The 72089-nt window shown below is 45.8% G+C and overlaps 1 protein-coding gene across 2 annotated transcripts; it reads right to left on the bottom strand.

Annotated features, from left to right (window-relative positions):
* On the bottom strand, positions 18794 to 53526 carry ENDOD1 (endonuclease domain containing 1). 2 transcript variants are annotated; one of them, XM_018059863.1, is made up of 3 exons: positions 53151 to 53253; positions 27267 to 27867; positions 18794 to 22961 (listed from the first exon to the last, which is right to left on the bottom strand). In XM_018059863.1, exons 2-3 carry the CDS (start codon positions 27288 to 27290, stop codon positions 21759 to 21761), a joined length of 1227 nt encoding a protein of 408 aa, XP_017915352.1. In that variant the 5' UTR covers positions 27291 to 27867; positions 53151 to 53253; the 3' UTR covers positions 18794 to 21758. The 2 variants fall into 2 exon arrangements, with proteins under 2 accessions (XP_017915352.1, XP_017915351.1); XM_018059862.1 differs by lacking the exon at positions 27267 to 27867 and having other exon boundaries at positions 53151 to 53526.

The following is a 72089-nucleotide window of genomic DNA, read 5'->3' as shown; positions in this document are numbered from 1 at the left end:
CAGGCTGGGAGGCAAGGGCTCTTGATGAACTGATCAATCAACCCGACCGTGAGTTCTCTGAGGATGAATTCCTCATCTGACTCAATTTTTTTTTTTAAGAAAGCAATTCTTTTTTTTCTTTTTTCTTTTTTTTTTTTTTTTAATGCCTGAGTAGTGCCTTAGTTACGGCACAAGAGCTCTCTAGCTACGGTGTGTGTGGGCTTAGTTGCCCCTCAGCATGTGGGATCTTAGTTTCCCTGACCAGGGATGGAACCACATTCTCTGCATTGGAAAGTGGATTCTGAATCACTAGACCACCAGGGAAATCCCTCATCTGACTCAGTTTAATCCTTGCAGACTGCAACACTAGAAGACTCAGAGGACAGTTTCTGGGCAGGATAAACATGCCTCCAGGCTGAAGGGAACCAAAGGGTCTTAGGAGGCAACACAGGCTGCCGGTTGAGGCAAAGTCCTTAGTCCTTCTCAAAGGAAGATTGGATTTTTCTCCACAGTTTCTCTGAATTTTCCATCTGTACCACTTTGCTGCAAATTGGCAAGGCTATGAGCCCAGTCCTGAGCACATGTCTGACAAGTCTCTTGCTCCAAGATGACCTGGGCAGTCTCTCTTTTAAAGGAACCCAGTTCTAATACATTCAGGGTCCCCACAATACTTATGATCAGAGATACTCAACCTTGGTTTTCATGCAGAGGACTCTTTATGGTCTTTGGAAATCAAACAACTCAAATGTAGGGGCTTGAATTGCTCAGAGAAAATGGCAGGAGTTAAGCACCTGTCCACAATGATGGAAGTTTCACACCAGGAAACTGAAATGGGTAGAACCCCGTTCTACAACCTCACCTCTAGTCAGAATGGTCGAATACATTTATAAATCAGCCCCTTCTTAAAAATAAGTTGTTTGGTAATGATTTTGCATTAAAAAATCATTTCACTTTTCAAAATAGGAGCTTATGTTACTTTGAGATCCTTTGCCCATTTAAAAAAAATTTGGCAGTAAAATTACATATCAATAAAAGATGTCATTTGGGAAAACTGCATTCCTAATCTTCCTTTCCATGAATTTATTCCTTAAAAGAGATAAACTGTGACTTTATGTAACAGAAAATTGCAACAATGTTCTTCTTAGGCATTTTTCTAATATGTATCCAATTCTAAAGACAGGCAATGCAAAAGAATGCTCAAACTACCGAACAATTGCACTCATCTCACATGCTAGTAAAGTAATGCTCAAAATTCTCCAAGACAGACTTCAGCAATACGTGAACCGGGAACTCCCTGATGTTCAAGCTGGTTTTAGAAAAGGCAGAGGAACCAGAGATCAAATTACCAACAAACACTGGATCATGGAAAAAGCAAGAGAGTTCCAGAAAAACATCTATTTCTACTTTATTGACTATGCCAAAGCCTTTGACTGTGTGGATCACAATAAACTGTGGAAAATTCTGAAAGAGATGAGTATACCAGACCACCTAACCTGCCTCTTGAAAAATCTGTATGCAGGTCAGGAAGCAACAGTTAGAACTGGACATGGAACAACAGATTGTTTCCAAATAGAAAAAGGAGTATGTCAAGGCTGTATATTGTCACCCTGCTTATTTAACTTGTATGCAGATTACATCATGAGAAACGCTGGGCTGGAAGAAACACAAGCTGGAATCAAGATTGCCGGGAGAAATAGCAATAACCTCAGATATGCAGATGACACCACCCTTATGGCAGAAAGTGAAGAGGAGCTAAAAAGCCTCTTGATGAAAGTGAAAGAGGAGAGCGAAAAAGTTGGCTTAAAGCTCAACATTCAGAAAACGAAGATCATGGCATCCGGTCCCATCACTTCATGGGAAATAGATGGCGAAACAGTAGAAACAGTGTCAGACTTTATTTTTGGGGGGCTCCAAAATCACTGCAGATGGTGACTGCAGCCATGAAATTAAAAGACGCTTACTCCTTGGAAGAAAAGTTATGACCAACCTAGATAGTATATTCAAAAGCAGAGACATTACTTTGCTGACTAAGGTCCGTCTAGTCAAGGCTATGATTTTTCCAGTGGTCATGTATGGATGTGAGAGTTGGACTGTGAAGAAGGCTGAGCATCGAAGAATTGATGCTTTTGAGTTGTGGTGTTGGAGAAGACTCTTGAGAGTCCCTTGGACTGCAAGGAGATCCAACCAGTCCATTCTGAAGGAGATCAACCCTGGGATTTATTTGGAAGGAATGATGCTAAAGCTGAAATTCCAGTACTTTGGCCACCTCATGTGAAGAGTTGACTCATTGGAAAAAACTCTGATGTTGGGAGAGATTGGGGGCAGGAGGAGAAGGGGATGACAGAGGATGAGATGGCTGGATGGCATCACGGACTCGATGGAAGTGAGTCTGAGTGAACTCTGGGAGATGGTGATGGACAGGGAGGCCTGGCGTGCTGCGATTCATGGGGTGGCAAAGAGTTGGACACGACTGAGCGACTGAACTGAACTGAACTGAACTGAACTGAAGGGTGTTTGCTGTTTGTCTGCCAAGTTATATGTGTCACTCTCCCCCCACCCCCATCCAACTTGTACTGTAAGGTGTATAAATACACAGTGTATCTTTGGTCTACCAGCTGAGCCTACTAAGTAGCCTAGAGGATGTGAAGTATTCAGCAGATGAATATTAATCAGAAACTCTAAAGGCAGATCATCCTACATTTTGTAACCTAACTGAAAACCCTAAGCTTATTTCATTAGGCTTATTTTCAGATGCTAAGGGACAATATTTGTATTGAAAACCTGGTCACAAACACATCTCATCTCCAGATAGCAGAGAAAATTCTAGAGCAAATGTTCCTGGCAGAGCCCTGCCTGCTTGGGGATTGAGAGAGAACACCTGCAGAGAACACCTGAAACATTTATTAAAACATTGAATGGAGAGAGACCTCCTTAGAGGAGAAAGCTTCAGTTCAGCATCAGAGTCTTTTCCAATGAGTCAGCTCTGTGTGACCTTGGACAAGGCATCAACCTCCCTAATCCTCGATGCCTTCCTTTGTAAAATTCCTTTGTAAAAAATAGATGTGCAGTTCAGCGGAATGTCTAGAGCAAAAGTGTTCAATGAACTGTAGCTGCTAATGTTATATTATGATTATGGTACCACCCACGTCACACACACAGCAAATCCAGCTTCTGGAGACTGCAGTCATGTCCTTCCTCAGCGTTATGCGGTTTCCTGCCAACTGAGTCTCCCGCTCTGTGTCACCGTTCTGTGAAACACTGAGATAATCACGATAAATAACAACCCCTTTGTGTTTATAAGACATGATCACATCTGCTTCCCTATGTGACCCCCCACAACAACTCTGTGAAAATGAACAAAAACGACCTTGTAGCTCCATTTTACAGGTGAGGTAATAAGAGGTTCAATGACTTTCCCAAACCAATAATAAGTACCCTGGGACTTGAAGCAATATCTTTCTTGCTGTGTCTCTGGGCTGAGTAGAAAGTGTCTTGGTAAAAAGACCATCTGCCTCGTTTGTGTTCCGGACTGCCATGTTCCCTGGCGTATGCCACTGGCCAAGATTTCCTGCCATCACTGGGAGCACCAGGATGGGGGGGATTTCTCCTTCACTTCCTGCAATTCGTACTTGGCTGCCTTCATTCTGAAGCCTAAGCAACTAATATCAGTCTCTCAGCCTGCCTGAGATTGTACTGATGATGGGTGTTACTAGAAGGCACCTTCGCTGGGGCAAATCACACTGTTTCTACACACACAAACTCTCCAACCTGACATCTTTGTCTGCTTTAAGTATCATCAACATTCTTACTCAAGGAAACTTTGAAAGGAAAGGAAGTCCCAAGAAGACATCAGCCTGGCTGGAAGAGACGGATAAACATCAGGGGTGAAGTGTTTGCATTCTCTGAAAGGTCAAGGCGGCTCCAGCTTTAAAGCAGCCAGACCTGACCCCTGGGCACTGAGGCAATGGGTTTGAGCACCTTGCTTCCTTTTGCATGAGAAACAGCTGCTGTGGGACCGCTCCTTTCTGCTCTAGTCCACAAAGTAGGGAAGAGTAGGGAAAGGCTCTCCTAAAGAACCTGGCCCAGGGCAACTGTAATGACCTAAAATCATAGAGGCAACCCTGGATGTACAACTGAATTCTATATGAAGGTTTTATAAATACTGATGCCCAGACCAATTCAATCAGAATTTTACACCTGAGACCCAGGCATCAGTATTTTTATTGCTGCATTGATATCCATCATATTGTATACATTATATAATTGATACACAATAAACAGGAGATAGTGAAGGGCAGGGAAGACTGTGTACTGAAGTCCATGGGGTTGCAAAGAGTCAGACACAACTTAGTGACTGAACAACAACAACAGTCATATTTTTTAAAAATTTGTCAGCATAAATGTACATCCTGATTCATCACCATAATCAAGATAATGAACACAGACACCACCTCCTAAAGTTTCCCCGTGCCCTCTGCAATCCTTCTTTCCCTTCCCCATCCCATCACCAGGCAAACATTGATCTGCTAGAAATTCGTTTCCATTTTCAAGAATTTTACAAAAATTGAATCACATACTGTTTTCTTTTGTCTGACTTCATTCGCTCAGAATTATTTTGAGATTTACCCCTGTGGTTGCCTGCCAATTCCCTTTCACTGATGAGTGGTATTCCATTCCATTGCATGGATATACTGAAATTTCTTTATTCATCTGTCACTGACATTGGAGTTGTTTCCAGTTTGGGACCATTACAAACAAAGCTGTTCTGAACATGCACGCACAAGTCTTTGTACGGAGGCGTGTTTTCTTTTCTCTTGGATAAATACCTAGGAGAGGAATGACTAAATCAGACAGCAGTATATATTTAACATTTTAAGATGCTGCCAAATAGTTTTGCAAGTGCTTGCACATTCTACATTTCCATCAACAGAAAATAAAGAGTTGCAATTGTTCCACATCCTCATGCTTCTTGCAGGGGTGTGTGTGTAATACCTTTCATGGTGATTTTAGTTTGAATTTCCATAATGATTGATGATGTTGAGCATCTTTTCATGTGCTTTCTTCTTTTTTTGGACATATACATATCTTTTTTGGTCAAGCTTCTGTTCATATCTTTGGGGACTGGACCTAAGCATCTGTTGAAAATAAATAAAATCTCTGGTGATTCCAGTGCTTAGTCAGGATTAAGCACTACCATCTTACTGGAAAATTGAGGGCAAACCTCTCATGTTAATCATGTGGAAACTGAAATCTAGGGAGAGATTGGATTATTTGGAAAGCAAGGGAAATGGAAAGACAGCGAAATCATCCTTAGCACAATTATGACCATTTGGGAGCAAGTTCTTCATTGCAGACCTAAGGGCATCATTACCATAAAGTAGACAAGGTATCTATTTTGTGTTAACACTTGCTGCTCTTTGTTCCAACCTGATCACTCATCGTTTCTCTCAGTCATGAGTATTTGCTCTATAATAAACATTTGAAGGAATTGACAATTGACTTCTCTTAACGAAATTTGTAGCAGTTTTATAACTGATGAAACGGAAGGGAATATAGTCTTAGGGCTTCCACATGTAGTGCTAACTGTGAAACTCTAGAGGACTCCATTCACACAGACATGATGTGCAGGGCGCAATCTGTACAGCCTCGTATGGTGACCTTGAATAGTCTTAAACTCTAAGATCTAGGTTCCGAGTCTCACCTTCTAACTGTGTCATCTTAGTCAAGTAAGTGGAATCTCTGAATATTGCTTTAAAATCTGTACAATTTAGATAACTAGTACTCACAGGAATAGACAGAAATGAAATGAGCTAATGCTCAGTTCAGTTCAGTTCAGTTGCTCAGTCGTGTCTGACTCTTTGCCACCCCATGAATTGTAGCACTCCAGGCCTCCCTGTCCATCACCAACTCCCAGAGTTTACTCAAACTCATGTCCATCAAGTCAGTGATGCCATCCAGCCATCTCATCCTCTGTTGTCCCCTTCTCCTCCTGCCCACAATCCCTCCCAGCATCAGAGTCTTTTCTAATAAGTCCACTCTTCGCATGAGGTGGCCAAAATATTGGAGTTTCAGCTTTAGCATCAGTCCTTCCAATGAATACCCGGGACTGATCTCCTTCAGAATGGACTGGTTGGACCTCCTTGCAGTCCAAGGAACTCTCAAGAGTCTTCTCCAACACCACAGTTCAAAAGCATCAGTTCTTTGGCGCTCAGCTTTCTTCACAGTCCAACTCGCGCACCCATACATGACCTCTGGAAAAACCATAGCCTTGACTAGATGCACCGTTGTTGGCAAAGTAATGTCTCTGCTTTTTAATATGCTGTCTAGGTTGGTCATAACTTTCCTTCCAAGGAGAGATAATGTTAGGGATTAGCAAACCTAGGTGGCTAAAAGAGATAAAGCAAGTAACTTAAATGAGCCAAGTGGTTCAGAGGGATGATCAAAAAAAGATGGGGCCCATGATAAACGGTCTACTCAGTTCTAGATGATTATGGCCTTAGAAAAATGCTGGCCCAGAGTTACCAGAGCTTCTATTTTTCTAAGAGAAGTCAGATTCCAAAAGAGGTGTTGTTCATATGTCCACTGATAAATGTGAAAGGGCTTTATAAATCACAATGCACCTCGTATATTGAAAGGGCATCACTATGGTTTAAATCCAGCTGTGAGTCAGTCCATGAGGGTCTATTGTACGTATTTATCTTGCACAACCTCCTTCATCTTTCTTATGACACCACCACCATCACACAGCCCATGACCCAGACTGGGTCAATCATCTTATCATATCTTCCTGGCCACAGGGCTTGACCCAAAATAGGCTGTACTCAACTGGGCAAAAAAGTAGGAAAAAAATTAATTGCCTGGGGATTTTCCTAGCCAGAGCTAAAAAGCTTCCCTTCCTCTCTAGACCTGAGGCCATAAGGATGAATATCCCGAGCTGCCTGGGACCATGCTGTGTGCGGAAAGACTATGTACTCTAGGGGACAACACAGGACAACATGGTGTAATAGAGTTCTGCCGTCACGTGAATCCCCGACATCCAAAGACCCTCTCCAAGCTTCTGTTACGTGATACAGTAAACGTGGGACTGGGCTAGCTTCAAAGTGGTTTCTGTTGCAGGCAACCAAAGAAATCCTGACAAATGCATTTTGCCATCTTGAGGTACAATGGCAGCAGATGAGTTTTTGCTGATTTTCAGGGCACCCTCATGATATCTGATTCATGGAGAGAGGTCACAGAACGAAGAAGTAAGTCTTGAAAGATGAGATGGAAAGGTGACCATGGTGTTTAGGGGAAGCTAACTAGGGCTGTGTAGACTTCTCTGCTGGTTTGGAAAGTACACCCTGAGGTACTTTCTCATATTTAAAAGCACATATGCAGGCTCTGATGAGCTTCTGGAAGTGATAGCCTCCTAGAAAGGGATTTATACTAGGACACATGAGAGATTGAGGGGAACAACACTATGATTACTTTATTAAGGTTAGCTGAAAAATAGAACTGATTTGTAGACTGGAACACTTCCATCAACATCATAATACAGTATGTTCTTAAACTACATGGGAAACCAAAACATATTGAAAGCCACTTTGTTAAAATCTGGGTTTCTCTGGTGGCTTAAACAGTAAAGAATCTGCTTACAATGTAGGAGACCTGGGTTCAGTCCCTGGGGTGAGAAGATCCCCTGAGAAAGGATAGGCTACGTGCTCCAATATTCTTGCCTGGAGAATAACATGGACAGAGGAGCCTGGCGGGCTACAGTCTGTGGAGTCGCAAAGAGTCAGACATGACTGAGTGATTAACACTTACTTATTAAAATTTGCCAAGATAAAGCATTGTCGAAGGAGGTTGAAATCTATGTTCAGTGTACATTCACCTTAAAGGCAAAACAACATCAGAAACTCTATCACAATCAAAAGTTTCTTTGGTTGCAATGGGATAGAAAAAGAAGTGTTAGTAGGTTGACGTTTAACAGCATCAAGCCAAAAATAATGATGCATTCATTTTACAGGGCAGGTGATGGAGTCTTTGGATTTGGAAATATTCAAAGTTCAAGTTGCAAGGCCTTCCCCTCTCCTGGTGAGTACTCCTCTGGGTGTGGTCGGTGTCTGTCTTGGTGATTTTTCTTTTCCTGGTATACGACGGCTGAACACCTCCTTTTTGTGCTGGAAAACACTTTTTCCTATATATGTTGTAAAACCCTCGATTAGATCCTGGAGTTGTGGTGTGTGTGGCCAGCTTGAGTGGGTGAACGCTGGTCGCTCAGTCATGTCCAGCTTCTTGCAACCCCATGGGCTGTAGCCCCACTAGGCTCCTCTGTCCATGGGATTCTCCAGGCCAGAATACTGGAGTGGGTAGCCATCCCCTTCTCCACGGGGTCTTCCCAACCCAGGGACTGAACCCAGGTCTCCTGCATTGGCAGTCAGATTCTTTACCATGTGAGCCACCAGGAAAGCCATGTGGCCAGCTAAGGAGAGCAGATTTTATTGTTTCCAACCGTGCTTTTCATGGTGGCGTTACACAGGCAGCTGGAAATCAGGCACCGTGGGAGTGCTTATTCTGGAGGAACTGGCCAACATTCCACATCAAGGTGGTCTCCGCGCCCAGCAAGCTGGCTGTTCAACATTAACTAGCACACTGCAGGTGATGGGCCTTGTTGTTTCTTTCAGATGTATATTTCTACTTTGATCTACTATGGGCTGATCGTCTATGTGACAAGTAGAGAGCGATTTGTTGTATTATTTCCCAGACCTCAGAGGGGCAGCACACTCTGTCCCCAGACCTGGAAACACAGGGGTTGCCTGGGCCAGGCTACGGCCCCGTGGGAAACTGGTCTAAGCAACCTCCTGATCCTCCAGCAGAGTTCCTACCACACCTCTCACCTGGCAGAACAAGTCCTATGTGCGGGACTCCATCCAGCTGGTAGGAAGGATTTCACAGGATCATCGATTCTAAGTTGCTAATAGTAACACAATGGGCTAAATCTCCTTGGGCTGTTTGTATTCTCATGAAAGCAGGCAGCTGAAGGGAAGAGAGTCAAGGGGTGAGATTTCTGGCAATACTGCAGGCTGCTCGGGGGAGGGAGGTGTTATTTGGAAACAATGAGTGTTATATTTCTCTTTTTAAAAATTAATTTATTTATTTTAATTGGAGGCTAATTACTTAAGTGCTCTCAGGTTGGGTGCCACCAAATGGTTACCCTGCTCGTCAATTTTGCAAGTCTGGGCAGAACTGATGGCCGGAATAACAATGGTGATGGTGATAACAATGACAGTGTTAGTGCCGGCCTGCTGTCGGTCACATAATGTCCTAGGAGATTTCTCTGACTTTGGGCAAAGGCTCAAAGAGTAGAGAGAAATGGCTGGAACTTAATCTCTGTGAGGCACTGATGTGAAAGTGCTTGGTGAAGAACAAAGATGTATTAACTGGCGATTTGACAAGATCCTAAAGACAGTCCTGTGAGAGCATCCAGAAAAGGTGCAGTGACTCAGAGGAAGCAAACTTGGGTCTCCTGGGGACCACAAGCAACCTCTTCTTTGACCAGCATGCTGATTCCTCACTCCTGGAACTTTCACCTCCCTGGAAGTTTCCTTCTGGATGTCGTGAACAGGATACACCTGGATATGCCTCATCCACAAATAGGTTGGGGAATCAGAGACTGGAGACAACTTCCGGAATCATAAACGCAGGAGTGGCTGGCGGGTGTTCTCCGGGACAGTGACTCAGGGGCAGACCCAGACTGGCCTCCCCTTGGCAGGCTGCCAGGGGAGGTCTGGGTACTCCTATCATTTCTCAGAAGCTCCCCTGGGACTTTTCACTCTCTGGCACCAGTTTCTTGTTCAGCCCTTATTGCTTATGACTCATATGACATTTTCTTTTTAATGCCTAATACTTTAGGGACTCTGCTGATTCATACCAAGAGGAAAGCAAACTGGCTTGAGGTGAGTTCAGAGTCCTGTACTGAAGATGGGATTCATTGAGTTTAAGAACACAGGACTTGGGACTTCCCTGGTGGTCCACTGGCTAAGACTTCAACTTTTAATGCAAGGGGTGTGAGTTCGACCCCTGGTCGGGGAGCAAAGAGCCCAGATGATTTGTGGCCAAAAAACAGAAGCAATGTTAGACTTTTAAAATGGTCCACATTAAAAAAAAAAAAAAAGATATTGGACTTAATTGGAATTGACATGCATACAACACTATGTATAAAATAGATAACCAGTAAAAACCTACTGTGAAGCAGAGGGAAGTCTGCTCAGTGCTGTGTGGTGACCTAATGGGAAGGAAATCTGCAAAAGAGGGGATATATGTAAATGTATAGTTGATTCACTTTGCTGTGCAGTAGAGTAACACAACATTGTAAAGCAATTATATTCCAACAAGAAATAATTAAAAAATAAAAAGGACGTCTGTATCTTGAAAAAAAAAAAAAGAAAGAAAGAACACAGGATTTAAGAACAGACAGGAGGCAGAATTCTGAGGTCATGGAGATAAGAGCCTTTTCAGGGCATGGTGTTCAACACTTATTGTCAAACTCAAGCTTTGGCTAAGCCATTTACACTTCCTGGATAACTGCTTTATTTTTCATGAATGTTTATTCACCTTCTTACAAAAAAGAACTATGTACTGATTTTTAAGATAAAAAGAACCAACTCTGGAGACTTCTATAATAATACATCTTTGTATTTCTATAATACTTAATAGTTTACAAAGCATATTATCTCATTTGATGTTTTTTTTTTTTAGGGGGCTAGGGGGCTTGCTACACACCTTGTGGTTATCTTAGTTCCCAGGGATTTAACCCAGGCCCTAGACAGTGAAATTGCCAAGTCCTAACCACTGGGCCACCAGAGAATTCCCCTCGTTTGATTCTTACATAAACTTTTTGAGGTTGATATTTTTATTATCCATCTTTCGCAGATAAGGAATTAAAGTTCACAGAGGTTTGGAGACTTTCCCCAAAGTGTCGTAGGTGGACTAAAAATTGAACCCAGGTATACAGAATCCAGAATGCAGGTTTACAAACAAAGAAAACCAAACCCTCAAGCCCCATACCGTAACTGTCAGAAGAAGCACTGTAGTGTAGAGTTCAGGAAAATTTGATCTTGAACTCCTTTTTGCTCTTTCAAAGATGATTGAAATCCTGGAAACTCTTGTAAGGACAAGGCCTTTCCTATAACACAGAGTCCTCAGGATGGTTCTAAATAGTGATGTTCCAAATCAGATTAGCACTGATCCATACAGTCCTGGATGGAACTTCTCTTTGCACCTACAAAGTTAAAACAAACAAACAAACAAAAAACTCCACTTTTTAAAACTGCTAATTGGTCCACCTTAGCAAGTATGCCATTCCCTATCTGGAAGATAAAGAAATATTCCCCAAGGGACTCTAGACTCCTGCTGTCAAAGGCTAGATGACTGTGGAAATACCTGTCAATACTCTGGTGTGTGCAGTATTTAGGAAGATCAGATGCATCCCTGCAGATGAAAGCACTCTGCAAACTCTAGGGTTCTATGTGGGTGAGTTTCCCACCTTCAGATTAAAAGAAAGCCAATAAACTTGTTCAGATGGGCAAGGAGTGTCCAAGCTATACTTGTATTTAGGAAGAACTTATAGACATATATGAGAATCTTAATGAGAACTGGTTTGAAATGCCTCTAGGTATCACCTTGCCTACAAATTATACCCCCCACAACAAATTATTTTCTTTATTCTCAATAACCCTTTTTATTAAGCACCAGGGCTTCTCTGGTGGCTCAGCTGGTAAAGAATCTGCCTGCAGTGCGGGAGACCTGGGTTCAGTCCCTGGGCTGGGATGATCCCCTGGAAAAGGGAAAGGCTGCCCACTCCAGTATTCTGGCCTGAAGAATTCCATGGACTGTATAGTCTATGGGGTCGCCAAAGAGTTGGCTACAACTGAGCGAATTAAGCATGAATTATATTTTCTATACTTTTTATTTCTCAAAGCTATGTTATATTCTGTACATGTTTCCACTGTACATCACATGTTCTCCTCTTGCTTTCACAGTAAACAAATGTACAGCAGTCCTTTGGCTCGGGTTTTACAGGTCTTCCCTGGAGAAGTGTGTCAGGCCTGTTAGACACATATAACTCTGGGCCAGGGTGTCTCACTGCCCAGGAGCCTTCAGGTTGTGTGTAAGTGCCCAGGAGGCTGGTCCCCTCCAGCTGGAGCTGCCTGAGCAACTGTCCAGAAGAAGGCGCTCTGGCTGGAAAAGTGATCTCTCTGGGGATGTAACTAGATCAAGATTAAAAGAGGCAGAACTTGTCCTGAAGGGTCAAATCTTAGAAACCTGGAAGGTACCTAATCAGTGCTTCAGTTACAGTGGGAGGCAGAGGGATGAACATATGCTCGACAAAGTGGTCAAGAAGAGGGGGTGGGGCTTACCAATGAAAAGGATCGTTCAAGAGCTAAGCCCACGAGCTCTGGGTGTCCACCAGAATGACTAATTTTAACGTTTGAATCAGAGTGATCCATTAAGAGGGTCAAGTTATGACACAGAGGATACATAGACCTCTTAAAATTTCTTAGTTATTCATCAAAATTATCTCTTGGTTAATCTGATTAGTATGGATTCTTCTTTATAAAAACAATCTCTTATTTTTAAAAGGTATGTGATCTTCAGTGATAGCAAGTGGTTTTACATCCTACTCAAGCCTCCAAAGTCCAAATGTGTCATCAGCATCTACTTTGGATGGGACTTGATCACCCAAGGATGGTATTGCAGCTGACAGGCAGGACCTCTTGGAGGTTGTTCCCGGTTCGTGTAGAGTTGGTGGGGAGAAGGGCTGGTCATTCTAGGGTGAGATCTAAGGATTAACTAAGGGGATCCAGCGATCCTACCTAATCAATGCTCCAGGATCAATTAATCTTTGGGGACAAATTCATAATGCTTTAACTCACAAGAGGCTGACTATAAAGAAGGTTGACCATTTACAGGGAAGGTCATCGTCCTTTTCAGCCTTAATGTGTATATATTCTCTAGTTCACTCTCTTCGAAGTACTGTGGTTCCTGAGAAACTGAATCTGTTATAAAAGTACTGACTTAGCAAGGAAGGGTCTGGAAGGGAAATACTTCTCTACTCAGAGACCAGAGATGCTTGTGCCTCCCTTCCTGAGCACACACGCTGTTGTGTCTGACTCTCTGTGACCCCAGGGACTGCAGCCCGCCAGGCTCCTCTGTCCATGGGATTCTCCAGGAAAGAATGCTGGAGTGGGTTTCCATGCCCTCCTCCAGGGGATCTTCCCAACCCAGGGATCGAACCCACATCTCTCATGTCTCCTGCATTGGCAGGCAGATTCTTTACCACTGAGCAACCTGGGGATCGCTTTCTGAATAGGTGCTGAAAACAAGTAGAGCTCTTGTTCTCAGAATCCCCCTTTCTAGACTCTAGCTCCAGCCCTCACCTGTCTCTTCAGATATGCTGACACCACCAATGAGGCTCTGGATTCCTTCATTTTCATTCCCAACCTCAACTCCCAGACTATACTTTAACCCTCGCCTTTCCAGCTCTGATCCAGAAACATCCTGACATCTAAGGCAACTTCGTCATTTCACTCAAGATGCACGGATATTATGACCAACAATAGCTCTACAACAACAATTAACATTTACTGGGTGCTCACCATATGACAGGCATGGGAATAACGCTTCATCTTCATTAACTCATTGAATTCTCATAATTCTCTGAGGTGGGTAGTGATAATTAGCCCCATTGTATAGACAAGGAAGCTGAGGCTTTGTGGGGAGCTTCCCCGCTATCGCATGGCTGTTAAGCAGTGAAGCCTGGAATGGAGCCTCAGTCACTCTGACTCCGGGGCCTGGGCTCTTACATCAGGCAACACACCCTCCAGGAATGACCTTGTTCCTCTGCTGAGAGCGTCTCATCATGAACACCGACTGAATGGCACACAATCAATGAAGACAAGTGGTCTCAGTGTTTTCTGTGTTGAAATTTAAGCTTAAAAATAATATTTTATTTGAAATGGATTACCAGCGAGGACCTACTGCACAGCACAGGGAACTCTGCTCAATGGTACATGATGACCTGGATGGGAGGGGAGTTTAGGGGAGAATGGATACGGGTACATGCACGGCTGAGTCCCTTTGCTGACCACCTGAAACTATCACCACATGGTTATATATGTATAATTTATTTACTTGATTGTTTTCGGCTGTGCTGGGTCTTTGTTGCTGTGAGGGCTTTTCTCTAGTTGCAGCAGGAGGGGCTCCCCTCTAGTTGTGGTGTGCGGGCTTCTCATCGCGGTGGCTTTTCCTGGTGCAGAGTACAGGCTCTAGGGCGAGGGTGCTTTGGTAGTTGCAGCCCGTGGGCTCAGTAGTTGCGGTTCCTGGGCTCTAGAGCGCAGGCTAAGTAGTTGTGGAGCACAGGCTTAGTCGCTCCCTGGCATGTGGAATCTTCCCAGATCAGGGATTTAATTCACATCCCCTGCACTGGCGGGTGGATTTTTCACCACTGAGCCAGCAGGCAAGCCCCCTATCACAACATTATTAATGAGCTATGCCTGTTCAGTTCAGTCACTCAGTCGTGTCTGACTCTGTGACCCCATGAATAGCAGCACTCCAGGCCTCCCTCCCCGTCCATCACCATCTCCCGGAGTTCACTCACACTCACGTCCATCGAGTCAGTGATGCCATCCAGCTGTCTCATCCGCTGTCATCCCCTTCTCCCCCTGCCCCCAATCCCTCCCAGCATCAGAGTCTTTTCCAGTGAGTCAACTCTTCGCATGAGGTGGCCAAAGTACTGGAGTTTCAGCCTTAGCATCATTCCTTCCAAAGAACACCCAGGGTTGATCTCCTTCAGAATAGACTGGTTGGATCTCCTTGCAGTCCAAGGGACTCTCAAGAGTCTTCTCGAACACCACAGGTCAAAAGCATCAATTCTTCGGCGCTCAGCCTTCTTCACAGTCTAACTCTCACATCCATACGTGACTACTGGAAAAACCATAGGCTTGACTAGACGGACCTTAGTCAGCAAAGTAATGTCTCTGCTTTTCAACATGCTATTTAGGTTGGTCATAACTTTTCTTCCAAGGAGTAAGCGTCTTTTAATTTCATGGCTGCAGTCACCATCTGCAGTGATTTTGGAGCCCCAAAAAACAAAGTCTGACACTGTTTCTACTGTTTCCCCATCTATTTCCCATGAAGTGATGGGACCGGATGCCATGATCTTCGTTTTCTGAATGTTGAGCTTTAAGCCAACTTTTTCACTCTCCTCTTTCACTTTCATCAAGAGGCTTTTTATTTCCTCTTCACTGTCTGCCATAAGGGTGGTGTCATCTGCATATCTGAGGTTACTGATATTTCTCCTGGCAATCTTGATTCCAGCTTGTGTTTCTTCCAGTCCAGCGTTTCTGATAATGTACTCTGCATACAAGTTAAATAAGCAGGGTGACAATATACAGCCTTGACGTACTCCTTTTCCTATTTGGAGCCAGTCTGTTGTTCCATGTCCAGTTCTAACTGTTGCTTCCTGACCTGCATACAGGTTTCTCAAGAGGCAGGTCAGGTGGTCTAGTATTCCCATCTCTTTCAGAATTTTCCACAGTTTCTTGTGATCCACACAGTCAAAGGCTTTTGCATAGTCAATAAGGCAGAAGTAGATGTTTTTCTGGAACTCTCTTGCTTTTTCCATGATCCAACGGATGTTGGCAATTTGATCTCTGGTTCCTCTGCCTTTTCTAAAACCAGCTTGAACATCAGGAAGTTCTCGGTTCACGTATTGCTGAAGCCTGGCTTGGAGAATTTTGAGCATTACTTTACTAGCATGTGAGATGAGTGCAATTGTGCAGTAGTTTGAGCATTCTTTGGCATTGCCTTTCTTTGGGATTGGAATGAAAACTGACCTTTTCCAGTCCTGTGGCCACTGCTGAGTTTTCCAAATTTGCTGGCTGGCACATTGAGTGCAGCACTTTCACAGCATCATCTTTCAGGATTTGAAATAGCTCTACTGGAATTCCATCACCTCCACCAGCTTTGTTTGTAGTGATGCTTTCTAAGGCCCACTGGACTTCACATTCCAAGATGTCTGGCTCTAGATGAGTGATCACACCATTGTGATTATCCGGGTCGTGAAGATCTTTTTTGTACAGTTCTTCTGTGTATTCTTGCCACCTCTTCTTAATATCTTCTGCTTCTGTTAGGTCCATACCATTTCTGTCCTTTATTGAGCCCATCTTTGCATGAAATGTTCCCTTGGCATCTCTAATTTTCTTGAAGATCTCTAGTCTTTCCCATTCTGTTCTTTTCCTCTATTTCTTTGCACTGATCACTGAAGAAGGCTTTCTTATCTCTTCGTGCTATTCTTTGGAACTCTGCATTCAGATGCTTATATCTTTCCTTTTCTCCTTTGCTTTTCACTTCTCTTCTTATCACAGCTATTTGTAAGGCCTCCCCAGATAGCCGTTTTGCTTTTTTGCATTTCTTTTCCATGGGGATGGTCTTGATCCCTGTCTCCTGTACAATGTCACGAACCTCATTCCATAGTTCATCAGGCACTCTATCTATCAGATCTAGGCCCTTAAATCTATTTCTCCCTTCCACTGTATAATCATAAGGGATTTGATTTAGGTCATACCTGAATGGTCTAGTGGTTTTCCCTACTCTCTTCAATTTAAGTCTGAATTTGACAATAAGGAGTTCATGATCTGAGCCACAGTCAGCTCCTGGTCGTTTTTGTTGACAGTATAGAGCTTCTCCATCTTTGGCTGCAAAGAATATAATCAATCTGATTTTGGTGTTGACCATCTGGTGATGTCCATGTGTAGAGTCTTCTCTTGTGTTGTTGGAAGAAGGTGTTTGCTATGACCAGTGCATTTTCTTGGTAAAACTCTATTAGTCTTTGCTCTGCTTCATTCTGCATTCCAAGGCCAAATTTGCCTGTTACTCCAGGTGTTTCTTGACTTCCTACTTTTGCATTCCAGTCCCCTATAATGAAAAGGACATCTTTTCTGGGTGTTAGTTCTAAGAGGTCTTATAGGTCTTCATAGAATTGTTCAACTTCAGCTTCTTCAGCATTACTGGTTGGGGCATAGACTTGGATTACCGTGATATTGAATGGTTTGCCTTGGAGACGAACAGAGATCATTCTGTCATTTTTGAGATTGCATCCAAGTACTGCATTTCAGACTCTTTTGTTGACCATGATGGCTACTCCATTTCTTCTGAGGGATTCCTGCCCACAGTAATAGATATAATGGTCATGAGTTAAATTCACCCATTCCAGTCCATTTTAGTTCGCTGATTCCTAGAATGTCAATGTTCACTCTTGCCATCTCCTGTTTGACCACTTCCGATTTGCCTTGATTCATGGACCTGACATTCCAGGTTCCTATGCAATATTGCTCTTTACAGCATCGGACCTTGCTTCTATCACCAGTCACATCCACAGCTGGGTATTGTTTTTGCTTTGGCTCCATCCCTTCCTTCTTTCTGGAGTTATTTCTCCACTGATCTCCAGTAGCATATTGGGCACCTAATGACCTGGGGAGTTCCTCTTTCAGTACCCTATCATTTTACCTTTTCATACTGTTCATGGGGTTCTCAAGGCAAGAATACTGAAGTGGCTTGCCATTCCCTTCTCCAGTGGACCACATTCTGTCAGACCTCTCCACCACGACCTGCCCACCTTGGGTTGCCCCAAGAGCATGGCTTAGTGTGATTAGATTAGATTGACTAGTTTTCTGTGAGTATGGTTTCAGTGTGTCTGCCCTCTGATGCCCTCTTGCAACACCTACCATCTTACTTGGGTTTCTCTTACCTTGGGCGTGGGGTGTCTCTCCACGGCTGCTCCAGCAAAGCGCAGCCGCTGCTCCTTACCTTGGATGAGGGGTATCTCCTCACCACTGCCCTTCCTGACCTTCAGTGTGGTATAGTTCCTCTAGGCCCTCCTGCGCCTGCGCAGCCACCACTCCTTGGGCATGTGGTTGCTCCTCCCAGCCGCTTCCCCTGGCCTCAGACGTGGGGTAACTCCTCTTGGCCCCTGCCCTTCGGGCATGGGGTCCTCCCAGCTTCTGCCCCTGGCCTCGGACGTGGGGTAGCTCCTCTCGGCTGCGCTTAGTGTGCCGGTCGCAGCCACCTGTGCTGTTAATGAGCTATATTCCAAATTAAAAAAAAAAAAAAAAGAAACGGTTTGGAATGTAATTATTAGAAATCAAGCCATGATCTGGGAGAAAATACTTAGGGAAACAATGAGAATTCTGAGAGCCCATTTACGAAGGCCGAGGAGTCCACACTACATGGCTTCTAGTGTTCACATTTTGAAACCTCAGTGGGTGACAAGTTTAGGTGAAATGCTGAACAAGACATCAAATCACACATAAGACCCAGCCCACACTGGGAAGGCAAGAGCTACTGCCATCTCCACCCCAGGGCTGAGTGCCCTACTATAGGCCACAGATGACTACCTCCCTCCAGAGACTGTGTGTCATATCTCACACTGGGGAGGGTGGGGGTGTTCCTAAGGAATAAAAATTTAGAATGTTCCTATAACTTCCTATGTGATTCGGAAGCAGTGAAGCAGTAGGTTCCTGGGTGCTTCAAATATTTCATGTCCCAATTAGCTTTTCAGAGAAATAACGTGGAAAAGAAGGTTCACGGACTGTTTCACTGATCTAACCTGTCTTCTCATATATGATTAAAAAATTAAAACAAAAAATCCAGATGGGATTGGAAATGGCTTGAGTTAATGTCAATCAAGAAGAAACTGGAAAAAAAAAAAATCAAAGATAACCCTCCAAACCTCATTCCAAGATTCTCCCCTTTATATATTTTCCGGAACAGCTGATGAGTTGTCAACAGTTATTTTATTGAGCATTGCAAGGTGCACAGCATTGTACATAGCTTGAAAATGTCAAATTGACTCATCACACCCTTTATAAAGGATTCCCCAATGTCCATGTTTTGCGGGTTTTCCTGCTGTGCTCCAGGGATGCTAGTACCATTGCAGGCTTACCACGATGTGGTCCATGGATCAGCACCGCATCCTCCCCACTAGATATCTGAATTCCTCAAAGATGGGATGCACGTGTTGTCAATCTCTGCAACTTAGATGTTCAAATGCACATTGGATGGATGAATGATCAATGTTTCACTCTAGCTCCTTCTTCAGATCCCTTCATCTGCATTTAGGGGCAAGTGCTGATGCTGAAGCGAACACTCAGAAGGCACATTGGAACAGAGGAGTATCCACAGGCATGGCTGATCCAGACTAGAAAGTCAGCTCTGCAATGATGAAGAGCTGGCTGACCTCTCCAAGGGCCTGAGAACATAGCAGAGCCACAGAAAAACCTTCCAGCCAGAGACGGGGCTCATCAACTCAAAATCCCACCCCAAAGGCCAACGTGGCTCACTGGGGCCGGCCAGCGGTCTGGCCACCTTCTGGGGCTGGTGAGCCACAGGCACAAAGACCCACAGTCCAGAGTGGAGGCTCTCAGCCACCCAACCTTGGGGATTCATTTTCCTTTTATTATCCCTTTCCAGATTTCAAAAAAGGCCACACCATAATAAATAAATAAGACACTAAACAACTAGAACTGAAAAGGAAGACATTTTCGAATGGTTCTCGAGAAAAGTTTAGATGCCCTGCTCCTCGCATTGTGCCAAGGGGCTCAAGCTGCCATGGATGGCCCCCGTGGGCCTTTCGATAGGCAGATAGGTACTCTGAGGGGACATTAATTCCACGGGAGGCAGCAAGCTTACTGGTGTGCATGGACGGCTAGTTGCCTCATCACATGGGCCAAACCCATTTAATTCATCAGAGTCCAGTTTGTTCGATGGATGATGGAGAAAAACCAGCCCTAGACCAGGGAGGCACAGATCTGACATCCAAGGTGTGGGATGTCACCTCGGATAGGACCCGAGCAGAAGACCTTGGCTCCCGGTCTACCATCAGTTGGCATCAGGCGTCAGCTTCCTCATCAGACGCGGCTTTGGTCAGGCTGAGCTTGTCTCTGGCCAGACCATCTCTGTGGTCCCCTCTGAAATTCCCTTTCTTTCATCTGCCAGGATTCTACCTGACCCATCAGTACCAAGGCACACTCTTCTCCTCCATGGCTCCTCACGCTGCTGAAATGAAGGAAAGCCTGACTACAGATTTTTATGGTCACCAGCAGAAGTGTTGGTAAAATACTGCCTAAGAGTCTTAGATAATCTAGTGTACTACTTCCCATGATAGGTTCATAGTCTGGTGTCCCAGTCCCCTACCTCACATAACAAACTGATCAGGACGGCAGCTTGCCGGCTACCCTGCTACTTCAGGCCCAATTCCATTATTCTTCTGCAAAAAAAGTGACTCTCATCACACTCACATTTCTTGGGCATCAACTTGATGCCGACGGTTCGCCCATCCTTCTCTCCTCGTTGCCTTTCTGGACCCAGGTCTCTGCACTAAACTTTCAGATGCATAGTGGCCTGCACCCCCAAATCAGCAGTTTACACTGGGTCCTATTCTACCTCACAGGAACTCTTTCGAACACTCAGAAAAATCCAGGTGATTCCCCCTCGGCTCTAGAAGGCAGAGCAAAGTTTGGGAGCTTCAGCTTCTTCCTGTTATCATTTTTCAGTGCAAGAATTAAAATGACAAGTGCTTGATCAATAAATTGGAGATTAGCTCTCATAAATAACTTGCTTTAATGGGAGAGTTATGTTTTCTAGCATCAAACACACTATAAAAATAATTTCCTGAGATAATGATTTTGAATCAAGATTATATACATATAAACTTAGATATATGTGTCTATGAATTTTTTTTTCCATGATGGCCAGAAGAGTTATAATTTTCTGACTATTTTTTTATACCTTTATACTAAAACCACCATTTAAGGACAGAGTCAGAACATTTTACTCTATTGGGTACTTGCTGGAAGTTTAAGAAAGACTGATCTAGTATTTTGCAGAATATGAATTTTCGTATTAGCTTAACATGTAGGTCTTTGAGCTCCATCTTCTCAGCCAGAGATTTAATATATGTTGTTAATCCAAGCTTGGCTAAGGATATCCTCAGACCTACGGCACCTATTCAGAGCAGAGGTCTGATCTTTGCACTCCCTTTTTAATATCTGGGTAGCATTCAAGGGGCAAACAATCTTAGCCCTTGCATTCAGAATTTGTTATGCCATATTTGCATATAATGCTTACCATTAACTCAAAGGAAAAATGCAGCATAATTCAACGTTGGAGAAACAAAACAACCTTACAGATCCTCGGGAGTCATGGAAAGCTAAGGGACGTAACAGATTCTATATCCTAAGAGAGCTATTTCAACAAGGAAGTGGTCTGTACCTCACCAAGTCAGCTGAGCTGGGGAGAAAGAGAAGCAAAATGATAACAAATTGGCCAGGAATACTTATATCAGTTTTGTCTTGAGTCTCAGAGAGTAATGGCAGGAATAAATTCCTTTCTACTTTTCTCAGAGCAGTTTGGTTTAAAGTGGTCCTCTTCCAGATTCTTCTTCTGTAATTTTTACTGATCACAAATGAACACTAGCATCTATCACAAGGTCTCCTGTATCAGAGTGACTAACTGAAGGGGACGGCTTGGAAGTTCACCCACATCCCAGCAGGCAACCTACACATAATCCCACCCTGAACACGTCTCTTGGGTTAGGTTGGAACAGGCAGACACCCCCACCAGAGGCCAAAATATAATTGACAGTGAACAGAAACCCATAGTATAGACAAAATATTCCAGCTTTCTCTATTTAAAAAAAAAATCAAATTCACTGGGACCGGGCACTCATTTTTTTTTTTTTTCTATAACTCCCCAAGATTGTCAAAAGTAATCTTGTAGCCAACCCGCTTGCAGACAGTAAAGATGACCTGAAATAGACCACCCATGGTGCCAAAAGCCGTGTCAAAGAGCAGAGAGAGGATGCCACCAAGGCCCATGGCAATGTCCTTGCAGACGATCGGAACTGCGCCTATGGTGTACACGGGGAACGTGGCCACGTCCACAAGCACCCGGACGGGGACACCCACGACGCGGCAGACCACCTTCAGCAGGCAACAAAGGATCCGGAGCACGGCCCTGGTGATCCTGACCGTGACTTTGAGGACCTTCCAGGGAATGCTGCCCAGTTCCTCCCCAATGGTCAAGAAGTAGGTGATGGTGGCTGACCCCAGGCGATAAAGGCAACTTTCTAGACCGTTAATCACCTGCTTGGTGACATACCAGAGGAAATACACAGTGTACTTCAGGATCCCAAAGGCAAGGTAATAAATTAACTGGCAGAGCTTGATCAACGGGGTAACGACAAAGCCCAGGAGTCTTCCCAGAAGACTGCTCCCTTCCCCAGATGTCTCCGGAGGTGGCAGGGCAGACCTGGTTCCCCTTGCGCTGGAGAGCGTCTCGGAGCCGCCCTCAGAGTCCAGCCTCCGCTCCTCGTCCTGGACTTGGTTAACCACCTCCAGGATTTTTTTCATCTTCTCTGTGTCTTGGTCAGTTTCCCCACAGTTGTTCTGGAACAGCTGAAGGTGGAATGGAAGCAGCTTCTCCAGGTCCCTCAGCATCACATCCTCGATGACTTCCCGGTCACGGGTGTGCTTGACAAAGCCCATGGCCCAGCCTCCCGCAGGGACCGCGCAGCAGGCCGCCAGCCAAACAAACTCCGGGATGTTCACTCTGTCGCTGACCCTGAGGTCCGAAGGCACGGCGCCTGTGATGATGTAGAGCTCGTCCCCGCTGCCACACTGCGGGGTCAGAGCTCGCTCCATCAGGCTGTTGAGATTCATGTACCACCTTTCCTGGAAGGACGGGGTCATCGGAGCCGCGTTTGTGAGAGTGAAGGTGGCCGAGTGGGGGTCAGTGCTGAGGGAGAACGGGTAGAGCTGCCCAGTCCGGTAATCAGAACCCAGGAAATCTGCATTCAAGGCTTGGTTGCTTCCCAGCTTGTTCACAGACCTGACGGCCTCGGCCTCATCTGTCACCTCCTCCAGGCTGCTGTTGGGGTCATCAATCTGAAAGGAGAGAGCGAGATTGAGATGCGTCCCTGTTCACAGCAGACTGGGGATCCTTGGACCATTCTGCCCAGACTCTAGTGAAGTCCCTACTATACAGACACTTCCAACACTTTGGTCTGGAAGTACACACACACTTCGTCCTAATACCCCACAACCCTAGTGTCTGAAAGCATCTTTCAAGTTGGCTATATCCTCTTCCACTCTCTGCGTCTATTCCACTCTCGACCTACAGTAATGACCTATCCCACACTCACACAAATACACCATCAGAACACTGGTTTTCAATCTGCTGTGGTTTTATAAACGTCATACCCTTTTCCGGGAATGTTTTTCCATGAGATTCAAACTGACTGCAAAAACAGAAGCAAGGGGAAAAGTAAATCTCAGCAGGCCTGTAAAAATCAGAACTTGAATTCAGATAATCAGCCACCAATGTGAGCTGCAATTTAAAGAACGTAGTCTTAAGTGAATTTTGCATATTTTGGGATATACAAAGAGCAATCAACTCTAATCAGAGAATTTAAATCAAATAGAGGGACATGTATAGATTATTGTCAGTTATATTAGATACTTCCCAGGCCAAGATAGAATTTGACCAGCTGCTCTTCGAACTTCATCTCCTCATAATATTTGCTATTATTAACAATGCATTTTCTGTCTACGCCTTTTGAGCTATTTGCTAAATATCAATAACTATATATATATATATATCCTCTTAGTTCTGCTCTATTCATTTTAAATTCAGCAGTATAATATATACGTCACTTTGCCAATCTGAAAAGATGAAAGGAAAGAGCTCAGGACTGACCCCAAACTCTGTTTTTAGCTCCCAAATTAGACTATAAATTTCTTGACACCATGGATCCTGTACATAGGACCCAGTCAAGGACTGACACATACTAGAATCTCAACTTGTTTTTTAGTCACTAAGTCATGTCCAACTCTTTGTGACCCATAGACTGTAGCCTGCCCAGCTCCTCTGTCCATGGGATTTTCCAGGAAAGAATACTGGAATAAGTTTCCATTTCCTTTTCCAGGGAATCTTCCCAATCCAGGAATCAAACCCATGTGTCCTGCATTGACAGGGAGATTCGTTACCACTTGAGAATCTCAAGGCACTCTTGTTAATCTGAGATCAGTATTAATTGGTCACTGCAGTATTTATAATAGCAGGAAGCTGAACCAACCTACATTTTCAAAAACTGGCAACAGTTAAATAAATGGTGTTATATCCATCAAGGAAATATCTCAAAGCCATTAAAAAGCACTTGTAATGATAGGGAAATACGTGCTATAATTTTGAAAGGAAAAGGCAGATTATAAAATTAAATGATAACAATTTTTTAAGCCTAAAAATGAGCAAGAAAAAAGTTTGAAACACATGAAAATGTCCATTATGGCTGATCGACTCCCAAGGATACAAGCGATACATTTTTTCCCTTGTTTTCTTGTTTCTCTTGGTTCAACTCTTACCTACATCAACCCGCAGATGATTTATATGTTAGTTTCAAAAGGAAAAAAAGAAATGAATTAAAAGAAGTAAATTCTGACTAATTGATTCCCTAGGGTTGGTGCTACTTGCTAAACCCAAGAGGGCCAAGGCCATGTGGATTGCTGTACCTCACGTGGGAGGGCAACCCACTCTGCATTTCTCCAGCTCTGCAACAGCAAATGTAGGCATGCTCATGCACGCATATGTAGCATTAGTGAGGGCAACGAATGAGCAAGGTGGTGTGAAAGCAGGAATAGTCATGAAAGTGAATGGAGTATTCCATAGCCTCACCTTTCAAGGTCATTCCATCCCTGCCCCCAGACTCGAATTAGAAATGATCCTGGATGGTCCCCACTCCCACCACACCCCTAGAGGACAGCGATAAGACACTCATCCATTTTGTAAAGCTGCCCTTGCTCTCCTATAGCCAGAAGATACAACCCATGGAAATATCTGCCTCATTCCTGAATCATGAGATCAAGGTATGGCAGAGCCAAGATTGTAGAGTCTTGGGTGGAAGGCCAGGAATTTTAGGGTGCCTGTTTATTCTCCCTGCTTACTAGGGTACTGTGTCTGCATTTAGCCTGGTGTAGCTTCTTTATCCCATCTAGAGGAAGCCTGGAGCTGGGTTTTTTGTTGTTGTTGTTTTGTTTTTTACAGGTAGCCAGTGACAGAGCATAGGGCAACACACTGGTTCATCTTCTTTCCAAGAGCCACCCAGGGATGAAATAATGCCTGCAAGGACAGAAGGCAGGCTGGAACACAAACAGAGAAGAGAGATTCTTAGATAAAGAAGGGGAAGGAACCCAAAAGGGCCAGGCAGGGAAAGAAAAGGGGAGGGGTGAAAGAGAGGGGGGAGAAAAGAAGAGAATGAGATTGGGTGTGTGTGTGTGCATGTGCGTAAGAGACAGCCTACAACATCCTGCTCTTAGAAACCAGAATTGTGGGTTGATTTACTCCCAAACTTCAGAGCGTGGTCTCCCGTGGCTAAGGTCAGAGGAGACTAAGGCGGGGGCTTCCACGTCCTCTCAGGCCACTTGAGTTCAGTGGGCTCCAGATATCTGCCATAACGGAGTCTCTCCTGCCCACAGCTCGCAGGTACATGGGAACGGGCCAGGATGAACCGAGGTGACTGCAGAGGTCAGGACCTAATTCTGCAGTGGGGCCTGTGCACCTCCCTGCCCTGAGCCTCTGCAGGCAAAGCAGAGACTAAACGATGTGGTCCGGATGCACAGGCAGGAGAGAGCACGTCTTCCTTTCCCTTTTCCTGGCCTTCTTCAGAACCCCACATCCTAATCCATGGTCACTGTATTGTTATGAACCCCAAATTGGCCCTATGGTTTGACGACAGGGTAGAATATAGTGTTGGAAGTGAAGATAGAATGTCTGTATCCGGTACCTATATAGCAATACAGCAGGAGGTCAAGGACTAATTTTTCTTAACTACCAATTAAATGATTTCAATATAATGTTACAGAAGGTCTTTCTTTTCTACCTGATTCTACAGGTGGGGAAACTAAAACACAGAAAGGTGAATTTTTCCAAAGTCATCCAAAAATTAGCAGGACAGAATTTGAACTGAGGTCAGTCATTTTATTCCTAAGGCACACATTCTTTATGACTAAGCCATGCTTTCCGCATATTAACGGACACTGCTGTACCAGTTTTCTACACCAGAGAGTAGAAAACCAAACAGAAAAAGAAATCACAGTCTCCTTTTCTCTCTATGACACAGAATAAATGAAATTCCTTAAATGTACAGGGAGAGAAGCTGGTCTGAGCGCCCTGGGGTTGCAATCCCCAGAAAGAAGGGAGAGTGGAAAGGGGAAGGTGAATGAGCACAGATGCAGACCGGCCCTCAGGCTTCCTTTCTGCCTTTGCCCAGAGCACATGGAAGCTCAGCCGCCAGCTTCACAAGCCAAGGAAGGTGGCAGCTCAGGCAGGAGCAACCGGCCAGAGTGGTTTCCAGCTTGCACGCTTGCACTTAGTCGCTCAGCCGTGTCCGACTCTTGCGACTCCATACACTGTAGCCTGCCAGGCTCCTCTGTCCATGGGATTCTCCAGGCCAGAATACTGGAGTGGGCTGCCATTTCCTTCTGCAGGGGATCTTCCTGACCCAGGGATCGAACCCACATCTCTTGCATTGCAGTCAGACTCTTTACCGACTGAGCTATGGAGGAAGCATACTACTACCCTTAGAAAATGGGCAGCTGGCTGGTCTCCCGGAGACGTTGGTTCTATTAGCACCTTACTTGGCTACTTGCTTTCTTTCTCTACACCAGCAGCTATAACAGAGAACAGTAAGCACAGTGAAACGTCATGGAGAAAAACTGTCAGGCATTCTAGGATTGTCTTGCCTGGTCACAGTTCAATACAGTGATGTATATACTGTACATAAATCAGTGTGGATGCTACCAGTCAAAATCAAAACAGAAAATAAATAATAGATTTCTCAAGGCTTACCTAACACAGTCTTACGAGGGAAGTTGCTCAGTCCGTCTCTGCAACCCCATGGATCGTAGCTTACCAGGCTCCTCTGTCCATGGGATTTTCCAGGCAAGAGTACTGGAGTGGGGTGCCATTTCCTTCTCCAGGCGATCTTCCCAACCCAGGGATCGAACCCAGGTGTTCCACATTGCAGGGTGACGCTTTACTGTCTGAGCCACCAGGGAACACAGTCTTAAGTCTCTGGCCAAAATACCAAAGAACGTTTTGAGACCATATACGGATCGTCAATGAACTCTCTATTCTCTCCTCCGAGGATCCAATCACATCAAAGCCTCTCTTTCTGTCCTTTTTTTGTGACTTACGTTCTTTTTCATAGTGTTGTGCATTAGTCGTTCTGCCAGGTCTGACTCTGAGACCCCATGCACTGTAGCCCTCCAGGCTCCTCTATCTGTGGACGCCTCCAGGCAAAAAGACTGCAGTGGGTAGCCACTCCCTTCTCCAGAGGATCTTTCCAACCCAGGGACTGAAGCTGGGTCTCTTGCATTGCAGGTAGATTCTTTACCATATGAGCCATTTATATCTTATTAACTCTCTATATTGCCCTCCAGGTGAGTCCTTAGATCTATCTTCCAAGTCACTAAGTCTCTCCTTAGGTATGTTTAGTTTAATACCTACTTTGTTGAGGTGTTTTTCTTTTTTCCTTTTTGTTTCTCATTTCAATGACTCTTCTTTCTTTCCTAGCATTTCTATTTGGTTCTATTGAAAATTCTTTTTTTTTTTTCTCTTGAGAAATTTTTTTAATCTTTCTTAGATATTCTTAAATTCCCTTTAAGATCTGTCTATTTTATTTGGCTTTTCAGTTTATTTTGTTGCTCCTATTGCTTGACTTTAGGGTCATGTGTATACTTCAGTGCTCTGCAATTTTTGCCCATGAGCTTGTCTTCATAAAAGGTCCATGATGGTCTGTTGAAAACAAAAAAAGACAAAAATGGAAACAAAAACAAATCTAATAGGACTGCATTTGCAGTTGCTTCTTCTGGAGCTCTAAAGAGTTCAATGAATCTGGACTAGCTTCTGAGTGTTTTCATAGGTTAGGGTTTCCACATGGAGAAAGCAGTACACATTTGGACCCATACAAAGAAAAAATGACAGCTTCAGGCTTACTTCTGGAGGTTGACTGTTTCCACTAATGACATGGTGTAGGCAGCTACTTCCTATAACAACTTGCAAGTACCTTTCCTGCCTGGTTCACCAAAGCTGCAACAGTTTGCCAGCCCCTAGCTTTACCTGGAGAGCTCAGCTCCAGACCCACGGCATGGATAGGTTATGTAACCTTGACATCTGTCCACAGGCAGTTTAGAGCCCTAGCCCCTAGCTTCCACGTGTCCTCCCACACACAGCTTTGGCTATTGATTTCTCATATATTTCTGGCACCTGAAAATTTCTTCTTTTTTGCTGAAATACGAATTTAATTTAAATACATAGATAATTTTAAAATTCAATATTTCTATGTGATTGCAGTGGAAGGTGAGGAACTGCACACCTGCCCAGGAACTTTGTCTAAGGTTATAAAGTTTCTGCTAAAACATGCCTTGTTTACTTTTATAACTCACTATAGATTTATCATCCCCAAATTTATTTACTTTGCTTAAATCTCCTTCTTTTCTATTTAGGCCACCTCCTGTGTGGTGTAAGCAGAACAGTACCTTCCCAGACCTTTCTCTGATGTGTCAGGAATTTACAGGCTGAACTCTCTCACTAAGAATAAGACAGAAGGACTCCCAGCCCTTTGCCAAAACGCACCAGCCAGCTTACAAACAAAAACCTGTTTGGTTTTTGTTTATTTTTTACTAATTCCTTTGCTTTATCTATTAGCTATAATTCTCTCATCTCTTCATATAGGTTTTTCTGTCTTATTCAAATTCATTTTCATTGATTTTGTATTTGCAATTTGGAGTCATTAAAAATGGATATTCCATTATGAAATCACTCTACCATCTCATCATAAAACATTAAAACCCGGGCCTTAAAACGGTCTGCTAACTGATCTCTACTGGGAGAAACGTCTATCACGATTTCTACTTCCTGTCTTAAAGCTGCTTTAACTTATGACAAAAGTTAACCTGTCTTTGAATTATGACAAAACTTTGTTTTGATCTCAAAATAACTGTGGTTCTAATGTCATTTGTTAAAGAATCATCTGAAAGTCTAAATAAAATCAGTTATAACAGCTTCCCCCATCATCATGCTTACTAAACTCTATGAAACAACCACTGTATCTTAGTGAAGGAACAGCCAAATGTGTGTGTAACTAAAATCTCTGACTCATGTATGGGAAACTGTACTGAAAACAATAAGAATATTTGATTTAAAAGTCGAATGCATTCTTTGAGACACTGTCCCATAAAGGGCAGGTGTTTTTTGTTTTTTCCAGGCTCTCTGCAGACACAGTTTAATGAGCTGGTTACTGCAATTACAGTAAATTACCAACAACACTGCTCGCTAAAGACAAAAATACACCTATGATGTAAGAGGTAATTTCAGATTACAGTTTTTGGGCTGCCCTCGCCCTTTTGCAAGCACCACTAACCTCTCTCTTCGGTTTCTCAGCAGACTCCCTGGATGAAGGGACAGGTACAAAGCTCTCTGTGTAATCTACCTCCCTATTGACCTAGTCCTCCTGGGCTGCCAGTGTTATTTGATACAGCTTCTGGGTTTAATGGATTTTTTTTTTTTCCTAATCACAACATGTTAGGTAAGTTTTAGAAGAATGAGCACTCCCCATCCACCAGCATCCTGCCCCATAAACAACTTCATAATAAATTCCTTTTCAAATTTGATGCCAAGAAAAAAAACCTGTTTCTCTCAATGAGTTGGTCTGTTTGCTTTAGCAGACAGCCAAAGCTACTTAAACCCATGAGATTTTTTTTCCCCTCCTTTGGAATTAAAAAAAGGAGACTTTCAATTTTCCTGCTAATATGCATGGAAGAAAAATAGATTGGGAGAAAATTGAGAAGAAGAACTGGAGGGGAAATAGGCACCCATTCAACAATACATATTGAGGCTATTTATGTGTGACTGCTACTGTAGGAGAAAACAGGAAGAATGGTAATAATAACAATAATAACCAGCAACACTTAGTGAGTACCACATGGCAGGCGCTATTCTAAGAATTTCACATGTACTAAATCAGTAAGTAGCTGCACCACGTACTCACTCATCTAAACCCACAAAAACTAGGTACTATTATTATCATTTTTTGACAGGTGGAGAAACTGAGGCACATCAAGATTAAGTAGCATACTCAAGGTCACACAGTTGGTGAGTGATGATGTCACAGCTGCTGCTCTGAATCCCTGCTTCACAAACCTCCAAATGGCATCAAGAAACTCACCATCTACTTAGAGAAGCAAGACACAGACACAGACAAAACTAAATAGGAAACCAAGGAAAAACCAGATAAAGTTAAGTGCCAAATAAACGTTATGAAGAAAAAGAGCAATCAGATTCCAGAGGAAGGAAGGACACCATAAACAGTCAGAGAAGAGAAGATATCTTTAGCTTTTGGAGAAAACAAAAGTTGAGGCAGGGTTAGAAGGATATGCAAGGTTTTGATAAACTTAGAGAAACAGAAAGGTCAGTGTGGCTTAAGGAGACATCTGCACAAAGGCTTGAGAGATGGGGAGTCTGTGAAAATGGGACTCTGAGAAAGGAAAAGGTTTAATTGGGAGGGATAGCAGGGGACCAGATTATAAATGATCTGATATACAGATAACTCCTCATAGAATAATTACAACTAAAGCTCACCAAGCGCTCTCTAGGTAGTGAGCACCATGTAAGTGTGTTACAGGACACACCTTCTTAATCCTAGCAGGATCCCTACTGTCTCCTCTGTAGAACGTGTAACGCAGGCTCAGTCACTGAGTAGCCTGCGGATATCACGCTGTCGGTGGGGGAGGCTGAGTTTGCAAACCCACGTGGTCTGACTTCAGCAACTATAAAGTGCTCCAGCTCCTCTCTGCTCTCTGGGTCCTTTCAATGCTGCGTTTCCGAGTCTGGACTTGATCTGTACATTCCCTAAGGCCAGAGCATCAGTCAGTTCAGTCACTCAGTCATGTCCGATTCTTTGTAACCCCATGAATCGCAGCACGCCAGGCCTCTCTGTCTATCACCCACTCCCAGAGTTCACTCAGACTCACGTCCATCAAGTCTGTGATGCCATCCAGCGATCTCATCCTCTGTTGTCCCCTTCTCCTCCTGCTCCCAATCTCTCCCAGCATCAGGGTCTTTTGCAATGAGTCAACTCTTCACATGAGGTGGCTAAAGTACTGGAGTTTCAGCTTTAGCATCATTCCTTCCAAAGAAATCCCAGGGCTGATCTCCTTCAGAATGGACTGGTTGGATCTCCTTGCAGTCCAAGGGACTCTCAAGAGTCTTCTCCAACACCACAGTTCAAAAGCATCAATTCTTCGGTGCTCAGCTTTCTTCACAGTCCAACTCTCACATCCATACATGACCACAGGAAAAACCATAGCTTTGACTAGACAGACCTTTGTTGGCAAAGTAATGTCTCTGCTTTTCAATATGCTATCTAGGTTGGTCATAACTTTCCTTCCAAAGAGTAAGCGTCTTTTAATTTCATGGCTGCAGTCACCATCTGCAGTGATTTTGGAGCCCCCAAAAATAAAGTCTGACACTGTTTCCACTGTTTCTCCATCTATTTGTCATGAAGTGATGGGACCAGATGCCATGATCTTCATTTTCTGAATGTTGAGCTTTAAGCCAACTTTTTCACTCTCCTCTTTCACTTTCATCAAGAGGCTTTTTAGTTCCTCTTCACTTTCTGCCATAAGGGTGGTGTCATCTGCATATCTGAGGTTATTGATATTTCTCCAGGCAGTGTTGATTCCAGCTTGTGCTTCTTCCAGCCCAGTGTTTCTCATGATATACTCTGCATATAAGTTAAGTAAGCAGGGTGATAATATACAGCCTTGACATACTCCTTTTCCTATTTGGAACCAGTCTGTTGTTCCATGTCCAGTTCTAACTGTTGCTTCGTTAGGAACGTGTAATGCCAGGGAAATATACACTTATCCACACTGGGCAGAAAGACCGTGAGGTAGCTGAGGGAATGGAAGGGAAAGGACATGTGCGTAACTCTGGAAGGAAGGTGCCCCAGGACGTGGAGGCAGACCCGGCAGGGTCCCTGGAAGGTGAAAGATGATGTCCAACGCTGGAGCCCAGGTCACCCGAAAATGAAGGGCAATGGAGGGAAAGTGAACAGGCCGACCTCTAAAAGGGACCAAGCTGACAGGCAGAAACATTTTATAGCAGCTGGAGATACAGAATTGGAGCTTGGGCATGAAAGCAAGGTTGGCCACAGAGAGATAAAGGTTCATCCTGGTGCACACGCATCCTGGGGTCGGAGTACTGGGGCATAACTCACGTGAGATTTGAAGGACAGTGCATGTAACTCTGTGGACAGCGAGAAGTGAACCAACAGATGCTTCTATTTTAATAGCTATGCATTAGTGTTTAATTTCTCCTGGGAAGATATAACCAGTAATTCCTACACACAATTTCACGATATGATTATTTAGGATAAGACTAAATTTGTTTTCCAATGATTTTATTTAAAGTCAATGTAAAGACCAGATCTCAAGTAAATAGCAGTACAAGCGGGACTCTGGCGAAGCAGGAGTGCAAATGACTATCATTTAGAAAACACTGCAGTGCAGCAACCCATTGAGTTCAGCTCAGTCGCTCAGTCGTGTCCGACTCTTTGCGACCCCATGAACCGCAGCACGCCAGGCCTCCCTGTCCATCACCAACTCCCGGAGTCCACCCAAACCTATGTCCATTGAGTTGGTGATGCCATTGAACCATCTCATCCTCTGTCGTCCCCTTCTCCTCCTCCTCCCCTCAATCTTTCCCAGCATCAGGGTTTTTTCAAATGAGTCATCAACCCATTGACTCTTGGCAAAACCCCACCAGGTAACTAGTATCATCATGTCCACTTTACACACAGAAAAACTAAAACTTGGGTAAAGGGCAGGTACAAGGCCACTCAATTTGTCAATGGCACAGCCAAGGCCATGCTGGGCATTCTCAGATTCCAAAGGTCCTAGCCCCACCCATCAGCATCCCAGCCTCTAGGTGAGCAAGAGCAGTGAGGAAGGAGGCACTAGAGGATGGGATGGAGGGTGGACAGGAGGGGCAACTGGGAAACTGATGGAGCCGCGGGGGAATCAATCATCCAGCATCACATCGAAGTCAAGAGAGGACAGAGCTTTGGCTAGAGGAGGATCAGTAGTGCACACCACCTGCACAGAGAGGAAAAGGAAGGATGGAGACAAGAGCCGAGGGCTGTGATGATGAGAGTCATTCATGAGGCTTCAGAGGGCAATTTCCCCAGCGGGCTCAGGAAGGAAGACAGGTGGTGGACGTGGCTGGGTTTGGGCAAGAAGAGGCTGCAGACAGACGTGCATTTGAGCAGTCTTCCCTCGTGGCTCAGAGGGTAAAGCAACTTCCTGCAATGCAGGAGACCTAGGTTCGATCCCTGGGTCGGGAAGACCCCCTGGAGAAGGAAATGGCAACCCACTCCAATATTCTTGCCTGGAGAATCCCATGGACAGAGGAGCCTGGTGGACCACAGTCCACGGGGTCACAAAGAGTCGGACACGACTGAGTGACTTTACTTTACATAAAGGCAGGGGAGGAACATGGCCTCAGCAGGAGAAGCAGGGCCCACAGGGGTGAGAAAAGATATTCCACTAGCCCCCTACAAACTCCCAAGGAAGAAAGGGCACTGGGAGTGTGGGACAGCCTAGGTCTCCAGACATGCAGCATTGGGGAGCATCTCAGGGAGACGATAACAAAGCGATGGGCTAGAGGAGCAGGGGGTCCCTAAGCAGGGGCCCTGTCCCAGAGGGCTCCTGGGCTGTGAAGTCCAGGCAAGCTTCAGGGCACCGCTGCTGGGAGCACACAGAGCAGGAGCAGAGAGGAGCGGGGTGGGCTCAGGGACGGGGCAGGTGGGCCCATGGCTGATGGGGGCTGGCCAGAGTACAGACAGGGCTGAGGGGTGCGGGACACGAGGGAATCAGGTGCTGGGCAGGCTGACCCCAAGGACAACGTGGGGAAGGGTCAGCCCAGGACACCAGGGAGACAGTTTCAACACGATGAAAGAATGATCTCCCCGTGTGAGCCACAGATGCGCATACGATGTCCTCGCAGACAAGGAAGGAGGGGCTCCAGGAAGAACGGATGGACCTCTATCTCTGCTCCAGGATTTCTCCCTGGGAAAGCTGGTGGTGGAGAAGGATGATCAAAGGGGTGCTGGAGCTCCACACTGATTCACCCTAGGAAGGCTGGAGTCTCCTTCCCCCACTCAATCTCCATAAGCACACGCTGATAATGATTCACACCAGACTCTGGTCGCAAGCAACCTCGCCAACTCCTATCGAACTGTGGCCACGGGGACAGGACGTTTCCTCTGGGGGTTGTTTTGTTTTTCAACCAGAGTTAGGTCCATGGATGAGTTGAACAGCATGAACTATGATACACGGACACGGATATTAAAGAAACGCGGTCACCCCACGGTCCATCAGCAGGTGGGTGGGAGGGCCCCCACCCCCCACCCCACCCCCACCCCCCCACCCCGCCCCCCCGCAAGAAACCGAGAGTGTAGCTGACCATCGGAACATCAGATAACCTTATCAGAGCTGGAGGCTGCGGACCGAGCCTCTGCACGCTCCCAGCGTCAGAATGAACTAGATCTGAGGACTCACCACGGAAAACACCCAGCTGGGGTTTCAGAAAAGCCGTGTTTCAAAAAAGAAGTGGAGACCAGTGGGGCCACAAGAGGTGAGAAAGGATTTTTGAGGAGGAATAAACCGCCAGGCCTTTCAGCTCCTCAGGAAAGGCATAAACAGCTGTGACCCACCCACTGCCGGAAAAAAAGAAATCCTCCCTGCTTGGCATCAAAAATCTTTATCCTCTTGGGAGTAGAAACAGCTTTAGAAGAATGAGAAGGATGCTTTTTCCTTTTTTTTTAGGGGATGAGAAATGCAGGGTTTTTCATTTCCTGAACAGCCTTCCTGCCCTGAGTCACCCTTCCTCCAGGCTGCCCACACTCCCCCCTGCCTTCGGGAAGAGCTGCCCGGGCACTGGGCACACTGTAGGCGCCTGGCACGCATCTGCGTCGGGGAAGCCGTGCAGACGCAAAGCCATGTGCGACCTAGGAGTTCTACCCTCCTACGTCACAAGACGGTGGGACAGGAGAGGGGAAGAAAGGATGGCGCCCTTGCATGTGAGACCTTCCTTTGTCTTCAAAATCTGAACAAATGCAAATAAAAGGGGCGGGGTGAAAAAAATGATCCAATCCTGAATTTGCTGTATGACTCAGGGAACTCAAATGGGGGGCTCTGTAATAATCTAGAGGGGCGCGGGAGAGGGTGGAAGTCGGAAGAGAGAGTCAAGAGGGAGGGGACCTAGGTATACTTGTGGTGAATTCATGTTGATGTGTGACAGAGATCAAACCAATATTGTAATCATTAATCAATTAAAAATAATTTTTTTAAAAAAGGAAAGAAAGTGGAAGAAAAAAAAAGAGAAAGTGGAAGAAAAAGAAAAAAAGACCCAATCCTAAATTGGCACTGGGTGCAGGCAAGGGAGGCCTTGAGGGAAACTCCCGTGGGACGTCTCCCGCCCCTTCCCCGGGAGCCCGAGACAGCCCCCTGCGCCTTTAAGGCCTCTCTAAACCTGTGGTACCTTCTCGGATTACAACACCCCTGGTCCTATTCCTACTTACTGGCTGAAGCCAGTTTTCCACTCCACTGTTGCTTTCTTTTCCAGCGCAATTATTTTTAGCATTTGACTATGTGCTACAGAATTCAGAAAAGTCAGTTAAATTGAGACATCCCCATTTCTAATTTTTTCCACCTTCGGCGTGCAGACAAGATCAGAGGTTCTTGGAATCACCTGTGTGTATGCTCCTTTCAACCCCAAGGACTGTAGCCCACCAGGCTCCTCTGCCCATGGGACTTCCCAGGCAAGAAGACTGGAGTGGGTTGCCATTTCCACCTGTCTCCAGAGGATCTTCCTGACCCCAGATCGAAACCGCATCTCCAGTATTGGCAAGCAGATTCTTTACCACTAGCACCACCTGGAAGCTTCAAAAAGCTTGAGTGAGGGGTGGTGCTTGGAGATGGGTTCAGGATTTTTTTTTTTTTAAGTTCTCCAGGTGATTCTAAATGGAGAACCCCTGCATTAGATCACTATCAGATTCATGTTTGCTGTTTAATGGAAATAAGCCCCTCTCTACACAGCTTCTATAGGAAATTAGTGATGTTCCCTTAAATCAATACTTCTCAAAATTCGGCCTGTATTAGAAGCAACTTAAATCTTGTTTAAAATGCAGATTTCTGGGCTCCACACTGGAGATGCTTTCAGAAGGCCTCTGGTGGTTTCAGGATTGCATTTTTAACCACCACCCCCAGTAAGGCTGATGCCAGGACAGGGGTCCATGGACAACTCTGAGGCACAAACGCTGATGAGGTCAGCTCTGGTGGTGGCCCAGCTGGGCTTGATTTTTTCACACCCTATTAATACTCTGTGAGAGGTGTTATCCTCAAATTGCAAGAGCTGGGATGGTAAAGCCGAGAAAGAGAATAAGTACTACAGGGCCATTCGGATCCTCCACTCATCAGAGCAGCTAATGTTTTGATCACGAAACCGGGTACACATGGATTTTGCGCCTTACTCACGTGTGAGGTGAGAAGCCTCTTTTTGCTATTTGTACTTTTTGGATCATGTCTCACTACTCTTTCTAACATCTTCAAGAGCATCCTGTACTTGCAGGTTAAATGACAAACTGGCATTGTCATGACCACCCGCCCCCTCCAATGCCTCCTGCCAAATCTTCTCATACATCAACCAGAAAAGTACACTAGCGTCCCCCAGCTGAGTCAGTTACGTGGTTGGGGTAGAATCACGGCCCTGCTTACCTCTGTGCTGCGGCCCCTGTCAGCACTGGCTGGGGTGCCTTCACCACTCCTCTCTGCTACCTATGTCCTATCTGGGGGCGCAGGCCTGGCTCTAACCTCACAGCTCCTGTGTGGGGTGCTCTTCTTTGGCCTCCGAGATCCATTCTCCACTCTCTTCCATGCCCTGCTCTGTGTCCCAGGGACCTGATTTCTAGGGACCACATCATCTGAGCTCTCCTGCCCTCTGTCATCTGACTGGAGCAGCCAATGGGAGGAGAGAAGACACGATTTATTCCCTTGCTCCCTCTAAACTCCAGGAGACAGTAAAGGACAGGGAAGCCTGGCTCGCTGCAGTCCATGGGGATGCAAGGAGCTGGACATGACTGAGTGACTGAACAACAACAACCTCCGCACCTGGCTGTTGCAGTTCTGACTCTAGCTGAGTTTCTCTGCAGTCACGGCGCTTACCAGGCTCCCTGCAGACCCCATAAGCCTGGGATGGTGAAAGCTTCCTGCAATAACCAGGCCCTGGGTACTTGATCGTATCTTAACGACTTCCTTGTGTGCATGCATGCATGCTTAGTTGCTCAGGCTGTCTTACTCTGTGATCCACAGACTGTAGCCTTCCAGGCTCATCTGTCCAGGGGATTTCCCAGGCACAGATACTGGAGTGTGTAGCCATTGCCTTCTCCAGGGGATCTTCCTGACTCAGGGATTGAACCCAGGTCTCCTGAATGGCAGGCAGATTCTTTACCATCTGAGCCACCAGGGAGCCACCAGCCACCCTGTTGACTCCCTTAATTCTCTGCAGTTTCTTCATTCAATTCTTGCACTTAAACTACTTTGAAAGTTCTGTCTGTTTCCTTCCCAGACCCTGGCTGATACAGCCTCAGTAAGATCTTTCCCAAGAGCCCAACTCATGCAGTCCTGGGGAATCACACCCACCTCAAGGTCTTCTGGAGCATGGTTGGTACACAGGCCAGGCTGTGTTGAGTAATGAGGGTCCCTCAAGTAGGCACTCTCCCAGGCAACCACTAGCTCTGCCAACCGTGTCAGCCAACATGCCACACTCAACTCTTAAGTCTAACTTAACCTAATACTTATTTCTCATCACATGGCCTCTCCCAGCAACCTCTTTACCAGGCATAACTAAACGATAGCCAATCTGGCTGGCAGCCTACCAGATGGCTTTCTTGGATTCTCAATCCAAGAAGCTCAGAGCCCAACATCATCAGGGTGGGGAGGTTGCTAGACGGCCTTCAGGAAGGCCAGGCTGACCCACGGGAAAATGGAAGAGGTGGTTAAGAGAGAAAAGACACAGGAGGGTGGGAGAGAGATCCTGAAGGCTCTGTGGGACCAATGACTTTCCAGAAGTTTCCCGGTTCTGGATCCTTTGAGGTCTGTGTGTACCTCTGTTCCCGTGCCTGTGAATTTACCAGTGATTTCTTATGACAGTCCTACCCTTCCCCCAAATAAGCTTGGATAAGTTTATGATTCACGCACCAACAAGCCTGAAACCTCGGGAGTCCTACTCTTACGAGAACCCTAGAGAATCAAGGCAGGGACCTTGCAGACCAGGAACTTTCTAGATACCTGGATTAAGTCTTGGGCACAAAGGAAGAGACATGCCTTGGTTGCAGAAGTCTGGGAACAGATAAGAGGGGTACCCGGGGGACTGAGAGAAGGCACTCCTACTAAATTCTTCAACAGAGGAGAGCATCAGTGGGCAGAGGAACACAGAGGACAGAGCAGAAGAAGCTGAACCCAGAGGAAAAGCTGAGGCCAGTCACGGGCAAGGCGGCAATGAAGCAGGGCAGAGGGAGAAAGGGCATTTCAGCAGGAACATGGAGAGACGTGTTTCTGAAATGTCTGACCTCAGGGTCAGACCTAAGGACATGGGAACCCCCATCCTGGTTGTCTCCAAGGAAGGCATGGTCTGGGAAGTTAAGGTTCCTTATTCATCCCGCACGCTTAACATATGTGTACTGAGTATGCAGACACAACACAGAGTCATCCTGAACCTTCCTAACTCATCCACAGGGTGGGAGTCTTAGTTGTTCAGTCGTGTCTGACTCTGTGACCTCATAACTGGCCAGGCTCCTCTGTCCATGAGATTCCCCAGGTAAGAATACTGGAGTGTGTTGCCATTTCCTTCTCCAGGGGATCTTCCCCACCCAGGGATCGAACCCGGGTCTCTTGCACTGCAGGCAGATCTTGACTGAGTGAGCTACCAGGGAGGCCCTCATCCATAGGATAGGGGTGATTTATGAGCTCTGGGCCACAGATGGGGACCCAGGCTCTCTGAGATCCAGTCACCCAGTCAGTAACTAACAGAGTCAGTTATTGTTAAGCTGTGTTGCTCAGTCATGTCTGACTCTCTGCCACCCCCTGGACGGCAGCACGCCAGGCCTCCCTGTCCCTGCCATCTCCTGGACTTTGCCCAAGTTCATGTCCACTGAGTTGGTGACACTGGGACAGAGCTGGGACTCAGCCCAGATCATCTCACTACAAAACCCATCTTCTGAACGACTCCATATGCCCAGTCCTTGCCCCTTCCAGTGGGGCATTTCTTGCCTCTGATCCACCTTCTTCACTAGGTAAAAAGACACCTGAGGGCAGGGACTAAGTCTCGTCCCAGGCCCACGTCATGGACTCCTATTTCTGGGCTTAGACCCCAAAACTCAATAAATGGTTGTGATGCGAACGATAATAAAGACACTACTAGAGTAATCAATCAGCAGCCTGATGTCTGGGGACTCTTCCTTCAAGACGCTAACATTCTCCCCCTGCTGCCCAGGAATGAAGAGATGAAGGTACAGATAATAAACAGGGTGAGCTTGTTTCTGCCACTGAAAGAAAGTGAGAGTGAACTCACTCAGTCATGTCTGATTCTTTGTGACCTCATGGACTGTAGCCTACCAGGTTTCTCTGTCCATGGGATTTTCTAGGCAAGAGTACTGGAGTGGGTTGTCATTTCCTTCTCCAGGGGATCTTCCCGACCCTGGTCTCCCCCATTGTCCATATACACCCCAATTCATTCACAGAAAATAAACTGAAGATAATCTTTCATCCGTGATTGGCTGTGACCACATTTATTATATAAATGAGTGAGAGGAAACTCCCAGGCTCTGACTGGCCTGGGACAGGAATGGAGGAGCAGAAGGCCATCCAATATTGAGAGCAGAAAAGCAAGAGCAGCGATTAGCTGGGTCAGTGAGCTCCCCGGTGCAGAATTGCAGCCTGTAAGGTCCCACTGTCAACTCAATAATGTGTCACCTTCATCTGAAAACTGGGGAAGGCTCACAGCCAGTCTCCACACAAGACTATAACTATGAGATGGCTCTGCTCCAAAGCTAACAGGCAAAGTGCTATCTTTATCTTCAAGTTCATGAGGGAGGGGGACCTTGGGCCCTTTGCTCTCACATCAGTTCAGTTCTGTCACTCAGTCGTGTCCGACTCTTTGGTACCCCATGGACTGCAGTATGCCAGGCTTCCTTCTCCATCACCAACTCCCAGAGTTCACTCAAACTCATGTCTATTGAGTCAGTGATGCCATCCAACAATCTCATCCTCTGTTGCCCCTTCTCCTCCCGCCCTCAATCTTTCCTAGCATCAGGGTCTTTTCAAATGAGTCAGTTCTTCACATCAGGTGGCCAAAGTATTGGACTTTCAGCTTCAGCATCAGTCCTTCCAATGAATATTCAGGACAGATTTCCTTTAGGATGGACTGGCTGGATCTCCTTGCAGTCCAAGGGACTCCCAAGAGTCTTCTCCAACACCACAGTTCGAACGCATCAATTCTTCGGCATTCAGCCTTCTTCACAGTCCAACTCTCACATCCATACATGACCACAGGAAAAACCATAGCCTTGACTAAATGGACCTTTGCTGGTAAAGTAATGTCTCTGCTTTTTAATATGCTGTCTAGGTTGGTCATGCCTTTTCTTCCAAGGAGCAAGAGTCTTTTAATTTCATGGCTGCAGTCACCATCTGCAGTGATTTGGGAACCCCCCAAAATAAAATCTCTCACTGTTTCCAGTGTTTCCCCATCTTTTTGCCATGAAGTGATGGGACCAGATGCCATGATCGTCGTTTTCTGAATGTTGAATTTTAAGCCAACATTTTCACTCTCCTCTTTCACTTTCATCAAGAAGCTCTTTAGTTCTTCTTCACTTTCTGCCATGAAGTTGGTGTCATCTGCATATTTGAGATTATCGATATTTCTCCTGGCAATCTTGATTTCAGCTTGTGTTTCCTCCAGTCCAGCATTTCTCATGATGTACTCTACATATAAATTAAATAAGCAAGGTGACAATATACATCCTTGACATACTACTTTCCTGATTTGGAACCAGTCTGTTGTTCCATGTCTAGTTCTAACTGTTGCTTCTTGACCTGCATACAGATTTCTCAGGAGGCAAGTTAGATGGACTGGTATTCCCATCTCTTTAAGAATTTTCCATAGTTTGTTCTGATCCACACAGTCAAAGGCTTTGGCATAGTCAATAAAGCAGAAACAGATGTTTTTCTGGAACCCTTGCTTTTTTGATGATCCAACGGATGTTGACAATTTGATCTCTGGTTCCTCTGCCTTTTCTAAAACCAGCTTGAGCATCTGGAAGTTCACGTACTGCTGAAGCCTGGCTTGGACAATTTTGAGCATTACTTTGCAAGCATGTGAGATGAATGCAATTGTGCAGTAGTTTGAGCATTCTTTGGTATTGCCTTTCTTTGGGATTGGAATGAAAACTGACCTTTTCCAGTCCTGTGGCCACTGCTGAGTTTTCCAAATTTGCTGGCATATTGAGTGCAGCACCTTCACAGGATCATCTTTTAGGATTTGAAATAGCTCCACTGGAATTCCATCACCTCCACTAGCTTTGTTCATAGAGATGCTTCCTAAGGCTCACTTCACATTCCAGGATGTCTGGCTCTAGGTCTCATATCAGGAAATGATTTATTTGCATCCGACCTCAATCCTCCTCATGGAGAAGGAAATGGCAACCCACTCCAGTATCCTTGCCTGGAAAATCTCATGGACAGAAGAGCCTGGTGGGCTGCAGTCCATGGGGTCGCAAAGAGTCAGGCACGACTGGGCAACTAACACTAACACTCACTCAATCCTCCTCAACCTGTTGAAGCTTAAGACCTCTTGTCTTTAGCACAAAAGACAGCATCTGCTTCTCCATATTGTGTCACCAACAGCCTCTGAGGCTAGTAAGTCTGCCCCAGGCCGTCTATGGGGTCGCACAGAGTCGGACACGACTGAAGTGACTTAGCAACAGCAGTAGGCAAAATCATTTCCCTTTCTTTGACCTCTCCTCCAGGCTTTTGTGGGATTCCCTGGTGGCTCAGACAGTGAAGCGTCTGCCCACAATGCGGGAGACCGGGGTTCGATCCCTGAGTTGGGAAGATCCCCTGGAGAAGGAAAGGGCAGTGCACTCCAGTACTCTTGCCTAGAAAATTCCATGGATGGAGGAGCCTGGTGGGCTAAAGTCCATTGGGTCACAAAGAGTCGGATATGACTTCACTTTCTTTTCTTTCCAGGCTTTTGTGAATGTGCTTTGCTTCAAGCTCCTCTAAAGGTGAGACTGTTCGGCAGCAGTGACGGAACACCGGGTTGGAAACGAGATCCCTTCAGCTCTGCACCTTACTGGCCTTGTGACTTCAGGCAGCCCAGGATCGCCCCAGGCCTACTCTCTTCTTAATGTAGAGGATAACACTTCATCTACTCAGCAGGGCAAAGAAGGCATTATTTCAGGCCATCTGTCTGTTATACATGACTTTAAAGCTGTGAAAGAAGGCGATGAAATAGACTTCGCATTTCAAGTCCCCAGGCCTTCTAAATATTTATTACATGAAAGTGCTTCATGAGACAAACTGTTTATGCTTCTGTGCAAATTTGCTCAACAAAAGTCCCTTCTCTCTCCCACTCCATGGGGGTGCTGATTGTTTGAGAGGCTAAAAGTGGCTTCACAGAATCCAAAAGGATGCTAATGCTTGACCAGAAGAAAGGATGTGAGAGTGCACAGGCCTCTCTGTATGTGATGGAAATTTCTGGAATGTTACACACACACACACACTCATACACACAACCCATACACACAGACTATGAAGACTGGCTATCTGTTAGAAGAGGGATCTTTTTCTTTATATACTTCCAAAATGCTCAGAAATTATTTTTTTACCCATAAGCACATGATTACTTTTATCATTCCGCTGCTGCTGTTAAGCTGCTTCAGTTGTGTCTGACTCTGTGTGACCCCACAGATGGCAGCCCACCAGCCTCCACCATCCCTGGGATTCTCCAGGCAAGAACACTGGAGTGGGTTGCCATTTCCTTTTTCCAGTGCATGAAAGTGAAAAGTGAAAGTGAAGTCTCTCAGTCCTAAAAAGGCCTAATATAAAGAACCACCACCAGCACCACATTAAAAAAGTTCCTGGAAATTGACTGTAGGTCTCAATCTAGGGCTGCCATGCCCTAAGAGGAATAAGACGGCACAGTTTTCAGATTTCACTGCCAAGGCTCAACCCGTACCTGCTGAGTGCTCAGTATTCAACAACATTGGCTAGTAAGCACATACTCAGGGCTGGCATCGTGCTAGACCAGGAGTTGGCCAGCCACAGTCTGTGCACCAAATCCAGCCCACCACCTGTTTCATAAATTTTTCTTGGAACATGGCCACGCTTACTCATTTATGCATTGTCTGTGGCTGATTTGTGCTAGAAAAGCCAAGTTGAATAGTTGCAACAGAGACCAAATGGCCCCAAAGTCTAAACTATTTACTCTCTGGCCCTTTACAGAAAAGGTTACCAGCCCCTGTGTTAGGATGGTGAGCGTGACAGGCCTGTATCCTGCATGCATGGAACTCGGAGTCTAGTCAGGGGCACTCAGTCATACAAATAAACATACATTTGTACCACACTAGCAAAGAAAGGTGTGTTTGGTGCCTTTAGAGAGTATTATTGGCAGCTGACGGCTTCCCTGGTGGCTCGGATGGTAACGAATCTGCTTGCAATGCAGGAGATCTGGGTTCAATCCCTGGGGTGGGAAGATTCCCCTGGAGAAGGAAATGGCAACCCACTCCAGTATTCTTGCCTGGAGTATCCCAAGGACAGAGGAGCCTGGCAGGCTACAGTCCATGGGGTCACAAAGAATTGGACATGACTGAGTGACTAGCATCTCATTAGCAGCTGACGTAGTTGGGAACATCATGGAAGACAAAAATGTCCAGTAGGTACAAAGACTCTATGATGTGAGAGAACACAGAAATTAAAAACAACAACAAAAACAAAACAGCAAGAAGCCAAAGCGGACAGAGGTTAAGGCCTGGCAACGTGTGACAGCAGATAAGGCTGGGAGGGGACTGGGAGGCCGACCACACAGGACTCTGGAGACCCCGATAAGGACTGTATCTGACGAGAAATGGGGACCCCTTGAAGGGTTTCCAGTGAGGTCGCTGGAGACAGGATGAATGTTATGAAAGACTTTCTCTGACTTTCTGGTGGAGGAAGGCTAAAGGAGACCCAGGTGGGATGGGTCAGCCAGTTGGGCAGCTGTTTTTCAGAGGCCTGGATGAAGATGGTAGCAGCTTAAACCTCAGGGTACAGATGGTAGGGCTTAGAGGGATGAAGTCTGTCAGGTGACGCACAGAAGCAAGGCCATCAACCATCCCAAACGGTCCCACCTGGCCGTGAAGGAGGCATCTGATGTCATCACGGGTTCCATGGTTTCAGATACAATAGAAATATTCAATAATGAGAAAAGATCTTTCTATGGTTCATAAGCCCAGTTTTCCTTTCTCTGTGCTTCCTGCGTATTCTGAGACTGTGGTGGATGCCGAGCCTTTCAGATGCATAAATAGTGGCCATCTCCTCACATGGTCCCTGTTCCATCATGCCTCCTGGTCAATTCAATCACCCCTAAAATGAAGGTGCAAGTCAACTGGAACATGCAATTTATGTCTTCATACCCTAGTTCAGTCATCTTTTTACTGTGAAAAAGGAGAAGTACTCATTTTTCAATTTTGATTAAAAATATAAAATGCCTTCATTTGACCTCCTTTGAATGAGCCACATGTCTGTCAGGCACTGGGTCAATAAAAGCATGACTGGAATACTAAATGGTGCTTCTATTTTGGGTTCACTCGAAGACTTGCTTTCTTTCCTATGTCTCCTGCCTTTCAATGGCCAAATCGCTATGTCAGTAGGCAATGAATTACTGCTGCATATGTGTCAAGTTCTGTGGAACCAACAGGCTATGGGACCACTCAGAAGATATGATACACAGTTGAAGGAAAAGACACTGTTGACCAAACAGGAATTCTGGGAGCAAGACCAGATCCCTGGCAATGAATACTCCTGGCAAGTGGGAGTATTTATCTTCTCATATTTCCACTTGTAGAGTTGTCAGTTTGAAAGGAAGAGGAATTTGAAACCCAACAAATAAAATCTTTATTTCTCAAGGCAAGCTCCATTCAATCACCATGAATTGTAACTGAGATTTCCAGAACAGTGTGTTAGAAGCCCAGCCAGACAACATCCAAAGAACTGGATTAATTCAGTAAAATGAAAATAACACATCAGTCCATTGAGAATCTGGAGAGAAAATACTGACATTGTCATTGGAAAGCAGCATGACAGAGCAAAAAGAGAGCTAAGAGCTTTGGAGTGAGGCAGCATAAGCAGCTGGCAAATTTAACCTTGGATAAGCTATTTAATGCTTCTGAATGTCAGTTTCCTAAACCACAAACCATGGATCATAAGACCTAGAGTTGTTCTATGAATGAGCTAATTTGTGAAGATCCTTGCACATAGTAGGGGATTAATAAATGATAGTTCCTTTCCCTAAACTGCCCAAATTCAATTCTGGACTGAAAGAATGGTATACAGATCCATCACACTGGACAATTCCAGGACAAAGAGTCACTCAAGTGTTCTGCCAGTTCAGGGCAAGTACCCTAACTTGCTCCTGAGAGCAACCACGAATCCGATGGAGGCACTAGATTCAAAGATGAAGAAAAAGCCAGACGAGGAGAAAAAGGCAGCAAAGGGGAGAATGTGTGACTCCTGTTTTTACTACCTGCTAAGAAGAAATTGTGAGCAACTGACTGCAGAACCAGCCCTGTGAGTCAGGCGCTGCCCGGCACTCCTCGGGCTCGGCACTGGAGCCTGGAATGCAATTGCTCACTGTCTGCTTTATGACAATACATCTTCTGGTTGCTCAGGACAGGGAGGGTGGAGGCATCTCTGGACTCTGTTTTGTTTTGATTTTTCCAATCACCTATATCCATCCACCCATCCATCTATCTTCCATTCACTGTCTCTCACCGTATACCTTCTGAGCACCTATTTTGTGACTGTGGGACACATACCAAGCATTTGAGAAGATACACAGGTGGATGTTTTAGGACAGACATGCAGGGTTGCAGGAGTTACCTATCTAATCCAGCATTCCATTCATGTGTGCGTGCATGTCTAACACCCATTAGAGGAAGACCTTAATAGTGTGCACATTACTATTAAGACCTCACCGTATTACAGGTTCTATGCTACACGCTTATATGTGTTATCTTGCTTGTCGTAACTACTTTATGAAGTCAACATTGTTATTATCTTTAATGGACAGATCAGAAAAATAGGACTGGAAGAATTTGATTACACAGCTTATAAATGGTAGAGCAAGGATCCAAAGTCAGGTTTCGTAATGAGGAAGAAAGAATCAGCAATGTCCCGTTTGCTGAGCCCCTTACCCAGAGATGTCAGTGTATGATACCTTCTTTGTATCTGTTCTCTGACACAATAAAAAGAGGGCTGGTGTTAGAATAAATGAAACAGTGCATCTAACAGCTTCAGAAGATATAAGCAAAAAGGAAATGAAAGATTAAAGACTTAGCTGAGGTTCTAGCTGTGACTGTTCATGTACATTTACTAAGATCTGAACCATGACTTCACTGGGTCCTTTAGGAAAATACTTTTGCCACTGACCAAAATATCTTCTTTACTCTGGAGTCACTGACACCTAAACAACATTCACATGGCCAGATACGTGCTCCCACTTGTCCTGTGATGGTGGGGAAAGAGAATTGGGGTAGAAATTAAGATTCCCATGTGAAAGATGCACTGGCAGCTCAAGACAATAAAGAATCTGCCTACAATGCAGGAGACCCAGATTTGATCCCTGGGCCAGGAAGTTCCCCTGGAGAAGGGTTTGGCTACCCACTCCAGTATTCTTGCCTGGACAATCCCATGGACAGAGGGGCCTGGTGGGCTACAGTCCACGGGGTCGCAGGAGTCGAACACAACTGAGCAACCACATGTCCACCTTTCATGAAAGATGAGAGTTAAAGTCCTATGACCACTAAAGCAGTGGAACCACGGGAGGCCAAAAATCTCCACAGGAAAACAAAAGTGCTCCGGACTAGGAGCAACTAGTCATGAGTTCGAATCCAAGCTATGTGTCCTTGGGCACAACAATTAATGAGCCCCTCTGGGCCAGTTGCCTCATATCTACAATGAAGAGAATAAGATCTACCTCACAGTATTTTTGTAAGACTAAATAAGTTTAGGCAGACTATAAAGCCAATTCCTTCCAACAGTCACATTTGTAAAATGACAAGGACTTCAGGACTTCCCTGCTGGTCCAGTGGTTACTCTGGGCTCCCACTGCAGGGGTATGGGTTCGATCCCTGGTCAGGGAACTAAGATCCCACATGTTGCATGTCAAAAAAAAATGTTTTAAAAAGAAAATGACAGGATCTTATACATTGGCTTCTACTATAAATTGACAAGATCCTTTGCAAAGACATCACTAGTACGTTATCCAAAAATTCTTCCATTAAATGGAAATAAGTTGAGCGGCTAAAAGGTCAAGGCTCCCTGTACTAAACCAGAACCCAGTCCTCAGTTTTGACTGCAAACCCTTCAGATCATTTCCATCCTGCTAATAGGCACACACGCTATCCCATCTCTTTCTTGCCCCTCCCCATTCTCAATTTAAAGGTGACCACATTCCACATAGTACCCGCAACACCCCTCTGTCTTCTCTGCTTCCTTCTGAAGTTCTCATTATGTCCCTCAGAAGGCCCCTCAAATGTCGGGCCCTGTTATATGACACCTGGTCGTGGTGGTTTAGTCACTAAGTCTTGTCCCAGTCATTGGGACCCCATCGACTGTAATCCGCCAGGCTCCTCTCTGTACATGGGATATCCCAGGCAAGAATACTGGAGTGAGTTGCCATTTCCTTTCTCCAGTTAGATGATGTTAAAGAGAGCTAAATCATTTGAGGTAGTTCCAAACATCAGAGCTAGAACTGGTAGGGTGGATTTAGAGGAAGGTTCCAGCTCTGTGTAGGGAATATGCTTGGAACAGTGGCGGCTGGCCAGCTGGGAGGCAAGCTTCTAAAGCAGGCAGCTCTCCACCAAGAAAGCTCAGCAGAATATCTCACCTCCTGCTGCTTGACTGAACCTCCAAACATCACATGATTTTATCCAGAACTTACTGAGTGCTTTCTAATGTCCTAGGCATAAGAAATGCAAGTATGAGTAAAATGCAGCCCTCAGCTCTCAAAAGCTCACTGGAGAGACAAACTCATAAGCAGGTAGTTATAAAGCAATATGTGTGTGTGTGTGTGTGTGTGTGTGTGTGTGTGCACGCGCACGCGTGCAGGCATGCTCAGCCATGTCCAACTCTTTGCAACCCTAAGGACTGCAGCCCCTCGGGCTCCTCTGTCCATGGGATTCTCTAGGCAAGAATACTGAGTGGGTTGCCATTTCCTTCTCCAAGGGATCTTCCCAACCCAGGGATCGAACCTGTGTCTGCTACATTAGCAGGTGAATTCTTTCCCACCGAGCCACCAGGGAAAGTGAATGTCCCTCAGTCATGTCCTACTCTTTGAGACCCCATGGACTGTATAGTCCATGGAATTCTCCAGGCCAGAATACTGGAGTGGGTAGCCTTTCCCTTCTCCAGGGGATCTTCCAAACCCAGAGATTGAACCCAGGTCTCCTGCATTGCAGGTGATTCTTTACCAGCTGAGCCACAAGGGAAGCCCGAGCCACCTAGGAAGCCCTTTATAAAACAATGTGGTAAGTACAAAAATAGAGAAATTAGAGGGAATGCTGCAGGGTGGTCTAACTCAGGAGGTGGCCCTCACTCAGGTGGGCTGTTCTTTCTGGAGGAGGGGACACCAAACAGCCTTAAAGGATGGAGTAGGGGAAGCAGTGAAGGGTGAGATGGGGACAGTGTAGGATGGGTGTTCAGGGTGAAAGGACTGAGCGTGAGCAAAGGAACAACCGTGACCAACAGAATGGTGTAGGAGAGGTCCTCCAGGCAGTTGGATAATGCTAGAACAGTCCACAGGAGTGGGGAGGGGTGGGAGACAGGCTGGAGCTGCAGACAGGAGCCTGGGGAATGGGGGCCTTGTAACGTGCATTCTGCAGCGTGAACTTTGTCCTAGAGGCAATGGGCAGCCCACACCCTAAAGGTTCTAAGCACACAGGTGACTAAGTTTCCATTACCTTGGATTTAGGAGGTTTTCTTTTCTTTTCCCAAAGGGAGACTGCAGGACAGCTTTGAGAACTGCTGCCTTGAACTCTGGGAGCCCCAGGGTCAGAACAGCCCTGCTTGACTCACCCGAAGGCGAACACCCAGTTCCTTTGGTCCCTGCCTCTTCCTCTTCTGTCTCCTGGGCCTCTTGGTAATGCTGACCTCACAAAAAAGTGACACGGGCACTAGGTGACTCAGCGTTACAGAGGGCTTGGAAGCGGCCAAAGTCCACGTTGAACCCTGAGCATCTTCCTGCAGCAGGCACACTGGCGGGGAGGCAGGCTCGGGGAGGCAGGATTGCTGCAGTGAGCTCCAGGGCCCGCCAGCCTTGTGATCTGGCAGCTTCTCCCCGCCTCTCACTTTCTTGCCTTCCGCTTAATACCCACTGGCTCCTGGCTGACTTGGCCAGACACCAGGGTGGGAAGGGACGGGCAGTGCAAGCCCGCCTTGCAGATGAAAGCATCCTTCTGGCTGGGCTCTACCACCAGACCACTCCTACCTCCCCAGGAGGGGACCCTGGCCTCCTGGGCTTTTCTGAACTGCTGCACCTCCTACCTCTCAAGCTGCCTCCTCCCCAACCCTGGGCTTCCCTGATGGCTCGGCAGGTAAAGAATCTGCCTGCCAATGCAGGAGATGCAGGTTCGATCCCTCGGTCGGGCAGATTCCCCTGGAGAAGAGAATGGCAACCCACTCCAATATTCTTGCCTGGGAAATCCCAAGGACAGAGGACCCCAATGGGCTCCAGTTCATGGAGCTGCTAAGAGTCGGACACAACTTCATGACTAAAAAACAACAACCACCTCCCACCCCACCGGCTCCTTCTTCCTTCCCCATCCTATTTCATCCCCCAGATCTATTCCTCACTTCCCAGGGCCCAGTGTCTCCACCGCCTCCCTGAAAATCCTGTCCATTTCTTCTCTCCTGAATGAGTCATACTCCTTTGGGCTTCTTTATTAAGCACCTAAATGCCCCCCACCCCTCAAACTTCCTTGACCACTCCATTCCCAGCCCCTCCCTTCTACCACTCCCCTTCAGCCTGAGCACAGGTTGACCGTCATCTGCCCCCTGGTACTGGTTCAGCTGCTCCGACCACTCCCTTCACACAAATCCCTGAATCAGCCACAAGCTTCCCACTAAGCATATTCCCTCTGCTGGGAATGGCCTCATCCCTGTCTCCCTTCTGAATATCCTTCTGGGCACAGCGCAAATGTCACCCTGACCCAAAGGCTCTCTCCTCTCATCTCCAAGACAGATTAAATCTAACAAGACTTTGCTTACCTTTTTAAACAGAGGGTGTTTGGCTTATGTTATAATAACAGCTAGGGCTGATGTATCAGGCACTTCTCAGAGAACCCTGTATAGAGTAATTCATTTAATTCTCAGAATCACCCTGTTATTACCTTCAAGTCAACCTGCCCGAGTTTACAGTGAGCCAGTGGGAGAACTGAGGCTTAAACTGAGGCTCTAATGAGAAGCAAAGCCACCTCTCCCACCCAGGAAGCCTTTGAATCTTGGAGTCTCACTCTGTTCCCCTGGCACACAGTGGGTGACTACTAAATGTGAGAGTTCTGGGTTTAACTGAACTTTGCTCAGCATGCATCCTGGTACCTTCCTCGCATGTATGTTCTGGCTCCCCAGGCCGTCCACGAGATCCTCAGGGAGACAGGACCAGGTCATCTATTTGCTTCACAGGCCTGCCATCACAAGCATAATGGGGAGCTGGGGGATCCTCAGAGAGCTCTAGGGGTGAAGATGGGGGCAAACTAACTTTGGATTAAGGCATGCCTTGAAGGGTGAAAGTGTTAGTCGCTCAGTCGTGTCTGATTCTTTGTGACCCATGGACTGGAGCCTGCCAGGCTCCTCTGTGCATGGAATTCTCCAGGCAAGAATACTGCAATGGGTAGCTATTCCCTTCTCCAGGGGATCTTCCCTACCCAGGGACTGAACCCAGGTCTCCTGCCTTGCAGGCAGATTCTTTACCATCTGAGCCATCAGGGAAGCCCCAGTGTATGCCTTAGAGTATCTTAGAGTATCTAATTTACCAAGGCTTTTTCACAAGCCTGAGCTCATCAGCTGGATGTGGAGAAGGTAAAGAGGACAGAGGTGCAGATAGCCTGAGATCTGGTCAAGGTCTTAGAGCTAGAAATAGCTGAGTGAGATGATAGAAATTACAACCCAGGACTCTGAATAAAACAACAGAAAGCCAGTCCCCTGCTCATGGTGTGGTCCTGGGCAGCTGTGGCCATCAAGAAGGGGCAGGCTGATGTAAATCAACTATACTTCAATGAAAACATTGAAGAAAAAAAAAAAGATCAAGGTCAGCCAATTCTTTAAAAGAAAAAAAAAATGGGTGGGCTGCGTATTCAGCTACCCCCTCCCCCCATGGATGAAGTACCCTTGGTTGTTGGGAAGGGGAGCCTGACCCAGACTTCTAGACAGAGGCTGGCTGAGCTGATTAGGGCAGAATGTGTTAAGGCAGGTTCAGCAGGACCTCTGGGGACCTCTCGGAATGTTTGGTCACTCTCACCAGACAGAACTCAAACAAACCCCCTGAGAGACCACCTGATTTTTCAAGCGGTCTGATAATATATCAATAGAGATAAATAAAGAGTCAAGAAAAACTGGTTTGTCCCTCCCATTAGCTGGAGGCAGTAGGCAACCATTGGACTTTAGCCCACCAGGCTCCTCCATCCATGGAATTTTCTAGGCCAAGAGTACTGGAGCGGGCTGCCATTTTCTTCTCCAGGGGATCTTCCCAACCCAGGGATCGAATCCCGGTCTCCCGCATTGTGGGCAGACGCTTTACTGTCTGAGCCACCAGGGAATCCGATAATATATCAATAGATATAAATAAAGAGTCAAGAAAAACTGGTTTGTCCCTCCCATTAGCTGGAGGCAGTCAATGGATGCCTACTACTTGTAACTCTCCCATCCCATTTCTAAAACATCTGTATCTTTATTTCACTGTCCTAAGCTCAGCAGGTGAAGAATACGCCTGCACTGCAGGCGGCACAGGTGACGCGGGTTCCATCCCTGGGTCGGGAAGATCCCCTAGCGAAGGAAATGACAGCCCACTCCAGTATTCTTGCCTGGGAAAATTCCATGGACAGGAGCCTGGCGGGCTACCGTCCATGGGGTCGCAGAGTCGGACACGACTGCGCGCATGGCACAAGCCAACACAACTTCAGATGGGATTTACCTGATGTCTTGTGCAAAGGGAAGGCTTTTCCGGCTCAGGTGGCTTCTGCAGAAGAAAAGCTTTTCCCTAGAAGGAAGACCGACCCCATCTTTCCGCCAGTTTGGCGGCCTCTCTGAGCCTTCATCTACCCACCCATCCCGCAGAATAGTGGCAACAACTTGTGAGCTCCCAGCCCCCGCGTCCTGCAGATCCGACTGATCTCCTGGGTCACCGTCTCACGCTCCTCACAGTTCAGGAAATGAATGAGACACTGCAGATGTCTACGCTGTAGAACCACCGCCTACTGGGAACCTCGGACCCTTGTAGCTTCATATCAGGCTCGCAGATGGCCGAGCTCCAGCCCGCGGTGTCGACAGGGGACTAGGCAGGGTGTAATTCCGGGGGCGCGGCGGGGAAGGTCGGAAACGCGGGTCCCATCGAAGCCCGGGGTCGCCGTTCCCCTCCCGACCGCTCGCGGGAGCTGCCAAGCGCCCTGCGAAGCCAGTCCGGCGACCCGGCTCGGGAAGCGCCTGGCTTACCTGCGGCTCCACCAGCCAGCGCGGCTCCGCGCCCAGGGGCGCCGGGCGCGCGGCGCGGAACGCCGAGTACACAGGGATGCGGTGCTGGGTGCTGTACAGGGTGGCGAAGCGCTCGGCGCCCTCGGAACGCTGACAGATCCTCACGTGGGCAGCGGCCGCCGGCCCCGCGGGCGGGGTCCCGGCGTAGAAGAAGCGGTCGCACTCGCCGAAGCCGGCCTCCTCCCGGCGCACCAGCCGGCCTTCCAGCAGCCCGGCCAGGGCGAGGAGGCCGCCCAGCGCCAGGCAGCGCTCGGGGCCCATGGCGCGTCTGCGGGCCGGGCGGGCGGAGCGCGAGGCCGCACAGCTTCGCAGCCGGGAAGTCGGAAGCCGGGCGCGGCGCGGGTGGGGCGCGCTGGGCCGGCCGGGGTGGGCGGCCCCGGCGGCGGGGGCGGGCCCGCGTCCCGAAGCCGCGCCCCCCTCGCGCCCGCCTCTCGGAAGACGCCGGCGCCCGCCAGCCTCTGGCTGGGCGCGCGGGTTCGGGGATGCTAGCCGCGTCCCCCCGCCACCCCGGAGGGTCCGCACCTGGCACCGCCTGGACTCTGCCGTCCGAGTTCACAGGCTCCGGGACGCGTGCTGCCCCGGCGGAAAGGGCTGAGCCAGGGCGGCTTCAGCCGGGGGTGCGGGGACCGTCCCCGGGGCGCGAGTCTAGAAGCCTCCGGAGACAGCGCGCCCCAGGGATCCTCAAGGATGCCCAAAGGCGGCGTGAGATGCCCACAGCAACTGTGGGTCTTTGGAGCGGATGGGCGGAGAAATCCGACTCAAATCAGTCCCTCGCCTTCCCAGTGGAAGTCTTCCCATCCGCCCGCACATGGACATAACTCAGAGATGAAGTTTTAGCAGGTCAGAAGCGGGGACACCCAAGTTAAGAAATCCTGTTGTAGGAAATTCCTAACCTAGGTAGACAGTTCAGCTCTGTGGTTTACTTGGAATCAAAACCAAAACCAAGAAAGGAACAAGACCGGCTGATTTCACTGGTTGGTAGGTCGGTTGGTTCATTATTCTCTTTTGAGTGTCTCTGTGCCAAGCTGGGTTCGGTGACAGCGTACAATGGTAAACACGAATAGGATCCCTGCGGTCCGGATGACGAAAGCTAGTGGGAAAGCTTGTCGTTAATCAAAGAAGCAGTCTATTAAAGGAATAATGAAACACGGAGCGTGGAGCTGTGAGAAACTGCCCCTCCGGGAGTGAGGGTGTGTTTGCCTGAAGAGTGTTGTCTGAAGTGAGATCAAGAGGATGTTAGGAGCTAGGCAAAGATGAAAGTACCATGTGCTAAGGGAGTCTCCCAGCAGAAAGGATATGTTGGAGTTATTTAAGGAGGATGGGTGTGGGTAGAGAACAGTGAACTAGATTATGAGAAATAGGGTTAAAGGAGGCAGGGGACATAGCATTCAGAGTGTCATAGGCTGGAGGCTGTCAACCGTTTTCCGACAGGACTCATACTGAGAAAAATAAAAGCTGGGACTTCCCTGTGGCTCAGATGGTAAAGAATGGGCTTCCAATGCAGGAAACCTGGGTTCGAGCTTTGGGTCAGGAAGATCCCCTGGAGGAGGGCGAGCAGTATCCTTGGCTGGAGAATCCCCATGGACAGCAGAGCCTGGCGTGCTGCAGTCCATGGGGTCACAAAGAGCCGGACATGACTGAGTGACTAAGCACACAGATGAGAGATGGTAGCTGGGACTGGGGTGGTTCTAGAGACAGTCAGAATGCCTACTAAGGCACCTTCAGTCACATCTTACTGTTTAATTTTAGTTCTTAAGTGTGACACACGGGGAACTGGACCAGAGTGTTCTAATGCTTGCCTATGATGACTGTGAGTGTGGAGACAGGTTTGATCCAGGCCTGTTTGCTTCCTAAGCCTGGCCTTTCCTTGGCACATTGGTAAAGTGAGCCTGTGAAATAGGAGACAGATTGTCAGAACACATTTTGAAGCATCTTAAGCCGCTGTTCTTAACAAATTCCTATGGGCTTCAATATCTCAAAATGTTAACTAGGTTTGGTCCCTGAAATGAAACCTAAACTTGCTTCTTACTTAAAAAAAAAAAAAAAAAAAGACAAACACCTATAATGTGATGTCACAGAAATGGCTAGACTCGAAATCCCCTTTGATATGGAGTTGATGATGCTGGTCAAATGGGGCTTGTCCCTCAGCTAGGTTGTCCCTGCCTTGTACACCTCTACCATGCCCTCTGTGGGAGGCTGTGAGGATAATAGGCTTCATGGGATTTTTTAATATTTATATTAGTATACAGGATTATACATGTTCCCCAGTGGCGATTCGTGTTGTCAACTCTAAACACAATTAAACAACTAGGAATCAGTCCCTCTCCTCTCTGGGTTCTCTGTACCTGCTCACTATGCTACTTATCACATTAGACCAGCTGTCCCTAACCTTTTGGCACCAGGGACCAGTTTCGTGGAAGACAATTTTTCCATGGGGTTGGGGCATTAGTTTCAGGATGATTCAAGTGCATTACTTTTATTGTGCAATCATGCATGCCTCCGAAGTCACTTCAGTCACGTGTGACTCTTTGTGACCCTATGGACTGTAGTCCATTAGGCCCCTCTGTCCATGGGATTCTCCAGGCAAGAATACTGGAGTGGGTTGCCTTGCCCTCTCCATGGGATCTTCCTGACCCAGGGATCAAGCCCGCATCTCTTACATCTCCTGCATTGGCAGGCGGATTCTATTCTCATTACATCACCTCCACCTCTGATCATCAGGGATTAGATCCCAGAGGTTGGGGACCCCAGATGTTAGGGTATTAATCGTTCCCATGTCTGTCTTCTCTACTAGTCAGGTACTCCTGGGGACAGGCTTGTCCCTTCTTAGTCTCTGGGTCTCACTGGCTACCAGAGTCTGGAATAATAGATGTAATATGCAATTTTGTTGTATTTGAATAAATGCAGAGTATAAAAATAAATTCTCAGTTTTATGACTAAGGCATTTATATGACCTTAATTCACTGTTTCTCAAACTTTTTGATCCTTCCCCTCACCCCTGCAAGCATAACTATCTCTTCCACTACTCCTCCCCACCCTATAGCAGAATCTAGTTTTCCTCCAGGCCCCGGTCAGGAACCAACACACATAATACACAGAATATTTGCATATCCCACAGCTGGGGTAATTCTGTCTACTTTAGTATCTTTTAGTTTTATAGTATAAATAAGAGAGCTTCTTTTTGTTTGCCTGCTTTCCAAAGATAAAGTATACTATGATATTGAATTTAATTTTGCAAATTACAAATGTCCACATGCCAAGATTCTGGAACATACTACATCGTGGGAGTAACTTGGTCTAATCAAAGTTTTTGCTGACAGCACATTCCGAGGGAAGACTGTCTTTCACAGCATCTTTATGAGTGATAATTCATTCTCTCCACTGGAGGCCCCTTTTCTTTGCCACTGACTCTTCTCACTGGGGTGAGGTTTCACAGTGGATCGTCTTAGAGCTCAACACTCACACCCGTGCCAATCCAGCATCTGTCAATGCGTGTTAGTTGCTCAGTCATGTCCGACTTTTTACAGCTCCATGGACTGTAGCCCTCCGGGTTCTTTAGTCCGTGGAATTCTCCAGGCAAGAATACTGGAGTGGGTTGCCATGCCCTTCTCCAGGGGATCTCCCCAACCCAGGGATTGAACCTGGGTCTCCTGCATTGCAGGCAGGTTCTTTACCATGTGAGTCACCAGGGAAGCCCTGTCAATATCCTCCAGAAAGGCCCAAAGAGGAAGAGTAATGGTTGATGTGGAATAAAATGACCTGCTACTTGGACTTCAGTGATTCGGTTGATTCTGTTCCAGGTTGTCTGAAAACATAAGCCGCACTAGACCCTTCTCCAACTTTGCAGCCCCTACCACCTCACCTCTCATACCCAGTCTTTAATCTCTTCACCTCCTCCAATTCATTCTGCAGCTGGAGTGGCTTCCTAAAAATAAACCTGATGATGTTATCCCACTCTCACAGCCCATCAATCACTCTCCATCTGCCTTGGGGTAAAGCCTGACTCCCTACCTGACAACTGAGACCACTGAGATCTGCCCCCCTTGGGTCTCACCTCTGACAGGTGCCACCTGGCCCTCTGTGCTCTGAGCAGTACTATTCAGCTTCTTGCAGTTTCTACAGCAGAGTTCCTCTCTCTTTTCCCTGAGGCTTTGCATCATAAAATACTTCCCTTGGCTTGGAATTCTCACCTTGTATTCCCATCCCTTCATCTCTTTCATTTAGCTTCTTTTAAAACACACTCCAGCTAAACATTACTTCCTCAAGTCATCCATCTTTCTAACAAGCATGTGCTCACCCCTTGCCCTCCTCCTGCACTATGCCCAGTTACAGGCCCTTTCTGATTGTGCCTTTTCTTTTTTTGGCCACACCACACAGCTTGCAGAATCTTAGTTCCCAACCAGGAACTGAACCCTGCAGTGGAAGCTCAGAATCCTAACCACTGGACCACCAGGAAATTCCCTGATTGTGCTTCTTCAACCTAGTTTTTCCACCATATCCAATTGCTACCTCCCCACTCAGACGTAAATACAGTGCCTGCTATACAGTAGGTATTCAATACAATAAGTGAGTAAATGAAAGAGGAAAAATCCCTCCATGAAATTCCATTTGAAGTCTCGTGGCTCTAATTCATTCATTCATTTTCAAACTGTTTTTGAAATATCTGCCATGAAGATGAATGGATAAGGAAGTTGTAGTACATACACACGATGGAATATTACTCCTGTAAAAAGGAATGTATTTGAGTCAGTTCTAACGAGGTGGATGAACCTATTAGAGCCTATTGTACGGAATGAAGTAAGTCAGAAAAAGAAAGACAAACACCATATATTAACACATACAAATGGAATCTAGAAAGATGGTGCTGACTATCCTAAGGGCAAGGCAGCAAAGGAAACAAAGATGTAAAGAAGACACAGGCTTCTGGACTCAGTGGGAGAAGGAGAGGGTGGGATGATTTGAGAGAATAGCATTGAAACGTATATACTGCCATATGTAAAATAGATGAGCAGTGTGAATATGATCTATGACCTGGGGCGCGCAAAGCTGGTGCTCTGTGACAACCCGGAGGGGCAGGGCAGGGAGGGAGCTGGGAGGAGAGCTCAGGAGGAGGGGACACATGTCTACCTATGGCTAGTTCATACTGATGTATGGCAAAAGCCATCACAATACTGTAAAGTAATTATCTTCCAAGTAAAATAATTAATTTTTAAAAAATCTGCCTTGAGAACTGGCTTGATGCCGAGAATTCATGGAGGAACAAAGTTAACCTTGGTCCCTGCTCTCACACCAGCACCACACAGGGCTCCATGGGTAATCAGAGCAGAAGGTAGAGGGTAAGTGATGCTCTGCTTTAGACAGGGAAGGCAGCGCTGGGGACCTTTATGCCACTAATGAGTTCTGTAATGTAGACTTCACGCTGGGTCAGCTCTAGTCCAGGGCAAGACTGACACAGATCTTTGCACCACAGAACTCAAAGTAGGTAGGGAAGACAGACAGACAGACACACAAGCAATTACAATACAGTGTGAGAGTTGCCCTTTCAGGGACCTGTGTGCCAGGAGGGCAGAGAAGGATTACTGAAGCTAACCTGGGAGAAGCACCTCCGTAAAGACAGTAGCAACGGTGTAAAATCTTACTTGATGAGATGTGTTGATGCCGTGGCTCATAAATTAGAATAGTAACTAAATTTCTGGTTCCCTGAAGCTGCTTCTTCAACTCTTGTCTCTGCTGATTGTCTAACACATGTATGAAATTGACAAGTAATAAGAAAATTAATCTTACTTGGATTGCAAACAGAGGTGAGGGGGCTGAGGAGTAGCTCCAATTTGGGTGAGAATGCATGAGTTATTTTCCTAATAATCACTAAACCTAAGAAAGCATTCCCTGCTCAACCCTCAAGTTGGGAGTCAGAAGGACTCAGAGTCAAAAGTGGTTAACACCCAAGCCAGTCAGAGGCTGAGTCATGCTCTCCTGAAACTGTGGGCAGAACGGTCTTCTTTCTAGCAAAGCTAAACTTTGGATGAGGTCTAGAAATAACACTAGACAAGTTTATGGAAGAAACCGTGTGTTCACATGCATGCTCTCAACCCATGAGCCTGCAGTAAAAAAAGACGCATGGTCCATAGATCTCAGATTGCTTAGCCATCTTTTGGATACTAGAATAGAAAATTAGAGATACCAAGGGAATATTTCAAGCAAAGATGAGCATAATAAAGGACAGAAATGGTATAGACCATTGATAGACGTATAGCAGAGACAGTATGGAAGATATTAAGAAGACATGGGAAAAATACACAGAGGAAATATACAAAAAAGATCATCAGGACCAAAATAATCACGATAGTGTGATCACTCACCTAGAGCCAGATATCTTGGAGTGCAAAGTCAAGAGGGCCTTAGGAAGCTTCACTATGAGCAAAGTTCATTGGAAAAGAATCTGATGCTGGGAGGGATTGGGGGCAGGAGGAGAAGGGGACGACCGAGGATGAGATGGCTGGATGGCATCATGGACTCGATGCACGTGGGTCTGAGTGAACTCCGGGAATTGGTGATGGACAGGGAGGCCTGGCGTGCTGCGATTCATGGGGTCGCAAAGAGTCGGACACGACTGAGCGACTGAACTGAACTGAGTGGAGGTGATGGAATTCCAGTTGAGCTACGTCAATCCTAAAAGGTGATGCTGTGAAAGTGCTGCACTTAATATGCCAGCAAATTTAGAAAACTTAGCAGTGGCCATAGGACTGGAAAAGGTCAGTTTTCATTCCAATCCCCAAGAAAAGCAATGTCAAAGAATGCTCAAGTTCAGTTCAGTTCAGTTCAGTTGTTCAGTAGTGTCCGACTCTTTGCGACCCCATGAATCGCAGCACGCCAGGCCTCCCTGTCCATCACCAATTCCCGGAGTTCACTCAGACCCACGTGCATCGAGTCCATGATGCCATATAGCCATCTCATCCTCTGTTGTCCCCTTCTCCTCCTGCCCCCAATCCCTCCCAGCATCAGAGTTTTTTCCAATAAGTCAACTCTTCTCATGAGGTAGCCAAAGTACTGGAGTTTCAGCCTTAGCAGCATTCCTTCCAAAGAACACCCAGGGCTGATCTCCTTCAGAATGGACTGGTTGGATCTCCTTGCAGTCCAAGGGACTCTCAAGAGTCTTCTCCAACACCACAGTTCAAAAGCATCAATTCTTTGGTGCTCAGCCTTCTTCACAGTCCAACTCTCACATCCATACAGGACTACAGGAAAAACCATGGCCTTGACTAGACGGACCTTAGTCAGCAATGTCTCTGCTTTTGAATATACTATCTAGGTTGGTCATAACTTTTCTTCCAAGGAGTAAGTGTCTTTTAATTTCATGGCTGCAGTCACCATCTGCAGTGATTCTGGAGCCCAAAAAAATAAAGCCTGACACTGTTTCCACTGTTTCCCCATCTATTTCCCATGAAGTGATGGGACTGGATGCCGTGATCTTCGTTTTGTGAATTTTGAGCTTTAGGCCAACTTTTTCGCTCTCCTCTTTCACTTTCATCAAGAGGCTTTTTAGTTCCTCTTCACTTTCTGCCATAAGGGTGGTGTCATCTGCATATCTGAGGTTATTGATATTTCTTCCGGCAATCTTGATTTCAGCTTGTGCTTCTTTCAGCCCAGTGTTTCTCATTATGTACTCTGCATATAAGTTAAATAAGCAGGGTGACATTATATAGCCTTGACATACTCCTTTTCCTATTTGGAACCAGTCTGTTGTTCCATGTCCAGTTCTAACTGTTGCTTCCTGACCTGCATACAGATTTCTCAAGAGCCAGGTCAGGTGGTCTAGTATTCCCATCTCTTTCAGAATTTTCCACAGTTGATTGTGATCCACACAGTCAAAGGCTTTGGCATAGTCAATAAAAAAGAAACTACCACACAATTGCACTCATCTCACACACCAGCAAAGTAATGCTCAAAATTCTCCAAGCCAGGCTTCAGCAATACGTGAACCATGAACTTCCAGATGTTCAAACTGGATTTAGAAAAGGTAGAGGAACCAAAGATCAAATTGCCAACATCCGCTGGATCATTGAAAAAGCAAGAGAGTTTCTGAAAAATATCTACTTCTGCTTTATTGACGATGCCAAAGCCTTTAACTGTGTGGATCACAATGAACTGTGGAAAATTCTGAAAGAGTTGGGAATACCAGACCACCTGACCTGCCTCTTGAGAAATCGGTATGCAGGTCAAGAAGCAACAGTTAGAACTGGACATGGAACAACAGATTGGTTCCAAATCAGGAAAGGAGTACTTCAAGGCTGTATACTGTCACCCTCCTTATTTAACGTATATGCAGAGTACATCATGTGAAATGCTGGGCTGGATGAAACACAAGCTGGAATCAAGATTTCCAGGAGAAATACCAATAACCTCAGATATCACCCTTATGGCAGAAAGTGAAGAGGAACTAAAACGCATCTTGATGAAAGTGAAAGAGGAGAGTGAAAAAGTTAACTTAAAGCTCAACATTCAGAAAACGAAGATCATGGCATCTGGTCCCAACACTTCATGGCAAATAGATTGGGAAACAGTGGAAACAGTGTCAGACTTTATTTTTGGGGGGCTCCAAAATCACTGCAGATGGTGATTGCAGTCATGAAATTAAGACGCTTACTCCTTGGAAGGAAAGTTATGACCAACCAGATAGCATGTTGAAAAGCAGAGACATTACTTTGCCAACAAAGGTCCATCTAGTTAAGGCTATGGTTTTTCCAGTGGTCATGTATGGATGTGAGAGTTGGACTGTGAAGAAAGCTGAGTGCCAAAGAATTGATGCTTTTGAACTGTGGTGTTGGAGAAGACTCTTGAGAGTCCCTTGGACTGCAAGGAGATCCAACCAGTCCATCCTAAAGGAGATCACTCTTGGGTGTTCATTGGAAGGACTGATGTTGAAGCTGAAACTCCAGTACTTTGGCCACTTCATGCGAAGAGTTGACTCATTGGAAAAGACTCTGATGCTGGGAGGGACTGGGGGCAGGAGGAGAAGGGGACGACAGAGGATGAGATGGCTGGAGGGCATCACCAACTCGATGGACGTGAGTCTGAGTGAACTCCGGGAGTTGGTGATGGACAGGGAGGCCTGGCGTGCTGTGATTCATGGGGTCGAAAGAGTCAGACATGACTGAGCAACCGAACTGAACTGAACTGAACTGAACTGAGACAGTACTAAATTAGTATTTACTAGATGATATAGAGATAATATACATATATAGCTCTTCTGACCTCATCAGTGCCAACATTAAGCTCATTTTTAAACAAATGTCCAAATAGCAATGGTAAATAGTAACATGACTGACCCATTTCCAAGAAAAGAGAGAAGCTGCTGGGGGCTTGGAGTTGGAGGAGGCCTTCCCTTTATCTTAGCCAAGATCAGAAAGGTGATATAACTGAGACTCACTGAGATGTGGGTACTTTGGGCAGGTTAAAAATTTGATGCCTCTTTAAATGTATATTCTTCTCCTACTCATTTATGAGAGACCGTGCTGCTCTGGACATAGCAGACAAATAGGATCTGTGATGATGAAGCTCAGAAATCCAGTTCTCACTCCGAGCCTGCATACACCAGGGAGCAAATCCAACGCCCTAGATTAACCAATCACTCTTCTTAGGAGGACAGTGACTATTGGGCTACACTTCCCCAGGAGGCTAATGAAAGTCTTGCTTTCCAATCACAGACTACACTATATCAAAGAGAAGATTCACTATACATTTTTTTAAAAAATCATCAATTTTCCAGTGATGCTGTAATGAACCTTGGAGACTGGTTCTATCAGCAACCAGTCTCCTAAGTTGCTTTTGTTGTTTAGTCGCTAAGCCATGTCCAACTCTTTTGTGACCCCATAGACTATAACCTGACAGGTTTCTCTGGTCTCGAAATTCCCCAGGTAAGAATGGTCATTGGAGCAGGTTGCCAGGGGATCTTCCCAACCCGGGGACTGAACCCACATCCTGCATTGGCAGGCAGATCCTTCATCACTGAGCCACCAGGGAAGTCCCCTAAATTGCTTAGAGAACCTTAATTCAGTTCCATTTATGGGCTACAAAAGGAGTTTATTCAGATGAGAGACACACAGACATGAGTGAATTTTATATATTTAGACAGGGGATCACAAGGAGCTTCCCTGGATTTTCGTTTCTTGCTGAGTACATGTTCCCTTTTAAAATGTATTCAACTGTAAATGGGAGAAAGCAGAACATTCTGGTTTAAACTTCCACATTTTAAATTTTCATCATTTTGAATAATCCATGTATTTTTCACCTGTACTGTTTTATTTAACGATAACAAATATGTATATTGCCTTTGTATTATGAAAGACTTTTTTAATTTCCAGGAAAAATGGAGAATTAAGTTCTACTAATATATTTATAATATAAAGAATAATTAGGAAAGTAGAATAAAAATATTATGTATGGTATGATCAAAGTGTGTGAACATATGCAAAGGCTCATAAAAGACTGAGAAAAGCTCAATAATTGCCTTTGCATAAGAGGTAAATAAAATTATTTTATTTTTGTGTATTTAAAATTTTAAACAGAGAAACTATCTTATAAGAGAAAAAATGAAATTCTTCTTTAAAGCAAATGATGTTAAATTCAGTTGAAATTTGGAAACCACTGTAGATTTATTCTGTGTACATTTTAGAAAAACTCACAAGGGTATTTCATTTTCATTAGTTGTTCATAGATCACCAAGGCACAGAGTCATTCTTCCCTATAATCAGTCAGTCAGTTCAGCAGCTCAGTCATGTTCGACTCTTTGCGACCCTGTGGACTGCAGCCCGTGAGGCCTCCTTGTCCATCACCAACTCCCAGAGTTTGCTTAAACTCATGTCCTTTGAGTCAGTGATGCCATCCAACCATCTCATCCCCTACTGTCCCCTTCTCCTCCCACCTTCAATCTTTTCCAATTGAGCTGTTTCAAATCCTAAAAGATGATGCTGTGAAAGTCCTGCACTCAATATGTCAGCAAATTTGGAAAACTCAGCAGTGGCCACAGGACTGGTAAAGGTCTGTTTTCTTTCCAATCCCAAAGAAAGGCAATGCCAAAGACTGCTCAAACTACCACACGATTGCCCTTACCTCACATGCTAGCAAAGTAATGCTCAAAATTGTCCAAGCTAGGCTTCAACAGTACATGAACCATGAACTTCCTCATAATACAAACAGGAAAAGGAGGTTCTGATGAAGTAAGATGATCAAAATCCACCTTTTTCGGATATGGATGAACTGCTTGGCTTGGCTTTCTTGCCTACCCTGTAATATCATTTAGTATTTGTCGTAGTCCTTTCAGGATGATATACAAAATACAATTGTGGTTTAGAAACAAACATTTATGTTTCACTATTCTAGAGGCTAGGAAGCCCGAGATCAAGGGTACAGCAGAGTCTGGTGAGAACCAACCTCCTGGCTCATGTGGTTGTATTTTTGCTGTGTACCCACATGGCAGGAGGAACAGAAAGCTCATGCGGTCTTTGGATAAGGGCAGTAATCCGTTTCATGAGGACTCCACTCTCATGACCTAATCACCTCCCAAAGGCTCCACCTTGTCCAGATACCATCACTCAAGTTTCACTGCATGAACTTTGGAGGAACACAGACATTCCGTCTATGGCTGTATCGCTGAAGGCAACGGTCTGCTCAGTATGTGAAGGAGGTCCATTTAAATTAAGTAGATGGTCTCTTTTTTTCCAAATACTGATGTGGATAGAGGAAACACTTGCTTAGTCATTCAACAAACACCGAGTGCCTTTCTCCCCACTATAGGCAAAGCTCAGTGCTAATTGCTGGGGACACGACGTACAAGGGGCTTCCCAGGTGACACTAATGGTAAAGAATCCGCCTGCCAGGGCAGGAGATGAGGGCTCGATCCCTGGGTTGGGAAGATCCCCTGGAGTATGAAATAACAACCCACTCCAATATTCTTGCCTGGAAAATTCCATGGAGAGGAGCCTGGTGGGCCACAGTCCATGAGGTCGCAAAGAGTCAGACACAACTGAACGACTGAGCGCAGAGTGTATAAAACATGGTCTCAGCTGTCCTGGAGATCACAATCTCAGCTTTCTACCAAGGCATCTCGATTTTTAGCATGGAACTTTAAGCTTTCATTTCAGAAATCTATGTGTCTAAATATCTATTCCATTGTAACTACTTATAAATCTAAAATAATTGCTGTTTATTTTTTTCACTGCAGAAAATATTAAGAAAAACATGCAGTCCTCTCTCTGTCCATGTGTGTCTGTCTTAGTCTGAAGGTAACAGCATCTGGCAATTGCAAGAGAACTCCAGAAGTGCAGATAAATGGAGAAAGCAGAGGTTTGGGTATGAGGAGACTTTGATTTTAAATCTAAGCTCTGCCATTTATAAGCTGCTTGAGCTCCTTGAGCCTTAAATCCCTCATCTGTAAAATGGGAATAATAATACCTACCTCATATTTTTGACGTGAGTTTGAAACGAACTAAACAATGTGACGCACTTAACCTAGAGCAAAACTCAACAAACTCAAGTTCATTTCTTCCATATTGTTTCACTATAGGTAGGTAGCCAGTCCTTCATTTAGGGGGGAAAAAATGCAATTACCAAAATCTGAAATTTACAAGACAGTTATTTTTAGGGCTCTGGTTTTCCTTACAGAAAGATTAAACTCAGATTATAAACAGTTTAACTGCAGGATTCAACTTGATAATCCAATTTTCCAAATCAAGACAGCACCCTTAGAGCACAGAGCTTTCTAGCACAACACTCCTGAGATCAAAAAACACTCGAGCGACTGGCTTTGACCATGTTTCAGGAAGCCTTCCCCAGCACTAGTGCTGGGATCACTGTGGGCAAAAAAAGGCTCATTAGGACAATGCCTGCGAGTGTGTGAGTCTGTGTGGCAGGCAAGAGGGTCACACGCAATCTCCACCTCACTGTGCGACAGTGATTCCCTAAGGGTTCGGGCAACTCACTAAAAATCTTGAGGGGAGAAAGCACATTCAGTAAATATTAAAAAAATACAACACAAAATAGGGGAGACATGGATTGGGAGTTTGGGACTAGCAGATGGTAACTTTATGTATAGCATGGGTCAACAGCAAGGTCCTACTGTATAGCGCAGGGAACTATATGCAACTTCCTGGGATAAACCATGATTGAAAAGAACACGAAAAGGAATGTATATATAACTGGATCCCTTTGCTGTACAACAGAAATTAGCACAACATTGTAAGCCAACTATGCTTCAATAAAATAAATTAAAATGAAAAACCAACAACACAAATTATCTTTCAATAAAAAGATAAGGACGGAGAAAAGAAAGTCCCAGTGGTCCATGCTAAGTCCAGGAGGTGCGTGGTAGGTGACCACCCTCCTCTGATTTGTTCTGAAAGGTGTTATTGAGAACAATGAAAGAAACAAGAAGAAAAACCTTCAGTTCAGTTCTGTTCAGTCGCTCAGTTGTGTTCGACTCTTTGCCACCCCATGAATTGCAGCATGCCAGGCCTCCCTGTCCATCACCAACACCCAGAGTTTACTCAAACTCGTGTCCATTGAGTCAGTGATGCCATCCAGCTATCTCATCCTCTGTCGTCCCCTTCTCCTCCTGCCCCCAATCCCTCCCAGCATCAGTCTTTTCCAATAAGTCAACTCTTTGCATGAGGTGGCCAAAGTATTGGAGTTTCAGCTGTAGCATCAGTCCTTCCAATGAACACCCAGGAGTGATCTCCTTTAGGATGGACTGGTTGGATCTCCTTGCAGTCCAAGGGACTCTCAAGAGTCTTCTCCAACACCACAGTTCAAAAGCATCAATTCTTTGGCACTCAGCTTTCTTCACAGTCCAACTCTCACATCCATACATGACCACAGGAAAAACCATAGCCTTGACTAGACGGACCTTGTTGGCAAAGTAATATCTCTGCTTTTGAATATGCTATCTAGGTTGGTCATAACTTTCCTTCCAAGGAGTAAGCGTCTTTTACTTTCATGGCTGAAATCACCATCTGCAGTGGTTTTGGAATCCCCCAAAATAAAGTCTGACACAGTTTCCACTGTTTCCCCATCTATTTCCCATGAAGTGATGGGACCAGATGCCATGATCTTCATTTTCTGAATGTTGAGTTTTAAGCCAACTTTTTCACTCTCCTCTTTCACTTTCATCAAGAGGCTTTTTAGCTCCTCTTCACTGTCTGCCATAAGGGTGGTGTCATCTGCATATCTGAGGTTATTGATATTTCTCCCAGCAATCTTGATTCCAGCTTGTGTTTCTTCCAGTCCAGCATTTCTCATGATGTACTCTGCATATAAGTTAAATAAGCAGGGTGACAATATACAGCCTAGATGTACTCCTTTTCCTATTTGGAACCAGTCTGTTGTTCCATGTCCAGTTCTAACTGTTGCTTCCTGACCTGCATATAGGTTTCTCAGAGGCAGATCAGGTGGTCTGGTATTCCCATCTCTTTCAGAATTTTCCACAGTTTATCGTGATCCACACAAAGGCTTTGGCATAGTCAATAAAGCAAAAATAGATGTTTTTCTGGAACTCTCTTGCTTTTTCCATGATCCAGTGAATGTTGGCAATTTGATCTCTGCTTCCTCTGCCATTTCTAAAACCAGCTTGAACATCTGGAAGTTCATGGTTCACGTATTGCTGAAGCCTGGCTTGGAGTATTTTGAGCATTACTTTACTAGTGTGTGAAATGAGTGCAATTGTGCCATAATTTGAGCACTCTTTATTGCCTTTCTTTGGGATTGGAATGAAAACTGACCTTTTCTAGTCCTGTGGCCACTGCTGAGTTTTCCAAATTTGCTGGCATATTGAGTGCAGCACTTTCACAGCATCATCTTCCAGGATTTGAAACAGCTCAACTGGGATTCCGTCACCTCCACTAGCTTTGTTCCTAGTGATGCTTTCTAAGGCCCACTTGACTTCAGATTCCAGCATGTCTGGCTCTAGGTGAGTGATCAGATCATCATGATTATCTTGGTTGTGAAGATCTTTTTTGTACAGTTCTTCTGTGTATTCTTGCCACCTCTTCTTAATATCTTCTGCTTCTGTTAGGTCGATACCATTTCTCTCCTTTATCGAGCCCATCTTTGCATGAAATGTTCCCTTGATATCTCTAATTTTCTTGAAGAGATCTCTAGTCTTTCCCATTCTGTTGTTGTCCTCTATTTCTTTGCATTGATCGCTGAAGCAGGCTTTCTTATCTCTCCTTGCCATGTTCAAATGAACTATCTACTGTTTCCCTGGAGCTGCTATTAATGTTTGCTTCCCCTGGCTCTTCATTCTGTTAATCAATGGTGACTAGATGACATGTCATTTCAACCACCTTACTCTCTGTCTCCACATGAAGATACCACCTCTGGATGCTTTATGTCCCCTACCCGTTTTCCCCCAGAGCTCTGCCTGCAGTTCTCAGGGTATCTGGACTGCGGTCCTAATTCCTGGGACTCTCACAGACCTATCCCCTCACACAGTATGAGCCCCTCATCTTGGTAGCAAATCCTGCTCTTAAAGTCACTGAGCATTTGAGGCTTTGTCTTTGCCTTATTAATGTGCTCCACACGGACCCGAGGCACAACAATGAGGGCGTCTGTTGCAGATCTAATATTAGCAGCCAACACAAGTCACATCATCTTGTATAAAGAGAATATTGAGGGAGAAACAGTCACTGGCAGAGGAACGGCAGCATCAAACAAGGGGCCCTGTCACACGCTGGGCTGCCTCTCACTCGGGAAGGGCGGGGCAGTGAGAGAGAAGATCCGAGAGCGAAAACCGCGCTGCTTTCCTTCTGTTCTGCTGTCCGAAGGGAATACAAACACCCTGAGCAACTCCTCCCCTATCTGGCCGCAGGTCAGGCAGAGAGGTCCCTTGTGCCCCTCGAGGACCCACGGGGTCTCAGAGGATGAGTGTCAGGCCGCCACGCTCGGGCCTACGGAAGGTGCGACTTCAGCAGTGTGCGTGCCCAGTCGCTCAGTCCTGTCTGACATTTTGGGACCCCGTGGACTGTAGCCCACCAAGGTGCCTCTGTCCATGGGATTCTCCAGGCAAGAACACTGGAGTGGGTTGCCATGCCCTCCTCCAGAGGAGCTTTCGCACCCAGGAATCAAACCCTCATCTCCTGCAATGCAGGTGGATTCTTTACCCACGGAGCCACTTGGGAACCCAGGCTTCAGCAGAGGGGCCACCAAACTAATAAGTCATCAAATTAAAAACCTTTGGCCACATGGCCTAGGCGACTCCCAAGCACCTCCCCTTTTCTACCAGCTTCAAAGGTACAGCAAGATCATTTGGATTAGTCACCAGGGACTGTGGAATCTTCATGACCCAAATGAACTGCTTGGAACAGGAGGCAACTCTGAGCTCTGGAAATGTTTTATGTGGCCATCAGCACTTTCAAGTCAACATGTAAATTTTTTTCGTAAAATTGCAAGTTTTGGGTCTTCTGGAAAATTCCAAAAATGAAAACCCTGTGCCCCTCATTTCCACAAAACAATAGTAGACTGGCCCCCAGGAGTCCTTTGGCCTTATGGTGGGGCATGAGCCACCCTCCTGACAGCAAGAGTCACTTAGGTAACCAGGCTGAGCCTGGTGGGAATGCGACTTTTCCACCAGGCAGCAAGGGGCTCAGAGGAAAGGTCAGCATCCTCTGGGGGCTAGGCCGGAGTGGCCGAAAGAAGGAGATGAAACCTGTTTCAAGGAAATGCAAATTCCCACCACCAAAAAGGCAAATCCCAGGCACATAGGGCTGAGAGAGGGAGAGACTGCCAACCAGCCCAGCCTGGACAAACTGACCCACAACTAGAGAAACAGAAACACGAGCCAAGAAGCCTGCTCAGAGCCTTGTCACGTGGCCTTAGCTGGAATGAAGACTGGGAATGGCGGAGGCGGGGGAGAAGAATGTGTCCCTCCGTGTCCCTCTGTCCTTCCACTGGGCTTGACAAGAGAGAAAGGAAAGCTGAATTCTCATAGGCGCTTGCTGAAGAAACTAAACTCCCATCCACCCTTGCAGCCTAACTCCCCATGGACCAAAAGCTAGATGGGTGGGTGTCAATCATGACTGCACATCAGTTTTAACATTTGTATTTCAGCCAAGAGAACTGGAATTTGGGGGATGGTGGGAGAGGGGAGGAGGATCTAGGCATCCATATGTTCCAGATGCGATTCTGGGGGTGGAGGACCAGGGGACAGTGCTCCTCCACGCTGTGTGTGCCCCTGTCTCACCTGGATCTAGTTAACAATGAAGATTCTGAGTTGCAGATCTGTGCTGAAGTCTGAGCTATACACTTCACCAAGGTCCAAAGAGATGTCTGTGCCGACGATCCTGGTCACTCTTTGAGTCCCAAGAAGCTACAGCCTTTCCCAAGAGGCTCTTGAAAAGATGTTCAACATCATTAACTACTAGAGAAAAGCAAATCAAAACTGTAACAAGATACCACCTTACACCAGTCAGAATAGCTATCATCAAAAAGCCCACAAACAGTAAATGCTGGAGAGGGTGTAGGGAAAAGGGAACCCCCCTACACTGTTGGTAGGAATGTAAATTGGTACCACCACTGCGGAGAACAGTATGGAGGGCCCTGAAAAAACTAAAAATAGAGCTACCATATGATCCTGCAGCCCCACTCCTGGGCGTATATCCAGAAAAAAAAACATGGTTTAAAAGGACACACGGACTCCAATGCTCATTGCAGTGCCATTTACAACAGCCAAGACATGGAAGCAACCTAAATATCCATCAGCAGAGGAATGGATGAAGATTTGGTACATACACACAATGGAATATTACTCAGCAGTCAAAAAGAATGAAATCATGCCATTAGCAGCAACATGGATGAACCTAGAGATGATCATACTGAGTAAAGTAAGTCAGAAAGAGAAGAAGAAACATTACAGCCTTATATGTGGAATCAAAAAAGACATGATGTAAGTGAACTTATTTACAAAACAGAAATAAACTCACAGATTTAGAGAATGAACTTATGGTTACCAAGGGGGCAGGAGAGGGAGAGGGTTTGGGATTGACACATACATACTGCTGTATTTAAAATGAATAACTAACATAAATTTTTTAAAAGCAAAAAGAAAAATCTAAAATACACAGCCATCAAAGACCTGCTTTATATCACAGAGAACTCTGCTCAATATTATGTAGCAACCTAAATGGGAAAAGAATTTGAAAAAGAATAGATACCTGTGTGTGTGTGTGTGTGTGTGTATATATATAACTGAATCAGTTTGCTGTACACCTGAAACTAACACAGTGCTGTGAATCACCTGTACTCTAATATAAATGAAAAGTATTTTTTTAAAGGGACCTCCCTGGTGGTCCAATGGCTAAGACTGCACTCCCAGTGCAGAGGATCCGGGTTCACTCCCTGGTTAAGAAACTAGATCTCACATGTTGCAACTGAGATCAAAGATCCTGCATGCTGCACCTAGGATCTGGTGCAGCCAAATAAATAAACCAATACTTTAAAAGAAGGAGAAGCGGAAGTATAGCCTTTTCCTTCGTCATTCTCCTTTCAAGTACTTCAGCAGGGACAACCCCAGGTCTGTTACCCCTAAGTCCAAAAGCAGTAACTGTAATGAATAATGTGATTAAAGTAATGTGAAGTAAATAATAATAGTAGTATCAATAATAGCTAATTTTGTTACGTGCTTCTCACCACTGTGCTAAAATCACACTTTTTAAAAAATATTCAACCAGATGTGAAATAAGACCTTATTTTCACTTCACACCGGTTGCTACTCCGAGTTTCTTATTTATATTGAGTCAGCTGAGCTTCCACAACCACCTGCTGTTGTGAGTACTGTTGTTATCACGCCCAGAAGCAGCTCACAAGCTCACGTGGTGTATGAGCGCAAGGCTAGTGTGTGACTCGGGGTGTGTG

Source organism: Capra hircus, chromosome 15 (assembly GCF_001704415.2).
Source record: "Capra hircus breed San Clemente chromosome 15, ASM170441v1, whole genome shotgun sequence".
NCBI lineage: Eukaryota > Metazoa > Chordata > Mammalia > Artiodactyla > Bovidae > Capra > Capra hircus.
This window is presented reverse-complemented; position numbering and strand designations above follow the sequence as displayed.

Coding starts and splice junctions, on each gene's coding strand:
- ENDOD1 (XM_018059862.1), bottom strand. CDS start 53,450: ATGGGCCCCGAGCGCTGCCTGGCGCTGGGCGGCCTCCTCGCCCTGGCC. Junction 22,962..53,150: donor GCTGGCTGGTGGAGCCGCAG/GTAAGCCAGGCG, acceptor CTCTCCTTTCAG/ATTGATGACCCCAACAGCAG.